The sequence below is a fragment of the Mauremys mutica genome, chromosome 1, assembly GCF_020497125.1.
Source record: "Mauremys mutica isolate MM-2020 ecotype Southern chromosome 1, ASM2049712v1, whole genome shotgun sequence".
NCBI lineage: Eukaryota > Metazoa > Chordata > Testudines > Geoemydidae > Mauremys > Mauremys mutica.
This window is the reverse complement of record NC_059072.1, coordinates 321,625,266-321,697,354: the sequence shown is the minus strand read 5'-3', so window position 1 is coordinate 321,697,354 and position 72,089 is coordinate 321,625,266. Positions and strand designations below refer to the sequence as shown.

General features: G+C 45.2%; 1 protein-coding gene and 1 long non-coding RNA gene across 2 annotated transcripts in view; one reads left to right on the top strand and one right to left on the bottom strand.

Moving 5' to 3' along the window:
- Positions 1 to 6,477, bottom strand: part of AMER2 (APC membrane recruitment protein 2) — a 9,542-nt gene extending 3,065 nt beyond the window's left edge. Inside the window, exons 1-2 of the mRNA XM_045017361.1 lie at positions 5,605 to 6,477; positions 1 to 5,430 (exon numbers count right to left, since the gene is read on the bottom strand). The exon at positions 1 to 5,430 is cut by the window's left edge and continues 3,065 nt beyond it. Coding sequence (XP_044873296.1) covers positions 4,550 to 5,430; positions 5,605 to 6,439 — 1,716 coding nt within the window. The 5' untranslated portion in view covers positions 6,440 to 6,477 and the 3' untranslated portion in view covers positions 1 to 4,549. The remainder of the gene's footprint in view (positions 5,431 to 5,604) is intronic.
- A 21,140-nt stretch (positions 6,478 to 27,617) lies between these two features.
- On the top strand, positions 27,618 to 41,185 carry LOC123375466. The gene is made up of 4 exons (XR_006581462.1): positions 27,618 to 27,686; positions 29,354 to 29,450; positions 40,798 to 40,867; positions 41,101 to 41,185. It is a non-coding gene; the product is annotated as an uncharacterized LOC123375466 (long non-coding RNA).
- Positions 41,186 to 72,089: the final 30,904 nt, after the last annotated feature.

Sequence of the window (72,089 nt, the reverse complement as noted above, 5' to 3'; positions counted from 1 at the left end):
GTTTGCTGTTACATAACCATTTGCCTTATAAGTAGTTATTGTTGCAGTGAACTGTCTCCTTCATACCATTAACACAATGAAAAGCCTTTTCAAAAAGCAGTCTATTACAGCAGGCAAAAAAGCTTCAGAGTGAGGCCATATAGCAAAATCAATGGCTCCCATTGAGGAGCAAGCTCTGGCAGTACCATAAATTTTAGAACCAACTACAGTTTTGCTTTGCTAAGCAAAAGCTTGGTAATTTGGCTCATCTGTACTTTAAGCACTTTCCTGAAAATGCCATCTCAATCAGACATTTTTTTTTGAAGACTTTGGTGCAATATTATTTTAGCCTAGATAAATAATTTAGAGAGATTCATTAAAAAATAATCAGGGAATGCATTTCCATAGGATATGTTTACACACAGAATTCTTCAAATTCAGTCCTCAATAATCCTAAATGGTGGCATGGATGTTCATAGGGGATGAAGATGATGATGATATTTGGAGTAACAGTGAACATGGATTCACTTTATTAGTAGGTGTGTACTCTCCTCTTAAATTTGTTGCATGTGTTCAAATCCTATTACTGTCAATGTCTCAGTTGCAGACCACACCTATAGCACAGCAAACTTTACTTCTATTGTGACAAAATGAGTCCACAAAAGACAGCATATCATGCTACTAAAAGAAGATCCTGTGTGCTGATATTTAGGAAAGAAACACATACCACTGAGGATACCATAGGTAACTATAAAATGTTATGCAATATATAGAAATATCCTAGGGACATATAAAATTTACCAGTAGTGATCTGAAAGTGCAAAGAGTATATATACTAAATGCCAAGACCTGATCTATTAAACTCTTTATGTGTTATGTACAGGGTCATACCTATGCAGCATCATCCCAAGCACAACTCTAAACAAAGTGTTCTTTAAGGAATAAAAACCATTGTAGAACATTCAAACAATGGAGAAGAATGACATCTTTGGGACCTGGAAGATCATTTCTACCTTGATATCTACCAAGGCCATGAAAACGTTTGCTTAAACACAATAATGTCATAAATTAGAATGCAAATCACTACAGAATGCCTCCAAGACTATTACCTCTTTATGTTTCAACCCATTAAATCCAGCAAGTCATCAATTTTTCAGTCATTAAGCATATCAGTGTCCCTTATATGTGATCTAAAGGAATTAAATGTACATTTAAAGAAAGCCTTTTAAACTGCCTTTTAGTGCTTTGTTTTAAGCCTTGTGTGAAGTTATAACATACAAATATATTTCTATTATAATAAAAATAAGTCTTGGTAACTACTACATTTCAGATTATTAATTTTTGAAATAAAAAACGTAATTGGTTTTGAATTTTGTGAATAAAAATTTAGAGCTAATTTAAGTGTTAACTTGTGTTTAAGTTTCTTTACTCCCACACAATCACTGCTCTCAATCGTGAATCAATGCCACTGTGTTATTATGGTACAATAATACTGACACCCTACTACAAGTTACTTTCCCATTCTCCGTTTAAGGATATGATTGTCCTTTGTACATCGCAAGCAGCCACATGAATCACTAACAGGTTTGCAAAACCTACTTACATTAGGTATAGGGCATAAAGCTTGAGAAAGTGATTAGTACCTAGTCTCTGCAGGAAAAAAAGAAGCTAGGCAGGTACCCCTCCCACCCTGAGCACTCTTCCCACATGAAAGCTTCAGACCTCCTTGCCAGAGAGTAGCTGTTTAGATTGTATTTGCCAGCCAGCACTCAGCAAGAGGAGTAAAATAAAGGATGGAAATGAAATACGGAGAGAAAATGAAGGAAATGCAAAATATTTTAATGGTGGTTGTTGTTAGTTATAAGTGTGAGGGGACTAATCTAAAATTATTCTACTGTTTCTTGCTATATACAGGCCACAATGCAAACAAAATGCATATGAAGAAAAATTGCCACAAACAAGTACTGTATAGGTGGTAGGTTATTTCTCCTAGTGTTTTAAATGATGTACAGCTGCTACTATCCACTCTTCTTGCTTTAAAGTATGTCACAAGCTCATAACATCCTCTCTCCATCTCAAACTTTCAGTTCCCTATACAACCCTTCTGTACAATTTGTCCTTAAAACAAAATGGGCAAACATGAATTTTCTGTATAATCATCATGCAAAGAACAACATGATCCTTACAGTCAGATGGGGGAAAAAACAGAATGACTGTTACTTTTATGACTAGGATTAAAATTCCATGCTCTGTACATTCATCCTTTTGAGAACTTTAGCTTCTAAAAATACAAGCAGAGTGAGGTCAAATGCAAATCCCCTTCTCAGACAAAGAAAATAATCACCAACTAGTTTTGATATAGATTTACTGTATGTCCCCTCAGTCTGTGCATAGGAATGTACATGCCTGGTAGTGTTTACATGAGAGTGTGTATGTATGAGTGTGCATGTTCATTTGTGTGCCTGTACAGTATATGTATGATTATCCATGCATATGTACAACCTGTGTGTGTGAGTGGATGTGGCTACAGCCATACATATATATATTATGAAGAAATTACATAAAAAATAAACTTCTTTGAAGTATATTGAGGTTGTGACACAAACCAATAAAGCCAGGAAATTGAATGGAAAGGATAACTTTTCCTCCTGGACACCCACCATTAAGGTTATGCAAATCAGTATTAGGTAAAGTGACCATTTCAAAGCTAGATCTCAATTTTATCCCTTATTAGCTAAATGGGCAACACCCAGTGATACCAATGGAAGCTGCACTCATGTAAAGGGAGGAACAATTGGGCTCTTAATACTGTATTTCCTAGCTTTTCACAGTTCAAGTTACAACCTTAATATTCTTTAAATTTGTATTTTGTATATCTCATTTTCTTTTTTATTAAAAGGAGACGATAAAGCAAACTGTCATGCAAGATTCACTTACATAAATTTAGGATTCTCTTCATAATATTTTTATAATTCTTTTTTAAATGTGTATTTCCAGATTCATTGAAACATCACCTTCATAGCACTTGCAGTCTGTTTAATAAATACAGATTTTAAAATATTTTGCAAATGCACAGTATTTACCCATTAGACTTTAATGACCTTTGGAGCTGTTTCAGAATATCATGAAAATATGTCTTTAGGCACATCATAAAATCCTATGAAATTTCTTTGAAATGTTGTCAATGCCCATGTACAGTAGCCACTTTTCAAAAAAAAAAAAAATCTCAGCCATTAACAATTTTTTCATAGCACCCAGGTTGTCTGGCTATTTCCTGGATCACTAACCTACCATGTCTCTTTTCTTTCTTAAAGTAAAATCACTTGGAAGTTATTAAGACTGAAACTGAAAGTCCAAAACTTCCTTTAAACAGCCAAAACTCATTTTATATATTTTTAAAAATAAGAATTTAAAAATGTGTCTTTATCCTAGGTTTCTTCTCAGCCAGGTTTGAGCACAGCACAGATTTGTATAAACCCCTGAAAATAGAGGTTTGCAATGGCAATGCTGTCAGAACCTTGGCTCTGGCATGATGAATGTGTCACTCTAATAAAATTAGCATAATAAACTTGTTATTCTGGGGAAACAGGAGCCCATATAAAACAGAGTTTTGCTCTAGTTTAAGGTACGGTACTTAAAAGAAGTTCCATAATTTTAGAATTGTAAAATTAGCTATAAAAACTAACTTTTGCTTAAACTCTAGATAATACAGACAGACATTTTTATATTAAAAAATTGTAGCATTGAGTAAAACTGTTAAAATATGCATCTATCTACACATGAAGAGTAATTTATTGTATAAATGTGAAAGGTGTGTATATATTGGCTTTTAGTAAAATGATTCCCTGAACCTGATTTTTATGCATCAGACAAATATTGAAGTAAACATCTGAACGTTGCCAGATGTTTCTGTTATCCATTTATATTGTAACAGATCCAAAACAAAACAGACAAACAAACAAAAATATCTGTTCTAGTTATAGAAATCCACCTAACTCATTAATTAGCTACTGGACACAAATAAGTTGAGTCTGCTGCTGACCAGCATTGCTGTATGTACATCAGGTAAATAATTACCTGTTGGGTTGTTTGTTTTTTCTTGGCATTTTTCCTCATAAAATTGTAGAGCAGACATCATTTTTCAATTTAAGCAAAAACAAAAAACCAATAAAAGCTAATTGTATTGGAGAATTCCTGTTGTTCATCTCTTTCTGTATTTCTGTCCCCCTGAAGAACTCATGGCACTAATTTGCATTTGGGGAGATGCTCATTTTACGTTCATAATCAAAGTCCAGCTTCCACAAAGGCATGTAAAAGTGACCTCCTAAGTGTTTAGTGCTTCAGAAAAAAGATACAAATTTTAAAAAGTGCTTGAAAAGAATTTGACTATTTTTGTATTTTTATATACTGTATATCAAGAAGAGATTCAGAAGTGCTGGACCCCAGAATACACTTAAGGGGCCCTTTTAGGTGCCTTTCTTTAGGTGCTGCAAACATTTATTAGTGTTTTCCTATAAAGACTTTCCCACCTCTAACTCACTGTCCATCTTTGTCTCCAGATCTTGTTCAACTACTTTTTGGCATTGTCCTGGAATGTGGTGGCTTTAACCATTGTTCCCGCTAAACCCCTATTACTGACCCGGCGTACAAGTACTTTAGAAACAGGGATTTTTGTTCTGGGAATCTCACTTTTGGTTGGATGATGGTGTGCAATGTGATGGCTGTTACTGGCATCTGTTCCGTGGCTGGTGGGAAGCGATGTAAGATGTTTAATGCTGATAGGTATCTTGGAGTCCTTGACTGAACCTGCAGGTGTTTTAAGTGAGCATGTGGTTGTTACTGGAGACACAGGTTTGGAGCGTGATACACAGGTGACTTCTTCATCAGAAGGCACCCCTGTGATGTTTTCATCTGTATCAGCATAAAGATCATAGAGGGCATCACCACTGTAGCTATCCCTGGGGATGCTCTCTTTCTGGACACTATTGCTGCTATCTTCCTCAGGACCAGGAGTAGTGGAGTCCCAGTAGCCCTCATCACTGTTTGGGATGCCTTCTGGCTGCTCATATTCCCTGTTCTTCTGATCCTCTTTGTGGTTGAGATGAACTGGAATCTGGCTGAGACCAATGCGTTTCACCATTGAACCATCCTGTGCCCCCTCGACACACTTGCTCTCTTTTTTTATCTCAGGTGGTTTTGTCCCTCCTCCTTCTCCTCCCTGGGTCTCTTGGACTTGCTCCTCTGTTTGTGATAACATATCCCAGAACTCCTGAAGGTAGGTGTCATCCACTTGGTCTGGGCTTGCCATCTCCTCTCCTCCTCCCTGGTAGGCCACCATGTTTGGGTTCTTTTTAGAAGTGCCTGGCTTGCTGGCCCCTGGGGTGCTCTTCTCACAGCCGCCACTGCTGCTGCCCACTTCATCCTCCTGGTCTGCAATAATATCTCCACAGCCTGTAAGAGAGTCAAAGCTTTTCAGTGAAGTCACGTCAGCAAACATCAAACAAATACGATCTATCGACTGCTCTGAGGGTGGATCAATAGAGGAAGGGTCAGGGGCTGCTGCCATCTCTTGACCACTAAGACATTCAGGTTCAACAAGGGAAATAGTCTTTATTGGAATGTCACCTGTTATGGCCGTATCCTTCGCAGTCCCAACCTCTTCCACACACGGATCTGGCAGCTCAGGGCGGTTCTCCTCATGTTGGTTTCCAGCGGCAGCAGGATCCTCTCCTTGTATGCTTTTGTTGTTCTGCATTTCCCCACCATCTCTAACTTCAGGCTCCTCTGCCGTGGCGTGCACATCTCTGCTGTGTTTATCACTAGACAATTCAATGTTAATTTCTTCTGTGGTATATTGAGGCTCAGACAAAGGTTTTGGTGCCTCTTCTTTGATGCATTCCAAGCTGGCAGTCAGAGAACCTGACATAATAAGGCTGGACTGAATTTCTGATGTTTCCCCCCTTTCCTCCTTGCCATTTTTATCCTTTTTATGCCACCGCATACTGCTGAAGATCCCTTTCAATCCTTTCTTTTGTCTGCTGCCCGCCCTCTGATCTGCATTCTCTCCCTTGCCATTTTCTGATTTCCCATTCTTCTTCAACAGAGAGAAGAAACTGTGTGACTTAGCCACGGAGCTGTTTGATGAAACATTGAGGCTGGCTACAGCCCTGGTGTTTATATCCCTGTTCAGTTGATCAACACCACCACCACCTCCGCTGCTCGATTCTTCCTTCTTGCTGCTTTCCAGCACAACATCAGCTAATCCATCGTGAGTCTTGCTCCTCACCATCCCAGCTTTACTTGAGCCTTTCCCATCCCCGCCTTTGTTTTTCACCCCAAATATGCTGGGCATGGTGCCCCCAGATTTCCTCCTCTTAAATAATTTGAAAGCAGTTTTATTAATCTTCCCGGATGGCGGCTCGACTGCCGGAGTCTCGGCACAATCACAATGCAAGTCCATGTCTGCTGCCTGCCGTGTCCCTGATCCTGCCTCCTTCCCCTCCTGCAGACCCCCACAGATGCCTGATACTGATTTCCCTCACTGACAGCCTCTCTGCCACTGCTGCCTCCTGCTCATCTCCATGGCAACCCAGAGAGGGATAAGCAGCTTTCCTCAGTCATGGGCCTGCGCCAGGCCACTGTCATCCATTCTAAATCAACCTGAGCTACAACAGCAACACCAATAGAGTTTGCTCCTCACCCCTCCCTAAAAGGGCTTATATAACTTAACCCATTTCGTGCTGCTGCTGTTCACTATCATGTGTGCAGTGCATGGTTTATTTTGGATGAAAACAGTTTGTGCTATTTACACATTCCGCAATGGCATTTTGGATCCTGAAATTCAGGCTCAGCTTTCTCAGTTCAGCACTGCACTGCCCCAAGACAGATAATAATAATCAATAGTAATAATGCACATAGCACATTTCATCCCACTATACACACAGCATCATTTTGTACCACTGCGCAAACTGCACAGTAGAAACACTCCCCAACTTTCTGACGTTCTTTGTCATTCTAAAACCCATTTCAAAATATCTCTCTCTTCCACTTTGTAAGGCTGCTATTTCCTCTCTTCCACACAATATTTTGTTCTCACAGACACACAGATGCCACAGTGAAGGCTCAGATACCATGATTATGACAAGCATGGTATTAAATGCCTAGACAGACAGGCCCATCCATCCACTGTTGACTTGTTTATTTTTGCGGTCAATTATTGCTATGTTTTGCACTGTCTCTGTCATCTTTGCTGAGCACCTTGGAGCAAAGATGTTATGTAAGCAAATAAAATGCAACACAAGAACATACAGCACCACATTTAAGGTGGCATGGGGGCAACCAACTGATGTAACCATCTGTACAGCAGGCAGGGCTTGTGGAAAATTTGGACCCAGGTCTTAATAATTCAGGCTGAATTTAGCACATGATGGCTTTGTTTACCAGTATGAATGTAAAAGAGGCATGCAATATGCTTACCCCTAGAGACCATCACAATGAAATTAGAATGGTAGTTCAAACCTATTCTTCTAGGGCCAGATCCTGGTGTAAACCCTCACATCTCTGTTGATTTAAATTGAGCTACAATAATTTACACCCTCTGGTCCTGGTATTTAGAAGACTTTATTCTGGACTTCTTAAATGAGCAAACCTAAACAAATCTAAGTTACCTTAAATTTATATTTCATACAGAATTATTAAAGAAGAACATGATCATACTTAGGGCTAAATTCTGGTCCCAGTGAAGTCAATAAGAATTTTATCACTGACTTCACTAGGACCAAGATTTGACTCTGTTACAGCATCTTTCATTCTTTGCATTCAGCTATTAAGTTCTTTCTTCTGAATATTTACCCAACGAATTTAACTTTTTTTTTCTGTTCATGAATTATCCAATTTGCATTCATTATTCCTAATAGTTCAATAAACAGGTTACATCAACATATTTCAACATATACATTTTCTCTCCTCCTTTATTAACGGACAAAGGTTAAAACAAAATAAACAAAGTCCATGACTGTGACTGGAAGGAAAAGAGAGTGAAATACGTCTTACTGTGTATACTTTATAAACATTCCTGGTACAAGCTATGGAGTAGGAGGGCATATAAGAAACTAGAGAGAGAGAGATGGGTGGCTCACCAACTGTTCCCTTTGACTGTGTCTTCAACTATTCATTAATCATGGTATGTGACTGGTCACTTAAGTCACCTGGTATTATTTCTGCTCTCTAAGTGGATGACTGAAACTTTATAAACAAGGAGGAGAGGAAACTATCAGATGTTTACATACAACTACAGATATCCACACATGGAACAGTCATTGCTTGACAGTTCGAGCAAACAAAAAAGATTCACATGTTTAAAAAAAGTGAACAAAACAGCTCACAAATATGGTTGGATGGGGTGGATGAATTTGAACAAATGTTCACAAATTCAACTCAGTATTTTGTAGCATTTCCCCAACTCTACTAACAAGAAGTAAGAACTCAACTGAACAAGGGTTGCACAGATGTAAATGGTAGCAGGTTTTATTGCTTAACAGCCCCATGAAGCAGGTAAGTTATTGTCCCCTATTTTTTTTATTACTATTCATGTATCTGTACTATGTGCTGCCATTGGCGAGGGGTCCAGCAGAGCAGCATGAAAGGGTGGCCCGCTAGGCAAATGGTTCCTGCCTCTGCTGATGCAGCAGGGTTCCAGGATTTCTAAAATATGTGGTGTTGAGGGCCAAGGCCCTTTGCCAACTCCATCACTCCTATTCTCCTCCCACTGATGAGGGGCCCCTCAAGACACTACCAGAAGAATCTCTTGGAGTTTCCTGCCCCTTTGGTCCCAATCTCATAGATGATTTCTCTGGAAGCAGGTAATATGGCCCTGTATTTGCAAACTGTAGAAAAGATATGGAATCACTTATATGAGAAATGCAAACTGAGTTCCAAGAATATCCAGATATGTTTCTGAAAGTGGGCAAATAAGGAGATATGGTGAAAAAGCAGGAGAATGGAATTGGGATAAACTGAAAGAGGGCAGAGGCTTTTTGACCCCAGTGGACTTTTCAGTTGCTCCATATTTTTACATCCTAAGAAGCCTACACAAAGCCTATGTAAGAACTAAGTATTAGTATTATTCCCATGGACTTAAAACCCACTTTATGGGTCTCTTTATGACTTCCTCACTCATAGGCTCAAAATGAAAGTTTGGCCCTGACTGTGAGACCCATATAGCTCTCTCCTGGCATGAGAAAGAAAAAGCTCTGATAGACATCTTTTACAGAGAAACCAAATCAGGAGTTAGGTTTAAAAATTATTGTAAGAAATCTCTAATCACCTTGGAATTTGATAGCTATCAAAGTGCTGCAAAGAATGGCCACTCAGTTCAACTGCAAGGATAAAACTCAGATCCAGGGCCTCCAAATACATAGGCTCCAACTGGGTTAGCCAAAGGAGAATTTTTAAGAGCCATTAACAGCAGATCAAGTATAGTCAAGCTTATAATAATAAAAGAATAATAATAAGACAAGCAGAATTTGCCCTCGTATTTACCCAGTCATTACTTTAGGCAAACTTTCACTGGCTCCACTGGGAATTTGCATTACTTAGGACTTATTCAATTAATATTGAATAAGAAGCTCAGGACTTAGCCTATAGAAATTAGTGATGGAAATGACTGCTAGTAAGTCATCTATTCCATTTTTTTGGCAGAGACTTCTAGGTTTTGTGAGCTTTTCTTTCTCTGTCTGGCCTGAGCTTTATATTTGAGCAGAGAATACAGCACAATATGACAGAAGTGTCTGTAAAGCCCACTGGGTGAGCAGGAATTTTTCATTTCATACATCATTTATAAATAGCTGTAGTGAATCCACAAAGTCAGCAGCATACCTCTCAACTTTCCCTTATTACCAAGAATGTGCATAGTTTCAAACCAAGATGTCCCGCTTTCTGCTCAAGTCGGGTGTTGTCTTACTTTTTCTGTGGTAAATTATTTACAGTCCTGATTCTGTTCTCATTTACATCAGCGTAAATCTGGGACAAATCCACTGAGTTCAGTGAAGTGCCCCCACCCCCGCAAAAAAAAAAAAAAAGATGCCAGAAGCATACCCTGTATTTCCAGAACAAAACAGTGAATCTGAGGTTGCAGAACATGTTGTATATGTCAGAGAAGTGAATCCCACATCATACGAACATTTTCCTACATTATGATTTTTCCTGTGCCTGGACATTTGAGGACTTTAGCCAGCATTGTGCCCTGCATTTGGATCCTGGTAGGTTGAGTGATATGGTCTGCAGACTTTTTAAAAGTTATAAAGCATAAGCATGAAATAATCAGGGATTTAAGATCCAATACAATGAAGTCTAGGGCAATAATAACAGGTTCACAAAGGAAAACATGTTCATTATTTGAAAGGCTGGATCAAATCCTGTGTACTCCCCCTACATGCAGTCAGACGTGCTACTGGACAGATGAGAGACTTCAAAACACTAGGGGATTTGAGGGGCAAGAGGAGAGCATTGGCTGGATCAGAAGGATAAGGCCAGACCAGGAGATGCCCAGGATTTTGCCAGGGTCTCAAGATCTGCTCAGGGAGTCACTGACATGGCAGCTGAGGCCATGGCCAAGTCAGGAAGAGGAATCAGGGGATGAAGGGCCCTGTACCATGTATGCAGTGGTAAACTTCATGACTCTATGACCTAATATGTACCAATGGGGCTGATTTTGCAGGTGAGGGGGATGAGGGAAGAGTTTCCTGGGTTCTAATATATGCCACCACTAGCGCTATTCAAAGTGCACATGCAGCCTCACAGAAAGATGGAAGCGTCCCTCTCCCGCTCGGCTCCACCAGTTCCCCTCTTCTCTACATCTGCAGAAGCTGTTGAGACCCTCCCAGGACTACGAGGTTTGTTCCTCCACCCCCATAATTCCGCAGATTTGGCAGCCCCCTCTGCAAAATCAGCTGCACAATCTGTTCATTCCTCCCAGACTAATAACAATAAAAGTTGCCCAGCTCAGTCTGTGCAGCAGTTGGTTGAACCATGCCATGGGGCCAGACTTAAAATGGTGGACAAGCAGGGGAAAATGTTTTTAAAGGCAGCCAAAAATATATCAAATAAAAAATAAGAAATGACATATTGGGCATTACAGCCACTGATGTACATTACACTGTCAGTCTATTCATTGCACCATCATTAGCAACATGCTTTCATCTACCTCCAAACACCATTTCATTCTAGCTTTTATTTAATACATGAAAATCTGTCACTGGCATACTTTTATAACAATGTAATGTATAAATAACACAGGCTATGGAAGTTAGGGGATAATAAAAACACGTCCTTCCTGTCTGCTGAGAGACAACAAATTATTATTATGTATTTGTTTATTTGATCTGTGCTCTACTGTGGTGGGTACTGTACAAACATATAGTAATGAGCAGTTTCTTCCCCAGAAAGCTTATGATCTAAATGAACAAGACAGACAAAGTGGGAGGGGGCATAAAAAGAGGTGAAATGATTTGCCCAAGGTTACAGGGCAGGAGAGTGACTGGTCTGGGACTAGAACTCAGATCTATTATATGTAAACCCACAAGTGAAGATATCAATTAATCCAGGGTAGCCAGCTACAGAACAATCTCCTCCTTGGTGAGTGGTGCTCTCTTCATGAGGCTCTGTTTGGCATGCAGCTAGCTCACCATAAAGGCAAAGAAAAGTCTCCCTCCTCCTTCTGAACTTATGGACCCACTGCTCCTCATCCCAGGTCTCAAGAATGATTCATTCCCACCAGTCTTTGGATGGTTAGAAACCAAAAGCAGCACTCCACCTGCTGAACACCATATTAAAGCACTGAGCTAGCTCCTCCAGTGGTGAGGTATGTGCCATCATTGCAGCAATAATTCCATTAAATACTCATCTCAGTATTTGGTTCTCTGCTCTGTCCAGCACGAGCCTATGCAATAAGCTGAGCATTCATCTTGGTCTCCTTTTTTAGAAAAGAACTTGGAAATTATGCCAGCTCCCAGCAACTTATGGGACATTGGCCTCTTCTCAGAGAATTCCCCAGTGCACCTAGAAGAATTTTCTAAATCTCCCAGGAACCACTGCTTTGGAGACATGTATCAGAAACAGTGGAATAGATAATAAGGGGGCAGAGCAACTGCAGCACCATTGTACAGTACAAATGTGATGAGACATAAAATTGCACCCAAACCCGCACTGCAAGACTGGTGACACTAAACCACTGGTCCTTACACTGGTGCTGATCAAAATGTTAGATTACCAATGGTTCAGTTATCTGAACTGACATAGCACTGAATGCAGTATATTAGACCAAAAACCCATTCTAAAAACTTTACTGAGTAAGCCTTGTAGTATCTCTGAAACCCAAACCCTGCAAACCCTTGCTCATATAAATAGTGTCTTTGGAACCATTGGGTTTACTCATGAAGCCCCTCCTCTGAGGTATGGCTTAAGCCTCCTCCTTGTTCTCTCCCAGGTGCTTGCTATCACCAATATTTGGAGATGCTTCTCCCCTATGCTCATATGGGTCAGGTCCTGGGTTCATTTTTGGCACCTGGTGCCTCCACTCAGACTGATGCCTCACCATGTTATATACACAGGGGTGCTTTCCCTTGAGACGTCAATGACAATTCTACTAGCTAGCAAAGAGAGTAAACAGGGGTCAATAAAGTAAATAAAACATTACACAGGGGACAATAAGGTAAATAAAACAAATGCCAGCAAAGGAATTACACCAAAAACAACAGTGTAACAGAGAAGGTGACTTAACTGGAAACAAGAACATAGGATCTGGGGAAGGAAAGGGTTCAAATTAACTAATAATTAATAAACACTTATAAATAAGCCAATTCCCTATCTCCTAACATTCTCAAACTCCTCCACAGGATCCACCTCCCTGACACCTCCCCAAGGCAAATGACATGGCCAAGATAGTGTGTCCTGAGACGGAGTGTTGCAGCACTGTGGTGTTGGCTGGCTTCAACAAAAGCCACATTACTTTATCTTCATCCCTAGGTGGGGAAAGGTCCCTTCCCCAACTTCAACTGGGCTCACTGGTTCTGGTCTTGAATCCTTCTGGGGTCTTAGCTGGGTCTCTTTATCCAGAGCCAGGTCAAATTTCTCTCGGCTGGATGCGGCTCATTGCAGTACTGGAGCTGCCTGATCCATACAGCTAGATCAAATTGAAACCTGAAACTAAACTCTCTGTGTAGAGTCAGGCTGTCCCATTGCTGGGAGCCCTGCAACCCTGGTCCAGTGGACTGCTCCTCCAGCCCACCCTATGGAGAAGCCTCCTGATTGGCCCCAGTAGGGATTTCTAGTCCGTTCTGTTCCCACTCCTAGCACCAGGTATGCTGGGAAATGAGGTCAAAGGGTTCTGGTGGCCTCTGACTTGTAGTCCTTTTAATAAGGCCCCCTAGAGGCTGTCTGGAGCTCCAGGAGCTGGAAACTCCAAGTGGGGGTTACTCTCACATGAGTAAGAGCTGCAGGATCAGGGCATAAACAGACCATGAGTTTCTTGCACCATGGCAGTTCCTATGTTCCAGTGCCTCTGCTCCCTACCCAAAGGGGCACTACAGAACAAGGCCCGATTCCCCAGTTAGTATCTAACTCCCTTTCTAGTCTCTACATGATTTTCTTCCAAATGTAAAGCCAATGAAAAATTATAAACATGGAGATACAAGGGATCACCAATGGTGACTAAATCTTGTGCAACTAAAGAACTACTAGTGTTTGCCGTACCAGATAAGACCACTCACCCACCAAGTCCATGATCTTACCTTCAGCAGTAGCCAATATCTCTTGCCTGAATAGAAAGCCTGACAATTTGTTATATCCATAGCAGCACTGCAGCTGCTTGAAAATTTTCCAGTGGAACAGTTTTCCTTTGGAAAATGCTGATTTGACAAAATCAAAACATTCCTCTGGAACATAATAATTTCATTGAAACTTCTGGTGGAAACTAGGTGTGGTTTCCTGCCAGCTCACCCACTGCCTGCCTGCATCGTCAGTTCCTCAGTAGTCCACCTGATGGGCTGCAGGGACACAGGAGCATGGGGAGTCCTAACTTCCAAGCACCCCTCCTGGCAAACTGTCATAGAGATGGGACTGGAAATTAAAAACAAAAATCCAGCTCTAATCAGAATCTGATGCCACCTCCTTACTACCCCTCCCCCCATAAAAAAACATATCTTAAACATCTTTAGAGTATACACAGAGTATGTTCCTTTAAATATTTAATTGTGTGGACAGAAAAAAAGGGTAATTCTGGATTTTTTTCCCTCCCAACAGTAATTTGGATCATTGCTTGTCTGAAAGCTAAATACAAATTAAAAAGATGTGCAGTTCACATCATTACCAAAGGGAGATATTTACTTCTAATTAATAATATGCTGATACACTGGTCCACTGCATTTAAAAACCTTCTAGATTAATCCTGCTATAGCACGGTTTATGTTGTGGTTAGACCCCCTAAGAACTACTGAAGTTCAATCCCAGATTTACTTCCACAGTGATTACTGGAAATGTGTGGGATTTAATTTCTTCCATCTACTGGATGGAAAAGAGAAATTGCCAAAAAGAACTGTAAATACCATTTTAAAAAATGAATATCCAGTAATTAATCTGGTTCTTTGTATGTTCACAGATCCCAAGAGGTAAAGAAGCCCCTTTGCCTCTAACTGTGCTAGACAGACTTTCCATTTCAAAAATTAATGAAAAGAAAACCCAGGATATGAAATCCCTGCAGACAGCAGAATAATAATCGTGCCAGAAGGATGGGTCTTACCCACCGCTTTTGATTAGAAATCCCAACTAATAAGGTAAATAGGAGGCTGGGACCCCGGGGAATATAAGGACCAAATGTCTTTATCAAACAGATCAGAATGGTTTTTGAGGAGGTTGGGCATTTTTACTAGTACAAGTTAAATATTCACATTTGTTTTACAGCTAGCTAGGGGCTGAGTTTCCTCTCGCATCAGTTTTACACAGTGCATCTCCATTAACTTCAGTGGAATTATTCCTATTAACACTGGTGCAAGTAAGATCAGAATCAGACCCCTAATTAAAAATCCAATCTTTTTAAATAGAACACCCAGATGGATCAGACCGTGCTTTTTTATTTTTACAAGCAGTGCTTCTCAATTCCTTTGTCAAGAATATTGCTAGAAGCAACTGCTGAGCATAGATAAATCCTCCTTTCATGATGGCTGCTAATGAACACCTGGTTAGCCAGGATTTGGGCACTTTCATCCCACTTTCACCTATCTCCTCCCCCCATGACCATTTTATATGCCTTTGCCACTGTAAAGGAAATAGTTTGTGGACATATACTGAACCCAGACAGCTTCTCCAGCATTGTGGTAATGATTGTACATACGGAAGCCATCTGACTCAGTAGAGGCTAAGGCAACATGAAGATTCTTTTTAAGCTGCTTTGTAAATATGGCCCAGTGCAGATTCCAGGTTCATTAGAGGGGCAGTAAATCCCCATCACAGGGAGGACACTCAAACTGCAAATATAAATTAGAAGCATTGATTAGAAATATATGTCTGGGGAAACAGGGGAAAAAGACTGTGCCAGTTACAATGAATTACCAATACTAACGATATTGCAGATCTGACTCACCAGCTGGGTTTTTCCTCAGGTATGTCCCGAAACTGCAACCCTGACTAACATCAGTAGTTCTTACTCACACACATATTATTACTAATGCTAGTAGGATTTCATGTTTAAAGTACCACTCGGCAACCCCTATCAGAATTGAGTGTGAGATGCTGTATAAAATTCGGCCCCAATCCTGCAAATAAACCTTAGGAACAATTGATTTCAATAGAATTAATACCAAGAGTGTTTTGGTGTTTGCCAGTTTTTGACCAACATTTTTCATTTTCAATTTCTCTTTTTTTTTTAAACCAAAAAAATCAAAATTTTCCACAGAAATCAAACCTTTTCCAACCATCTCTTATATACAAATTCACATTGTTCTCTCTATCTACACTTGACAGCATTTATTTTAGCTTTGATTTCAGTGGGACAGTGTCTGCTCACATGAGCAAGGGTTTGCAGGACTGGGTCTGTGGTTTTGAGTTAAACCACCAGTGTGGCTTCATGCAGCCTGCCTTTAGTTTTTATCAGTCATTTAAAGCTGTCTGATTTCTTTAGAAGCAGCAAAGAATCCTGTGGCACCTTATAGACTAACAGACGTTTTGCAGCATGAGCTTTCGTGGGTGAATACCCACTTCTTCGGATGCTTGCATCCGAAGAAGTGGGTATTCACCCACGAAAGCTCATGCTGCAAAACGTCTGTTAGTCTATAAGGTGCCACAGGATTCTTTGCTGCTTCTACAGAACCAGACTAACACGGCTACCCCTCTGATACTTGATTTCTTTAGAAACGCTCACATGATTTATTCATTCTAAAATGATTCCTAGATACACACCAGTGAACTCGTTAGCTTGATATAATCAAAGGAGACCTGGTATCTTGTAGTGAAGAGCACGACTCATTGCACACCCAGCCATTATCATTGATCTCTGTTTAATATTGATCTCTGATGCCATGCACTTGGTAAAGAGCGCTGTGCAGTACGTGGTATACACAAAATACCATACTTTTTCTAAGGGCTACCTTTGAGGTATATAAAATCATGAGTGGTGTGGAGAAAGTGAATAAGGAAAAGTTATTTACTTGTTCCCATAATATAAGAACTAGGGGCCACCAAATGAAATTAATGGGCAGGAGGTTTAAAACAAATAAAACGACGTTCTTCACACAGTGCACAGTCAACCTGTGGAACTCCTTGCCTGAGGAGGTTGTGAAGGTTAGGATTATAACAGAGTTTAAAAGAGAACTACATAAATTCATGGAGGTTAAGTGCATTAATGGCTATTAGCCAGGATGGGTAAGAATGGTGTCCCTAGCCTCTGTTTGTCAGAGGATGGAGATGGATGGCTGGAGAGAGATCACTTGATCATTACCTGTTAGGTTCACTCCCTCTGGGACACCTGGCATTGGCCACTGTTGGTAGACAGATACTGGGCTGGGTGGACCTTTGGTCTGACCCACTATGGCCATTCTTATGTTCTTATGACAAGAGCTGCTGCCCTGACAGCAGATTGCTAAATCAGTTCGAACTGAATGTGAGCCAAAGGACAGCTACCTTGTGCCTCCCCCCGTCCCCCGTAAGAAAAATGAAAGCAGTCGACTTTGATTTTTGATAGTCTTGCTTAAATACTCATTGATTTCAATTCAGATTAGGAAGCAATTAGCACTAAAAGGCTGGCCAACGGGCCTGATCCTGTACTCCTCTTCCACTCCTTACTCAGTCAAAACTCCATTGGCTTCAATAGAAGCTTTGCCCAAGTAAGGAGTGTTTAAGAATTCTATTTACCAGGCCCTATATATTGGCATGGGGGATACCCAGGGTCAGGATAGACCTTGGAACAATCATTTCCTAGGTGATTTGTAGCAGGGATGCCACAGTGGTGATATTCGTATCCACCAAAGCCAGATCCTTCTTTCATTGAAGTCAACTGCAAAACTCCCACTGACTCCAATGGTACTAGACTGGGTTCCAGAGGAAGGCAAACTAACAAAAATCAGGTTTTTGCATTATCTTCTCTTGGTACCAGTGGCTTCTTGGGAAGGTCATTTCCCACAGTGAATGAGGGGCTCTCTTAACATAAATTCCTGCCTTTTGCTTAGAGTCCCCTGCAGCCAGCAAAAACAAAAACAATAAACTCTGAAGTCCAAGTGCTCTACTGATCCAAAAGATATAAGGATGTCACCTCTGTCCTGTACCAAATGGGATGGCCCTACGTAGCTAGGCTTAGTCATGAATTCTACCCAGAATACCCTACAAAAATATGTAAATAGGCAACATTAGCAGGTGATACAGGATTGTCTAGATTGTCTGCTTTTTTCCACAGCAGATGTCCATGAGCAACCTTTCCGTTTTTACCAACCCCCACGCATACACACACTCACACACAAATAAGCCCTGAAGCATTGTTTGACAGGGATCCCTCTCCCTTAACATTTTTGTCTCTTCCCCCCATCTCTGAAGAGGGATTCTCCCCCTTCAAATAAAAAAGAATTTTTGACATTTTTTAAAAGGCAACTGTTTCTATAGCACAGTGACCAAGGAGTGGTTGACCAAGCTGCATCCAGCGCTCACACTGATCTCAAATCAGTTGGTAATCCTTTGTCAGGCTGATTGCTGTCAAAACCAGGACAGGCAAAGGCATTTATCATTCCCACTATCACAGCTGTCGTCTTTCCCTGTTAGCCCAATTAAGCATAGAGAAAAAGGAAGAACACCATATCAAAGCCAGTTTGTCTTGGGATATAAATGGTCTTCTTTAATTTGTCTGTAAATGACACTATAAGAACAACAAAATAATAATAAAAACTCAAACATTGTGCTGACAATACAAAGGAACCTTTTTTGGTCTCTGACTGAATGTAGTATCCAGGTCTAACAATCCATGACCGGTGCCCACGTTCCGTCCACAACGTTTGGCTCATACACAGTACACACACAACCCCGCCTTGCCTGTAGAATGAGGGTACCACACACACACACACACACACACACACACACACACACACACACACCATCCCATTTTGCCTTAAGCTTTAGGCTATTCTGGTGACCTCTGTGTCTCAGAGACAATTCAGACCCTCTAAATCTGGATCTGAATGGAATCTGACTTCTTTCCCCACCCCCCCCAGGAGTTTTAAAGGTTTTTCTACATCCTGTCATCAAAGGTGGTTCCCCCACCCTCATCCTTTTACTTCCCTGACAGTTGGCAACAGACACTCACACTTTTTAGCTCAGAGGACAAGGGATCAGTAATTTTCTCTGCAGTCATTTGCCAAGGCCATTCTGGAAATGAGCCTAGAGAATTACTGTAAGAGAAGCATAACTGGCTCCTGGCAATGAAGACCAAAGAAGCACATCACCCTTGTGTCATGCTGTATAGTAGGCAGGAGATGGAGACACCCTGCTGTGTGCAGGATTGTCATGTAAAATCTACACAGATGCAGCCATTTGCTTTAGCAAATTTATGTTTTTAACTCTGCTTCTGAGCAATACAATGAATTATAATGAGCTCTTATTAACACAGTCTCTTTCTAACATCAGGATGAACAGGTTAAGTACTCTAGCTCCAAGCTAAATAATAAAGTTATATTTATCACTTTTCAGCTTCACAGCGAATATTAACAAATTAATCCTCATAGCACCTTGGGGAAAGCAGATATTTATTATTGACCTTATACCCCAGAAATTGAGGCTGATAGGTTACATGTCCTCCCCAAGATCATACAGAGGAGAGTCTGTATCAGAGGCAGAATTAGTTCAGTTGGCTCAGTTCTTGGCTCCCAGGCCTGTGCAACTGGGTAATGTCTCTCCTATTAATAACAATCTTCACCTCTTTATGACACTCTTTAGGATAGATTCTCTGGTCTGGGTGGCTTATGTTCAGTACCAGACTTGAGGGCAATACTTCCCCTCTCACAAGCACAAAGTCTGAGTGTAAAAAGGAAATTTTTAATAGAAGGATTGAAGTAACAAGGCAAGAATTTGGGAAAATGCCGCAAGCAGGATTCATAAACATAAAACCACGAGCAAAACACTCACCCCAGAGTATGTTGGGTGGTGTCTTTTGCCTCAAGTTCTTGAGTCCAACAACCAAAAATTCCTTTAATGTGCCCCTCCCGTGTCCCTTCACCACACCACTCACAGTGGTTGGCCTTCGTTAGTGAAGACCCAGAGTGCATCTTCCTCGCTCCACCATCCAGGCACTGGCCCTGGCATCAGCCACTCTGCTGGCTGCCCTCCCGACCATCACCACTGCACACCATCACCTTCTGCTTCTCTACAATGACCTCTGGTCGATCTCTTGAGGATCCACCCAGCTCTCAGTGATTTTCAGTTCTCAGTGGGGGAACCTCACTGCTAAAGCAGGCTGGGCAGAAATGCTGTCCCACAACAGATGATTTCAACTCTAGTGATCACTTAACAAAATAAAAATGGAGCCTTAATTAGCTCTATCTTTGAACAGCAGAGAAGGGAAGGTTAAACCATGCCTAGGACTCTTAAGCAGAGCCTAAGCAGGAACACCTATCCCCACCCACTCTTGCCTTTCTCGTGGGTCTGGCATCTGAGCACTCTGCTTAGCAAGTTCAGTGCAGTTGAGGGTGACCCCCTCAATCAGGACAGGCTAAGCACAGTTCTGCTATCCTTTACTTGTACAATAAGGATAATAACATTTCATTACCCCTGCATTCAATAGTGATTTGTAACCCAGCACCAACAAAAATTAGTCACTTTGGCATCACAGTTCTGTCTGCTGGATACCTAGGCAGAGTGGGTGTGCATGTAAATACAGTCTGGTCCTGAAGCCTTTTCCCCTCCCCAACTCATCACTAGCTGTCAGGGGAGAGCTCCTTCAGACCCTGCTTATATGGAGAGTGCATGTAATTCCAGAACAACATTTGAATCTCAATAATTCAAATCAAGTTTTAATTAAATTTATTGAGAATCAGTTTAAATCTGTACTCTATCAGCTGCCCCTCGGTCTTGGTGGCATGCAGTTTACTATGACAATACTGAGCAGATTTTAAATCCAGCTATAGGATGCTGTTAAATATATTACTTCTTTGGTTGGTTAATTACTGGGTACCTGTGGAACCTAAATACACTGGCCCAGATTCTGCTCTCACAAAAGCCAATGTCCATTGAAGTCAATGAGCTTGATTCTTATTTACTCAAAGGCCTCTTTACACTTCTCTGGCAGTGTAAATTATGCACATTTTGGATGCCTTTACACTGGTATAGGAATGTAATTAAGAATGAAGGAGTCAAGTTCAAGGTCTCAGTCTTTATCTTCAACATGCTCAATGACCTGGGCCCGGGATACCTAAAAGATCATCAAAACCTTGTGGATGAGGATTGGTGGTCAAGAACCCCACTCCTCTGGCACAATGGAATACTCCTGGGGGAATTCTGAGCCATTGCACACATGCAGAATTCACGCCCCCTGCAGATTTATTTGCTTCCCTGCATAAAATAATGAGGAAGAAAAGGAAAGCTGTGCAGAGGTGCATGGAGCTGAGGATGCTCGTAGGCATAGTTTTTAGGGGTATTGCCCTCCAAAAAACAGAGATGAGGTGTGGGGAGGGGCACATGGGATCACATGCCACTGGAGGGGATTTGGAAGTGAGGAGAGGAGGATAGGGGCACGGGACAGTGGGAAGAGGTAAGGGGAGGGAATGTGTCAGGGGACAGTGGGGAAGGGGGGTAGGGGAAAAGAAGGGAATAGGTGAATTGGGGGAGGGGGAGAAGCAGAGCATGCATGTTACATCCCCTTGGCAGCGGCAGAAACAGCAGCTGGGGCTTCCCCATTGAGCAGGCTCATCAAACCCTCACCCTGATGAGCCCCCCCGGCACCTGGACCACCCCAATGAGCCCCCTTGCACCTATACCTCCACCCCATGAGCCCCAATCAGCTGCTCCCAGACCCCCACCCCACTACACCCCAGATCCCCAGCACCCAGACCAGCCTGATGAGCCCTGCACACCTATACCTCCCCGCTGAGCCCCAGAACCCCACATACAGACCCCCCTGCTGCGCCCAACCACCTTCACATGGACACCCCCTACAGAGTCCCATTGCTCCTGCAATCAGAACCCCACAACGAGCCCCTATGCATCCAGATCCCATACACACCCCCGGACCCTCTACTGAGCCATCTGCACTCAGACTGCCCCCCACAGAACCCTCTGACCCCACACCAGGATCCCCCCACACTAAGCCCATCTACACTTGGATCTTGCTGGGCTGAGCCTGTCTGCCCCACCTGGTGCATGTGGTGCAGAGGGACAGGGCTGTTGGATGTTTGTGGGGCAGGCCCAGTCCTTGAGCTGTGTCAGGGTCGGGAGCAGCCTGACGCTCATTTATTTATTGACAAATAAAATTTGCAGAATTTTAAAGAATTTTAAAATATTGTAGGCAGAATTTTTATTTTTTTGGCTCAGAATTCCCCCAGAAGTAAATGAAACTTTCTTCTGTAAGGATAAAAGCTTATCTGGACGGTAGACAAAGCCTTCTTGGGGGCCAGTCCAAGGCTGTACAAGGAACTCTACAGGAATCAAGGACCATAACAAACCTCAGCACCTTCTGCTCCAAGTACAAGGCGCATTTCTGTGACCTACCTTCTCTAACATCAACATGTAGCAGCATATACATTCTTTAAAAACAACCCTATGAAAACAAAACACTTCACTACGCACATAATTCTCCCCTGATGACAGAAAATAAACCACGTGACAGATGTTAGTCAAGATGCTTAATGCTGTACAGAATAGAAAAACAGTGTAAATTGGAATGACTCCATTCCATTCTGCTGTTTTTTGAACCCCTCCATAAACAAGGTGAAGCACTTTAAGAGAATTAGGATTTTTATTAATTATTTATAGCTTTTATAGGAAGTATTTGCTGTAGATTTTGGTTTTGCACTAAACTATATGGCTCTTTGATTGTGACAAACTGTTACAAAGTATTCGGTTTCTGGAATAGTTTCCCTGAAAAATGAAATGTCATTTAGCCTGAAGAAATGCATTAACTTGCTTCCAATTAATGAAGTATATTAACCTCCACACGTTAAAAAGCAGCAACTAAATGTCTTAATCCTCCATTGTTTCAATTTAGTAGCACATTCTTTTCCTCCTCACATTTGAAAGAGAGACGATTGTAGCAAATGCTATTTAGAACCCCTGTATAATTCTCACTTTTCTCTCAACTGATGGTTTCCCAGTATAAATTACAACAACGTAGTAATGGGTGTGTTAAATTACAAAAGCACAATTGTAAGACAGTAAAATCCAACTGTTTTTATATGTCATCTGACGCACAAAGGTCAAACAAAACATTTGGGAGCTGATTAAAATCTATACAGAGAACCTTAAAAGAGGTGTAGAAAGCTATACATTCTGGTAATTTACATAGAGATTTTTCAAAATCACAGGTACAAAGTACCTAGTCTACAAATAAGTGACGGTCACGTTAACATCACTCTATACCCAGTGATGAGCTGCCAAAATATTAACAACCGGTTCCCTCCTGCTCACCCCATGAGGGGGTCATGCCCCCCCCGGGACTCCTGCTCCATCCAACACCCCATGTTCCTTGACAGGACCCCCCCGGACTGCTGTCCCATCCACCCCCCTTTCCTGTCCCCTGACTGCCCCCTGCCGCCCCATCCAACCCCTGCTCCTTCCTGACTGCCCCCCCGGGACCCTGGCCCCCATTCAATCCCCCTGTTCCCTGCCATCTGACCGCCCCGACACTAATCCACCCCCTCAACTCCCCTGCCCTCTATCCAACACCCCCTCCATGCTCCTTGCCCCCTTACCACACTGCCTGGAGATGGGGGCCGGGCCGGGGCCAGGCTGGGCCACTTGGCCGGGGTTGGGACCGGAGCCGGGGTGCTCGGCCGGGGCCGGAGTCAGGGCTCCCAGCTGGCCGGGGCTGGACCAGTGCCGCGCCGCCCGGCCAGCCGAGGTCGGGACCAGGCCGGAGCTGCGCTGCCCGGGGATGGGGTCGGGGGCCAGGCTGGAGCCGTGTGGCGCCTGGAGCCCTCCTCGCACCCTCACCCCCCTGCCCCAGCTCACCTGCGGGAAGCCGCTGCTTCCTTCTCAGCTCTCCCAGGCTTCCCACGCGAACAGCTGATTCGCGGGAAGCCAGGGACGGGAAGGAGAAGTCTCGGGAGCATTCAGGGGAGGATGCAGAGGCGGAGTGAGGTGAGCTGGGGCTGGGGAAAGGCAGGGAGCTGCTGGGGCTTTTGTTAAATTTAAAAGCCCATTTCGAACCAGTTGTCCCTCGCGGGACAACCGGTTCTAAAAGGGCTTCTAAATTTACCAACCGGTTCCCGCGAACCAGTGGGAACCGGCTCCAGCTCACCACTGCCTATACTGAAAACCCAACAACCACTATGCCTACCTTCATGCCTCCAGCTTCCATCCCTGACACACCACATGATCCATCGTCTACAGCCAAGCACTGAGGTACAACCACATTTGCTCCAACCCCTCAGACAGAGACCAACACCTACAAGATCTTCACCAAGCATTCTCAAAACTACGATACCCACACGAGGAAATAAGGAAACAGATCAACAGAGCCAGATGTGTACCCAGAAGCCTCCTGCTGAGAGACAAGCCCAAGAAAGAAACCAACAGAACTCCACTGGCCATCACCTACAGTCCTCAGATAAGACCTCTCCAATGCATCATCAGTGATCTACAACCCATCCTGGACAACGATCCCTCGCTTTCACAGGCCTTGGGAGGCAGACCAGTCCTCGCCCACAGACAACCCACAAACCTTAAGCATATTCTCGCCAGCAACCACACACCACACCATAGTAACTCTAGCTCAGGAACCAATCCATGCAACAAACCTCGATGCCAACTCTGCCCACATATCTACACCAGCAACACCATCACAGGACCTAACCAGATCAGCCACATCATCACCGGTTCATTCACCTGCACGTCAACCCATGTAATATACGCCATCATATGCCAGCAATTCCCCTCTGCTATGTACATCAGCCAAACTGGACAGTCCCTACGTAAAAGGATAAATGGACACAAGTCAGATATTAGGAATGGCAATATACAAAAACCTGTAGGAGAACACTTCAATCTCCCGGGACATACAATAGCAGATTTAAAGCTAGCCATCCTGCAGCAAAAAAAACTTCAAAGAGAAACTGCTGAGCTTCAGTTCATTTGCAAATTTGACATCATCAGCTCAGGATTAAACAAAGACTGTGAATGGCTAGCCAACTACAAAAGCAGTTTCTCCTCCCTGGGGTGTTCACACCTCAGTTGCTAGAAGAGGGCCTCATCCTCCCTGATTGAACTAACCTCATTATCTCTAGACTGATTCTTGCCTACATATTTATACCAGCCTCTGGAAATTTCCACTACATGCATCTGACGAAGTGGGTATTCACCCATGAAAGCTTATGCTCCAATATGTCTGTTAGTCTATAAGGTGCCACAGGACTCTTTGTCACTTTTTACAGATCCAGACTAACATGGCTACCTCTCTGATACTAGTCTACTTAGATGCCTGAAACTAGGCACCTACATTCACATTTAGGCACTTAAATAAATGGCCTCATTGTCAAAATGCTCAGCACTCATGGATCCCATCAACGTAATTGGGAGTTAGATCAGCTTTGAGCAGGGGGTTGGACTAGATGACCTCCTGAGGTCCCTTCCAACCATGAGATTCTATGATCAGGCCCAATAAAGCCATCTTTCAGAGACAAGGTAAATCAGAGAGAGTGAATGTTTAAGTGAATGAGATTGTATTGTAGAAGACATACTGGATACAGCATAAAGGATAGGTGGTGACTAACCCTTCATGGATGCATAAAGAAGTAATGCACCTGACCTCTTCACCCAAACCTCATGTTCTCACTGTGAAAGTAGAATGAATTATATTGTAAAAATAAGAATGGATTAAAGAAATGTTGTATGTACCTTTAAGCAGAAATAAGAAATGTTGAAATACAGGTGCCAGGAAAAGAAACATTAGGCATAAACAAGGGTGCTAATGGCGAAACATTAACAGAAGATCGGTAATAGTTAGTAAGGAAATAAGATATGCATGTAAACTTATCAGATTCTGCTTCCTTTGTTATCTTGTTAAGTGCTCGCCCTTTTATCTGTATAAATAAGATCGTTTGTGTCTTGCATGGTGCTCACATTATCTGGGTGTTATTAGCAGAGCGCTGTGCTAATAAAACAGAGTGGTCTGACAAACTGTGAGTCCTGAGTCTAACTTTGACATCACCCAATCTCTCTTCCCTGCAGACCTCCCGAGGACTATAGGGAAGTGGTTCCTTTTCTACAGATGTTTAGGAGATCAGAAGATGGCATCTGGAGAGGCCAACAGGCTTGTGGCAGAAGGGTTTCCCTCTTGGTCTGCAGGAGAAGACAGCCTGTACAATCCAAGTACTTTGAAGTCCTTCAGCACAGGGAGTGTGAAAGACTAGTGCCAACCATGGGACTAGCCTCCCCAAGGGGGAAAGGAGAAGGCAGAGCCATGGTTATGCTCCCTCTGTGTGTAACCCCCAAGGTGATTACCTAGATTCCTGGGACTCTGTGTGCTGGTAGCTCTGGAAGAGATACACTCTCCCTGGTAGGGACGGGGAGCCAAGGGCAGACTCAGAGTCTGCTTGGCAATCCAGAGGAAGAGAGGAGAGTCACTAGTACAACAGGGGCCCTGTTGGTTTGGGGGGAGGATTGCAGACATGCCTGCTCAGAGGAAGGGACAGAGTCCAATGACTGAGAAAGGAAAGCGCAGGAAGAGGACCTAGGTTTTTAACCAGAACATCCAGTCAAAAAGGGATCCTGGCAGCTCTGGTCAGCACTGCTGAGTGGGCTCTTGACTGTCCGGTTGGTGGCACCACACAGCGGGGCTGGCAGGCTCCCTGCTAGGCTCCTAGAAAGCAGCTGGCATGTTCCCCCTCTGGCTCCTACATGTAGGGGCAGCCAGGGGGCTCCACATGCTGCACCTGCCCCAAACACTGACTCCACAGATCCCTTTGGCCGGGAACCACAGCCAATGGGAGCTGTGGGGGTGGCGCCAATGGACAGGGCAGCGCGCAGAGCAGCCTGGCTCTGCCTCCACATAGGAGCCAGAGAGGGGGACATGCTGCTGCTTCTGGGAGCTGCTTGAGGTACGTGCCGCTCAGAGCTTGCACTCCTGACCCCCTCCTGGGCCCCTACCCCAGCCCTGATCCCCCTCCTGCCCTCTGAACCCCTCAATCCCAGCCCAGGGCACCCTCCGCATCCCAAACCCCTCATCCCCAGCCCCACCCCAGTTGGAGCCCTCACTCCCCCCCTGTGCCCCAACCCCCTGCCACAGCCCTGATCCCACTCCCACACCCCAAATCCCTCATCCCTAGCCCCACATCAGAGCCCGCATCCCCAGCCGGAGCCCACGCCTCCCCCTCTCTCCCAGATCCTAACCCCTTCCCTCATTCTGAACTCCTCATTTCTGGCCCCACCCCAGAGCCCGCAGCCCCACTTGGAGCCTTCATCCCCTCCCACACCTCAGGCCCCTGAGCCAGCACAGTGAAAATGGCGAGCTTCAGTGTAGTAGGGTCCTCTTCAGTGGCATCCTGGAAGTGTTATGCCTGAATCACTCACAATACCTCCAGTAGTCTCCTTCACCTTGTGTAATAGGGATCCAACTCACCATCAGCATAGACAGTAGTTTACATTACCTAGACTTGCCCTAATATTAATTAATATCTTAGATTGATAACATGTGCAGGAGTAAAGGAGAAATGGTTTATCTGCCATTGAACTCATGTAAAAAAAGATTAGGACCTACTATATTATAGTAAGTGTAGTAGAAAGACAGCCTGAGATATAAAGCCTTGGATTAGGGGCCTGCTAGGAGGCCTGAATTAAAGCAGTGGTCAAAGCTTTGCTGCTATAAAGCTAAGTTAAGTTGTGACAAGAACAGGGTGGAACACATATTCCGAAGTAGTCATAGGAACAAGAATACACACACAAACACCTTCCAGAAGGATGGTACCAGAACACCCTGATACCAGCACATTCCCCAGAGATAACAGGAACATATTGACCCACCTAAAGATAAGGTCAGGATGACAGCATGATAGAAAGAGACGTTTTGATCAAACCAACAGATACAGGGCAATGGGTGGCACTCAGATACGTCAGAGGGGCAATATGCAACTTGTTTGTATTGGTGTATAAAAAGATATCTCGGAGGGAGTGTCTTTGGCTGGCCTAGGGGATAATGGAAAGTCCCGCCATTAACTGAGTTAGTCTATTGCAACAGGCATACATGTGTGAGTATACCTATAACCAGTGGCAGATTTAGAGTTAGTGGAGCCCTGTGCACACCTTCATTTTCAGGGCTCCCCCCCTTGAGACCCAGCCAAGAAAAAGAACATTATCTTATTTCCCCACCCCCACCACGCCCCGTTTTTCATTCTTTTTTTCCTTCATCCTCATCCTATAAATAATAGGAAGTAAATGAAAATAAAGTGAGGTACTTTGATTGGGGCAGAGGGTTGGGGTGCAGGGGTCAGGCTCTGGGAGGGAGTTTGGGTGCTGGGTGCGGGCTCTGGGCTGGGGCAGGGGGCTGGGATGCAGGAAGGGTCAAGGGGGCGGCGCTAGCCTTGGGTGGCGTGGCTCCCAAAGCAACCGGCACACCCCTCTGGCAATGGATCCTAGGTGAGGAGGAGCCAGGAGGTCTCTGTGCACCACTGCCCACAGGCTCCGCCCCCGCAGCTCCCATTGGCCGCAGGGCCGGCTCCAGACCCCAGCGCGCCAAGCGCGCGCTTGGGGCGGCATTTTGCCGGCAGGCGGCTCCAGCGGACCTTCCGCAGTCATGCCTGCGGAGGGTTCGCTGGTCCCGTGGCTCGGGTGGACATCCCGCCTGCCGCCCTCCCAGTGCACCCTCCGCAGGCACGTCTGCAAGAGGTCCCCCGAGCCGCGGGACCGGCAGCGCGCCCCCTGCGGCATGCCGCCGTGCTTGGGGTGGCCAAATTCCTAGAGCCACCCCTGATTGGCCGCAATTCCCAATGGGAGCTGCACAGTGGGCGCTTGGGGCGAGGGCAACGCACAGAGACACCCCCCCCACCAAGGGGCCACTGGGACATGCCGACTGCTTCTAGGAGTGGCAGGGCGTGGAGGGAGGCAGTGTGGTCAGGGAGCCACCTTAGCCCTGCTGCACTGCTGCCGGCATGTCTCTGCATGCCCCTTGTGGGGTGGGGGGCAGCAGGTCTCCGTGTGCTGCCTGGGGCGGGAGCAGTGCGTAGATCCGTCTCCCCCCTGCCAGGTGCATGTAGAGACATGCCAGCAGCCGGCCACTTCTAGGAGCAGCAAGGGGGGCCACCAGCAGGGGCGGCTCTAGCAATTTCGCCGCCGTGCTTGGGGCGGCATGCCGCGGGGGGTGCTCTGCCGGTCACTGGGAGGGCAGCAGGCGGCAGGTCCACCAAAGCCATGGGACCAGCGGACCGCGGGACCAGCGGACCCTCCGCAGGCATGCCTGAGGGAGGTCCACCGGAGCCGCCTGCCAGCCTCCCGGCAACCGGCAGAGCGCCCCCGCGGCATGCCGCCCAGCATGGGGCAGCAAAATGTCTAGAGCCGCCCCTGGCCCCGTGCCACTGCACAGTTTGTTTCATGGTAAATCCGCCTCTGCGAGTAACTATTGAGCCAAGACATTAGGATTGTGCTTCATTGACAATAAACCTGACCAAATGTCTTTGCTACAAACTGAGTTGTGGTTATTGGGCAGTTCGATGGAGGTCTGCTGTGCCAACTATCTGCACAGAGCTGGGACAGCACACAGAGAAAACCCACACACAGCCATCATCTGGTAACATCTATCAACAGTAAGTACTGCACCAACATGTACTAAACACATTTTTTTCTCTTAACATATACAGAGAGATCAACATCAGAGACGCACATGGTGTATATAGTGTTCATTGTACAGGACTCCTCATTAAAAAGGTGTTTCGCCATCAACAACAGATAGTCTCCATGTTCATTTGAAGTATTTAATCTGTAAAAATTCAATTTGGAATTTCCTAAAGAGACTAATCCCACCAAACCAGTTTAATCCATGCTTGCTTTATCTGTATTTCTGAGTCTCAGAATGATTTAATTACCGTAGTAACCAGTATTATAGCATAGACAGATTACTGACCTATTAACCTAAAGATTTTTTTAATCTGATTATAAAAAATGGTTGGAAAACTGATTTGCTTTAGCCATGTCTCAGTGCATTTAGTTTGACAAACGATTGTTCTAGAGCTTTTAAAAAGAAGTTCATGTATCTGGGAACTTTTGTCCACTATTCACCTAGAAAAGGGTTTCCTATGGAACTACAGACTGGTATTCCTGCACATTCTCATTCTGTTCCTCAAATACCTCCATAGTATACACAGCATCAGGAATCATGAGATCTCTATGAAAGAGATATAAAATGAAAGTGGCTGTTGTTAATTTTAAGAGATTCATAAATATTCAGAAATGTTAAGGCCAGAAGGGACCATTATGACCATCTTATCTGACCTCTTGCATAGCACAAGCCATAGATTTTTTTTCTACTGAAATCCTCTATTCTTGCCCTTTCAGAGGCCAAGATCATGGCATTTGTTTATTACCTCCCTTTCCCCTGTGCTTCATCTGTCTTTTTCCTTTTCTCATTGTACACTCTGTGGGTCAGGGGCTGTAGCAATTAACACAATTGCAGAATTCATTTTTTTGCCACCGTGTAGGGAAAAAACCCTGGAGGATGCAATCCCTATTTTAAGGAGGCCTGTCACCAGGTAAATTAAGGGTTTTTTCCCCCCAGTCAAAAAGCCCACAGGAAGGGTGATGAGTCCCTTTATGTTCACCAGAGTTGTTGAGGGAAACAGTGAACTTCAGGAGGCTCATTTCTTTCCTCTTGCAGACTGTAAGAGGACCACAGGAAGACAGGAATGGCCCCTGACCTCGTCACCTTCTATATTTCTTATTCTCATCCAGTCCCCCTTCCCTGTGGGCCTTCTTATATCTATAGGAGGGGGCATTTTCTTGCAGACCCTAGAAAATTAGAGGACAGGGAGGCCTGGGGGGGAGTAGGAGGCTTCAGTGCAGGGTGGGATTCTCCCTTCCGGTGGACCTTATGAGAGCTGCAGGAGCAGAAAACCTTCCAGTCAGGCCTTAGGATGCTCCTCAGCCCCATCAGCAAGTCTTAGGAGTTCAAAGGAGGCCTCCCCCATATTCCAAAACTTAGATTCTCCAGGGGCTCATCTGGGCCTTAGACTCATGGGGGGGCTCTCCCTGCTATGAGCCTAAGGCACTCATTGAGGCAACTACCATCCCTCAATGGGCCATAGGCTCATTATTTGTTTTGAAAAGGACCATACCTACTTTTGGTGAATAGATTAGGAGTAACATTTTCAAAAATACCTACATGACTTAGAAGTCTAACAACCAAGGGAAAGTCAATAAGACTTAGGAGCCTAAGTCACATAGGCACTTTTGAAAAATGTAACCTAAAATAATGGCTGAGGTTTTTGAAAGTGAAGGGTAATTTTGGGTGCCTTAATTTTTGACTATCCTATTTCAGACACCTTAAAGGAGCCTGATTTTCAGAAAAGGCTGAGCACCCACTCTCTGAAGACCAGTCCTCTTTAAGGAATCTGATACTGGACATCCAAAATCTCTAGTCACGTTTGAAAATCTTGGTCAATTTTATTAGCAACAACCAAAAACACAGGAGTGGCTTTAGTGTGGATTAATGGGTTCAACTGCACCCACAGAAATCATGAAACCAAGGCTGCAAAATCAGGCAAACATACACTTCTCCCACCCATATGGATGGGGGGTGGGCGGAGTAGGGGTTGGAGAGAGAGGCCGCTCCACACTCACCCCACAGTGGCAGCTCTTGCCATGACAAAGCAGTGGCTGGACCAAACCCATGTGGTGCGCAACCCCATGTGCCAGGTCATGATGCCTGGACTTTGGAGCCAGGCACAGCCCCACAGACAGGAGCGGCTGCTTCAGGTTGACTGTGAAGCTGGAGAGTGAGCCCGCCCCACGTCCCCAGGGCCTCTGATCCATACTGGGCTGGGATTAGGGTTGCAGTGCCAGGGCAGAGGGTGCTGCCGTGGGTGGTCACTGCCCCCCTTGGAAGTTTAGTGTAGGGCACCCATTGAATAAGGAGGCTACAGCTGCCCCTGAAAATACATCTATTTTCTAGTGAATTTAGCTAGGGGTAAAAAGCAGCTACTTCAATTATTTCTCTTATTTTAACAACCAAAGGGGTTCTGTTCTCTTTAGATTTCTTCTAATGTTGGGCAAAGCCATAGCTTGTAATGTGAATTATTACTGCAGCAGTCACCATCCCGATTTTCAAAACAAAATGATCACTAGTTGCAGAGGAGTGAATACACATACATTGCAGAAATTTGTTTTTATGCCTATTCATAGTGGTATTGCTGTAGAGAAACTTGTGTATCTGACACTGCAAATCCATCTACTTTCATTGACTTGATGTTGTTAAAATCAGAAATGCAGAAACTCAGTTTGCCTCATTTTGAATCTAGTTGAACATGGGAGGTTTGAAAGGTTGGACCTGAATGTTGTTGGCTTTGCATTCCACTTAGAAGAAACTGAAAGAGAGGGAAAAAAAGCAGGAGGGGACACAGAGGGGAAAAAAACCACACTGTGGGAGCTTCAGCTGACAAATTGTCATAGCTCAGTCAGGTAGGGGAACCCCAGGGCTAGGGACGGGATCTCAGGTCCCAGCTACACACCTCTGCACAAATATCAACTCCCCCTCCTAGAAGGCACCACATTTAACAAGAGAACACTTTTATCTAACCCAGGCAAAGTCAGGAATACCCCCAAGTCAGAATCTTACACAGACTCTCTTGCCCCTGCAGTGTGCAGCATCCAGCGGCGGCTCCAGGCACCAGCGCTCCAAGCACATGCCTGGGGCAGCAAGCCGCAGGGGGCACCCTGACGGTCCCTGCGAGGGTGGCAGTCAGGCAGCCTTCGGCAGCTTGCCTGAGGGAGGTCCGCCAGTCCCATGGATTCGGCGGCAATTCGGCAGCGGGTACGCCGAATCCGCAGGACCGGCGGACCTCCTGCAGGCGCGCCGCCAAAGGCAGCCTGCCTGTCGTGCTTGGGGTGGCAAAAAAGCTCGAGCCACTCCTAGCAGCATCCCCACATCTGGCTAGACACACACAGACTCCCTACCCCATGCCAATGCACCCCTCCACAGACCTTGGAGTCAGTCCAACCTGTCTGTGCACTCTGTTGCTGGCGAGCAGTATGAACTCAGAATGGTGGGTCCTGCTGAGTGGTCTCAGCTGTCCTGTCAGCTCCAAGCCCGTGCTCCAGTAAGACTCCTCTTTTGCAGCTGGCTCTCCTCCAAGCAGCTTTAGTTCCAACTCTGCACCTCTGATGTCTCTCTGCCCCAGCTCAGCACTGCTGCTTCTCAGCTCTTTTGTTTGTTCTCTCCCCAAAACTTCCTGGGTTCTGTTACTCATCCCACCTTCCCCGCACCTGTTCATTGGCTCAAACCCTCCCAGGTGGTGCATAGTTAATTCTGTGTCCTTGTTTTGTAGTGTAATCCAAAGGAATAGGTCATTACATAAGTAAGATGGCTACTATATTATAAGTAATGCTTACTTGATGTAGTTGCTAGGCTCAATTTATTTGGCCTCTGATTGACCTAACCAGGAAGTAGGGGGCACCAGGGAATGATCAAGATCTGGTTAAGACCAGTTCTAACCAGTTTTGCATTTTGGTTCTAGCGTTCATTTGCTCAAGCTGTCCCATCACCTCCTAGGCTACTGATCACCCTGCGAAGCAGATCAGATTAGATATGCAGTGGATGTGATATATCTTGACTTTAGCAAAGCTTTTGATATGGTCTCCCACAGTATTCTTGCCAGCAAGTTAAAAAAGTATGGATTGGATGAATGGACTACAAGGTGGATAGAAAGCTGGTAGATCGTCGGGCTCAACAGGTAGTGATCAACGGCTCAATGTCTAGTTGTCAACCGGTATCAAGCAGAGTGCCCCAGGGGTCAATCCTTTGATCAACATCTTTTTTAATGATCTGGATGATGGGATTAAATTGCACTCTCAGCAAGTTCGCAGATGACACTAAGTTGGGAGAGGTAGATACGTTGGAGGGTAGGGATAGGGTCCAGAGTGACCTAGACAAATTGGAGGATTGGGCCAAAAGAAATCTGATGAGGTTCCACAAGGACAAGTGCAGAGTCATGCATTTAAGAAGGAAGAATCCCATTACAGGCTGGGGACCGACTGGCTAAGCAGCAGTTCTGCAGAAAAGGACCTGGGGATTACAGTAGATGAGAAACTGGATATGAGTCAGCAGTGTGCCCTTGTTGCCAAGAAGGCCAATGGCATATTGGTCTGTATTAGTAGAAGCATTGCCAGCAGATAGAGGTAAGTGATCATTCCCCTCTATTCAACACTGGAGTATTGCATCCAGTTTTGGTCCCCCACTACAGAATGGATGTGGCTGGGGCACAAGACTTACGAGGAGAGGCTGAGGGAAATGGGGTTATTTAGACTGCAGAAGAGAAGAGTGAGGAGGGATTTGATAGCAGCCTTCAACTACCTGAAGGGGTGTTCCAAAGAGGATGGAGCTAGGCTGTTCTCAGTGGTGGCAGATGACAGAACAAGAAGCAACGGTCTCAAGTTGCAGTTGGGGAGGTCGAGGTTGGATATTAGGAAACACTATTTCACTAGGAGGGTGGTGAAGCACTGGAATGGGTTACCTAGGGAGGTGGTGGTTTTTAAGGGAAGGTTTTTAAGGCCCAGTTTGACAAAACCCTGGATGGGATGATTTAATTGGTGTTGGTCCTGCTTTGAGCAGGGGATTGGACTAGATGACCTCCTGAGGTCCTTCCAACCCTAATCTTCTATGATTCTATGAGAAGAAGTGCCTTGGCCTCAAAGCTGAAAAGAGGGAGAGAAGGAAGGAAAAAGAAAGAACTTTCTCTCAGCAGGCAGCTGACCCATCAGGAAATGTCTGTACCTACTGCGGGTGGATCTGTGGTTGCAGGATCGGACTCCTGAGTCATCTCAGGACCCATAAGTAAATCTGGGGTAGAGATCATCCTCGAATTGAGGGATCGCCGATGACGATGGTTAGCAAACTGATCACTAGTCCCACTCTGGCATGGTCAATGGGATACATTAAAGGCAGAACAGGAAAAGGAGATGTGTTGATTCAGGAACCCCCTGAACTTCTGGCAGTTCCCATCAAAACATTTGGGTAGTATTACTATCGGACCCTATTTAGAGGGCAGTGGCCCAACCCGATCCCGGAGCATGGACTTCTTTTCTTGGGACCATGCTAGTTGTTTATAGAGTGTCTGGTTTTCTGCTAGGAGCCATCCACTTGGGACAACCACAACATATGGTTGTTGGTTTGGAGTTGAGCAACCCGCTTTTGCGGATCTGGTACCCAATGGGTTCCTCTGGGCGGTGGAAGATCCACCCTGTTCCATGTCCCTGCTAAGGGGCTTCCATGGAGGGGTCAAAAGTTGGTCTGGGCAACTGTAAAGGACTGGGGCATAGGCAGTCTGGCCTAGCGGTCACACCTGGGCTGGTATCCATAAGTCCAGGACAGCCACGAGGCAGCAATTGGCAAGCAAGGATCAGAGTAATTGCTAAGGCTGGGATCAATACACAAGAGTCAGAGTCAGGCTGGGGTAAGAGACTAAGATCAGAAGCCACATGTGGTCTGGAGTCACAGTAGGTCTATGCGGGTGCCCAGACAACTTCCTGGGGTATCTGCCAGGGTTAAACAGTGCATTGGCCAATCAGAGGGCCAGAGGGTGCTGTCACTCTAGAGTCTAGACCCTTTGGCAGTGGTGGTGGAATAGTGTTTATAGTGGGGGTGCTGAAGGCAGAAGCCATGTATTTGGGTTATTACAACTTCAAGCCAGGGGGTGCAGCAGCACCCCCAGCTCCAGCACTTATACTGGTTGGGCAGTACTTCCTGCAGTGCCTAATCTCCACAGTGCTCTTTGGAGATAGCCCTATATGCCCTTCTGGTGGTGATGGGGGAATGTCAGCTGTCTCTAGCTTCACAGACCCAGGTTCTAGTCTCACAGACCCTTATGCTGGGACAGAATCAAGATCTGATTAAAACTGACTCTGTTTGCTCTGTACCAGGTATATATTTTTTTTTAAAATTACAAGTTACTCAGAAGGTCTGTAGAGCACCTTGATATGTGGTGGGCTGTACTTCCTGCCCTTCTGTAAGCGACTGATCACCGCTTGTAGTGGGGATATTAAATTGATTGTTATATGTCCATGCTATTGGGCTGATCAGCCTTTTAATTAATAAAGGCTTTTTCAGTTAATGTGTCAGTTCCTGAGCCTCACTGGGGGTAAACTGGACACCCCAGGGATAGAGTGGAAATCCAAACACACACACACACACCCTCAGCCAATTAGGTTTACACACTTGGGAGGGGAGAAAGGAGAGAAAAGGAAGCTCCATGGAGTTCAGTGGCTGCAGGCTAACTTATACCTGCTGAGAGTCTGGCTAGGAGAAGGAAAAGGGAGCAGAGAAAGGGCGGGGGGAGAAAAGAATGAGTACAGAAAAATTCTAATGATAAAATTCACACTATACAGAAGGCACAGTTGTGCTAGCCTAGCTTCTAGGGGTTCTTCTGTCCTTCATGCACAACACAGTCCACCCATCACCTGCAAAAACATATTGAGCCAATATGGCACAAGCTCACATAAGGGCTGGTCTACTTACAGTGTGGCTCCTGACAGGGCCAGATTAAAGCACAGGCATTACAGGCACTGATTAGGGCCCCAGCCTCTGGACTTCTCTGATGGTGTCGGCAGCTCAAATTCCATTTTTTTGAAGAAGTGCAACCAACACTGTGATCTGCCAGAGTCAGCAGACAGCCTGAGACAACATCTGCAAGGGGCACTGCCCCCTACTTCGCAGTGGGGTCAGCTGCAAGACACACTGCTGTGGAGGGGGCCATAGCAACACCACCCAAAAGGAGAACAGTGTGTGTGGCAAGGGAAGAGTGTAGCAGGCCTAGGCCAGCCACTCAAGCAGATACACCCTGATTGCTGGAGTAAGTATAGCCGCCCAGGCCTGCTTCTCTCGAGAGGAGGCAGACCTCATGCTGCGCTGCCATTGCTGGGGAGGAGAAGGCCCCCATTGCTGCCCTTGCCTCTCTAGGAGGGGAGAGGAGTCCCAGCCTTCCCACCGAGAAGTGGTAGCAGACATAAGAACATAAGAACGGCTGTACTGAGTCAGACCAAAGGTCCATCTAGCCCAGTATCCTGTCTTCCGACAGTGGCCAATGCCAGGTGCCCCAGAGGGAGTGAACCTAACAGGTAATGATCAAGTGATCTCTCTCCGGCCATCCATCTACACCCTCTGACAGACAGAGGCTAGGGACACCATTCCTTACCCATCCTGGCTAATAGCCATTAATGGACTTAACCTCCATGAATTTATCTAGTTCTCTTTTAAACCCTGTTATAATCCTAACCTTCACAACCTCCTCAGGCAAGGAGTTCCACAGGTTGATAGCGTGCTGTGTGAAGAAGAACTTCCTTTTATTTGTTTTAAACCTGCTGCCCATTCATTTCATTTGGTGGCCTCTAGTTCTTGTATTATGGGAATAAGTAAATAACTTTTCCTTATCTACTTTCTCCACATCACTCATGATTTTATATACCTCTATCATATCCCCCCTTAGTCTCCTCTTTTCCAAGCTGAAAAGTCCTAGCGCCTTTAATCTCTCCTCATATGGGACCTGTTCCAAACCCCTAATCATTTTAGTCACCCTTCTCTGAACCTTTTCTAATGCCAGTATATCTTTTTTGAGATGAGGAGACCACATCTGTACGCAGTATTCAAGACGTGGGTGTACCATCGATTTATATAAGGGCAATAATATATTCTCCGTCTTATTCTCTATCTCCTTTTTAATGATTCCTAACATCATTTGCTTTTTTGACTGCCTCTGCACACTGCGAGGACATCTTCAGAGAACTATCCACGATGACTCCAAGATCTTTTTTCTGATTCGTTGTAGCTAAATTAGCCCGCATCATATTGTATGTATAGTTGGGGTTATTTTTTCCAACAGATGGCTCCCGTGCAGATAGCTCCTGCCACTGCAAGTAGGGGCTGGCACCACAGTGCAGGCAGGGCCATGGGAGGCTCCATACCCTGGCATGTCTTGGGCCCTAGATGGCTTGAATCCACCAGTGCTGGGGAGCAGGAAGGGAGCATGCTTTGTGTCCCACTCTGTAGGAGGGTACGAATGCATTCCCTACTGTAGCTGGACAGCAAGTGGGGAGGATGCAAGCTCATGACTCCTTTTTGGAGTGGTTAGCAAGCCTGGAAGTACTAGCAATCGCAGCCCTCAGGGCTGGCCCCTACATGGGGATGGGTGGGGGAGATGTGGGTGGGGGAAGACTTCTTGCATCCTTCCCCCTTGTGATTTCTATGCAAGGCCCAGCCAGAGTCTGGTCATAGTGCTTGTTTCACTGAATCCCCTGTGGAAAGAGGAAATATTTAAATAAGGAGGCATGCAGTTCCCAAACTAAAACTACTGTAGTTCAGTGTACTTTGCTAAAAACCAAAAAAATAGTTCAATTTCTAGCTCTACAGGTATCATTGCCAAAGTGACCTAGACCAAATCACCTGTTACCAATACCCTGAGACATACAGCCACTCCTTATAGGATCTTTGTTTTCTATTGCTACCATAAAGGCAACAGAATCAGGACATGCATCTGATAGCATGGGAAGGGGATGTGCTTCAAAGAAATCCCAGCTAAAACCCCCATGTAATTTTTGTTTCTGATCAGTTCATCAGTTGTTTACAGCCACTTCCCAGTTGTCTCCTTTAAAAATTCCTAAGGAAAAATAAACCTGTAAAATTAGAACTATCTTTGATCCTCTTCAAGGATACACGTGCAACAAAGATGCTATCATCACTTCTCCTCCCACACGTCTTGATGAAAGAAATTACTTTAAACACAAAGCTTGACATCCTTGCAGGGGCGGCTCCAGGCACCAGCGCTCCAAGCACATGCCTGGGGCGGCAAGCCGCAGGGGGCGCTCTGCCGGTCACTGCTAGGGCGGCAGGCAGGGTGCCTTCGGCGACTTGCCTGCGGAGGGTCCACTGGTCCGGCGGCTTCGGTGGACCTCCCGCAGGCGTGCGGGACCAGCGGACCCTCCGTGCTTGGGGCAGCAAAATGTCTAGAGCCGCCCCTGCATCCTTGCCCCCAAAAGCAGCAGGTAGCTAGGTACTGTTTGATTTGCAGTAAAGAGAAAACAAAAGGAATGTTAAAAAAAAAAAAAACACACACACACACACACAAAAAACAAAAAAAACCACACCCCACAGGCTTTCCTTGATGGCCAAATGGACAAAGTGCAACTACATGTGGAGGGACAGCAGCGCTAGGAACAAGAAGCTACAAAGTAGAACAAAGCAGCATTTTAAAAGGGCTGTTGAAAGGGACAGACCAATAAACAGAAGAATTAGGAAACCAGGTGGAAAGCCAAAGTTTGAGGCTAAAAATAACAAACTAGCTAGACTTAAATTCTAAATCCCCCCTCCTTACAAGATACCAGTACCTAGGATGACCCATACAGTGTAGACAAAGCTTAGAAAGGCTTTATTAGACAAATACTGGAGCAAACTGTCATTTGGAACCACCATTGTGCCAAAGAAAGACTCACTAGACACGGAGTGCATTTTGAGAGCAGAACAGATGAACAAAGGAAATAGTTTGGAACACAAGCTAAGCACTCAGATACCATGGTGAGGAGCCCAGTGTAGACAGATAGGTGCCATACGCAACACGGCATACAATATTAATTTCCAGTGGGTGGGGGTGGCATTTCTTTTCTTTAAGCAACTGGCAAGTTTATTTTGTTCTTCACCTAGCCATTTATTAATATTCCACTAGCTATTAGAATAATCAGAAATATACTGATTTAGGTAAGGTGAGGATCTCGCCCTGACTTTGTGAGTGATCATGATCCCTGGTGTAATTAATCCCTGGTGTAACTTCACTGACACCAGGAAATTTGGCGCATGTGTAGTGGACTGAGAAAATTGCAAGTGAAATCAGCAGCCTGGCCAGTATGCATGCCGATTTCAAAACTGATGGCTTCACAATACTGGAGTGTAGCTAACAAGACTCACTTGTTCCCAGATCTGAGGATATGTTATTAAAGAGACAATGAAATTAAACATCCTGTATATCAGTGATATTAGTACCATAAGCAGTCTGGAATAGCGTGCAGAGGGCCAGAATGGAATATCTAGAAAATAAAAGGGAAACAGACTACTGGAAAAGATGAAAGCTCAGAATTTTATAAATGGCAATGACTCTGAGAACTAAAATGGGAATGCGAAGCACCCACTAGAAAGACAACCAACCATAACAAAAAAACTGGCTTAAATAGATTTGACTTAGTTAATCAAATTGGTGTTTTGTCGCTTGTCCAATGTGACCTTATATGTTTACATGGTAAGGAAACAACTCTCTTAACAGGAAACACTAAATAAATCAGAAGTCTTGACATTTATCTGTCTTATGGTCCCATTTTTCCCCACTGACTTGATGTGTGATGTTAGGCAAATCATTTAACTTTCCCATACCTCAGTGTCTCCAACTGCAAAATAGAATAGTAACAAGGCTTAGTTGGACTCTGTCACTTTTTACAGATCCAGACTAACACGGGTACCCCTCTAAGGGTAGGTCTATACTTACCCGCCGGGTTGACGCATAGAGTTCGACTTCTCGGAGTTCGAACTATCGCGTCTAATCTAGACGCGATAGTTCGAACTCCGGACGCGCTCCCGTCGACTCCGGAACTCCACCACCGCGAACGGTGGTGGCGGAGTCGACGGGGGAGCCGCGAACTTCGATCCCGCGGCGTCTGGACGGGTGAGTAGTTCGAACTAAGGTAGTTCGAGTTCAGCTACGCTATTCACGTAGCTGAACTTGCGTACCTTAGTTCGACCCCCCCCTTAGTGTAGACCAAGCCTAAGGCTTAGTTAACGCTTGTAAAGGATTTTAAATTCCTTAGGTTCAAATTTGTTATATAAGGGAAAGCATAATTAGTATGAAAACGCTTTATGCGGACAAAACTTACTGAACTTGTGTATACAGATTTGTTTCCATTTTCCTTTAGCATTTCTGAGAACTCAGCCTGCCTGCAAGAGACAGCAGCCATGTTGTACTCACAACTGTTACAGTCTGACGTCTCATCTAGACGCGATATATCGATCCCCGAACGCGCTCATGTCGACTCCGTAACTCCACCAACCCGAACGGCGGTAGCGGAGTCGACATGGGGCGCCGCGGACATCGATCCCGCGCCGTGAGGACGGTAGGTAAATCGATATAAGATACTTCGACTTCAGCTACGTTATTCACGTAGCTGAAGTTGCGTATCTTATATCGATTTTCCCCCGTAGTGTAGAGCTGCCCAGAGAAGGACACACACAGACGGTGCTCTCTCATGGACATATATTTTTGTTCTTTCTTGTTGCCATTTCTTTAATCTAAAAACAAAAGCCATTTTAGACTGAAGTTTGTGCATGTATATATGTATCTCTCTCTCAAGCATATTTCTCACTCAGTGTTTACAAATATAATAACTGCTAGTACCACAGCTGCCATATTCCTAAGGTTCAATATGACAACCAGCACATTTGTTCACTGATTTATATCTGATTAGTCAGGGCTCAGAATATTCTATAAACAAGGTGTGTAATGGAGAATAAGCCTCATTATAAACCTCAATTTACTAGTATTACTTTTTCTTCATAGACAAAGCTAGGAAACAGGCATCCATTCTTAATTTATTGTTATCTCAACCCTGCATGTTGTCCCTCTGTTCCAATTACTCCCTACCAATATCTATTCAAAAGGCTGGGCAAACAGAAGGAAAACTGTTAAAGCACTCAGAAATGGGTTGGATTTTCTTTCTGCATTATTTGCCATCTGGGAAGGGTCACCCCTAGAAAAAAATCTCCCTTCAGCCACAGGGTCTCCTGCATGCCCTTCACTTCCATTGACGCAAAAGAAAAAGCTGCACGCTTACTCTGCTGCAAATTTTCCTCTTTCCACCCCAGCTCCCAGCTTCAACGTTCTTTGTCAGGGCTGCTGCTTTGATGTTGCATCAGGCAGCTTTGAAACAATAACTTGAAGACAGAATTAAGGCCAGCCAAGGGTAAAACATACAGCAGATACAGCACAGTTATATTGGCACATGACATGACTACTCATGGAAACTGAACAAGTGTTTGAGATTCCAAATGAGAGGACCAAATTCTGTTTGTCTTACTCTCATGGATATTCTCATTAAAGCCAAAGGGTAAGATAAGCAGAATTTGGCCCTGTTTTGTAAACTGCCCTTCATAGTTTGGCTTGCTAATAAAATGGTGTTTGTGTGTCCCAGATGAAACCTGAGTGATTATCATTTTGACTATGGATTGGCAATTATTTAGCTTCCTCTAGTACAGGGGTTAATTTAGTTTACCAATTACCCCCACATAGTGGCCCTTTCACTGTGTTCATTTTCCTTGTTTCCCTATGCTGAGTTTGGTTTGCCTGCACTGACTTTGCCCTGTTTTTGTCTTCCAGTTTGGGGCTGTTTAGTTCTCTTAGCTCAAATGATTCAGAAACAGCCCTGACGGAGTTGTCCTCATGTTATTTCTGAACAATGGAGGCTTGGGAGAATACCACTGATTGTGTGTGTATTGTCAATAAGGAGGCTTAAGATTCGAGCCCTGGTGAGGTATTCAGGAGGATTAAGTGCAGCAGATTTCTGTGTGAAATCTGGTTAGTGTTGATGCAAAAGGTAGGGGAGGAGCTTTTCAGAGGCATAAATTGGAGTTAGGAGCTGGGCATCAAAAGACTATTGATTTTTGCTGGGAGATGGGTGCATAACTACACTTTGTACCCTTGAAAAATCTCCCCCTAAAATACTGGAAGAAGAGAAGAAAGAGATTGAGAGGAGATTGATGGAAGGGGAGTGACTAACAAATGCCATCTAGTGCTAACATGAGGGTCCCTCAGCACCTAGAAACACAAAAGACCAGGTCTCATCTTTTGCGTCTTATGTCATCATTCACAGTTGTACAAAGTGGATATAAGACCTAACAGTCCTGATTCCCCTCACACTTACCCTGTTACAAATCAGTAGTAATCCTAACTAAATCAGTAGAGTCATACAGGTGTAAAACCAGAGGGGAGATCACAACCAGGTCCTATCGGTCCAGTTTGGCAGCAATTTACATGCACTTCTACATAGGTACAATCAACTACATGAGGTATAAGGCAATGGAGAACCAGCCAATAGTATGTAGAAATGTGCTATTGGTATTAGATATGGTAGGACAAGAAACACTGTTAGATGGAATAGTTTTAGTGAGGCTGTGAAATGTAGGAGCTACGGATCTTACTAATAGTCAAGAAATGCTGGCTGTTACTCCATAACACATTTTGGTTTGTTTTTTTAACAAAGACAGGGGGAAAAAAATAGGTCACTATTTCATTTGCCAGAGGTTCTGGTTGAGGACTTTAAGGAAAAGGTGTACAGTGTACGCTATGCTGCTCAGGAGGCAGCTGAGGATTCAACATGCAGGACACAAAGGGGGAACAAGCTGGAGTGTTGAGCATGAAATGTAGGCATCTCATCTGTATGCTGAAAGAAAAGGAGATGTCATGTGGACTGAGATGTCAGGCTTGCTGAGTACGTGAGCAGAGTTCTAGGGAGACGTGATTTGTTAATTAGATGGTATCAAACTGAAGATGTCAGATGCCTAGCTCACAAAAACTGTAGGATGAAGTAGAATGGGATGGGCTGCAACAGAGGATAAGAGGATGCAATAGACCTTTGTTAACTTTAAACAAATGTGGTCTGATTCGAGGTGTTAGGCATTCACCAATTCTACTGAAGTCAATAGGAGGTCAGTGCATTTAGAAACCAGGCCAATCAGCGCTTCAAAATTATGAATGGAGCGTTTAGAGAACAGCCTCTAGACGGTCATGCATTGGGTGTAACAAGCATTATCTTATTCTCAGAACATGGGGCATTTTGCCTCTCTCTATATATACTGAAATAATAATTACACCCACTAAACTGTTCAGGCATTTCTAGTCCAACTAGAAGGGAAGGAACATTCTTTAAGACCGGTCCCATTAAAAATGGCAGGAAAATTCAATAAGGAAAATAAGACAATGGAAAAATGCTTATTTCAAATACAAATGAGCATTAAAGAGATTTTCACTGAGAAGAAGTCAGTTAATTAACATATGCACAAATTATACAGTGCATCTGTATAATGCATGGAGAATTTGTACACAACTCTCATTAGCATAAACAGGAATTACATATGTAAATAAAAGGTGGTAGTTGAAATCTTGGAATTTCATCCCTCTCCCCCCCAGTAAATATTTTTGTAGGACTTTGGTTCTTATAAAGGTGAAGGAACAGTAGCATTGGCTACAAACACTGAGCCACAGCTGGGTAAGCTCCCCAGACTGGCATGCTGACAGATCTCTGCATCGTCCCTGCCCTTCCAGATTGGGCCTCCGATTGTGTCAAAAAGAGAGTGAAGCTTGTGTGAGTGGTCAGTAGGATGTGAGGTCACAAACAGAAATGAGTTTGGTGGCCTAAGTGAGGATTTAAAGATTAGAAGTTCTTAAAATGCATAATGCCTCAGAATCAGACAAGGAAGCGAGGACAGAGAGGGGAGAAGATTTAACCAAGTTTTTTTTTTTTAAATCTCATTTCACAATTTCAGGAAAGACTCCGGGAAACTGGGGAGTGGCTAATATTTTGCTGAAAGGAGTTTAGAATATGCCAAAACTTAATAAACTAGTTTCATTGCATTTAACTGGCTGGCATTGTTTGCCTGAAATTCCTCACCCTGCTAACAGGTGTTGATTCTGCTGGATTATTCTAAATGAGCTCAGAGGAAGGTGACTTGTTGCTTCATTTGGATGAGTGTGTCTGAGAGAGAGAGAGAGATAGCTGTGATACCAATATTAACAAAAAACAAACCTTTCAAATCTTTTAGAAAGGAGCAGACCAAGGAGCTACAATCCCCCTCCATCATCAGACTGCCTTCCCCTCTGTCTACACAGAAAGTTCCTCATGAAGCATCAGTAAATAAATATCCCTCAAAATAGTTGCATGCAGTGTTGCTGTAGCCATGTCAGTCCCAGGATATTAGAGAGACAAGGCGGGTGAGGTGATATCTTTTATTGGACCAACAGAAGTTGATGAGAGAGACAAGCTTTCAAGCTTACACAGAGCTCTTCTTTGGGTCTGGTAAATAAAGCATGATTCACACCCAGTCTATCTAGGCATCGCATTGGATAGAACTCTTACATATCATGACCATCTTACAAAGACAGTGACTAAGATCAAAACATGCAACAACCTGCCCAGAAATCTAGCTGGTATGACATGGGGTGCCAATGCTCAAATGTTACACACTTCAGCCTTGGCACTCTGTTATTCAGCAGTGGACTATTGCTGTAGTACAAGCTTGTTCATTTCACACAAGGATGATCGACGTACAACTTAATTCCACCATGCATATTATTTCAGGCACACTTAAATCTACTCCTCTACCTACCGCTCCTCTGCAATATTGCGCCACCCAGTGTTTGCAGAGAGGAAAGTATAGCAAAGCTTGTGATGAAATTGTGTAATATGCCACATCTACCATTAAAGACTTATTTAATCCGCCACATAGTCGTCTTCCCTCACGGCGCTCATTGTGGATAAGTTTACCGGGTGAGGGATTTACAATAGAGGATGTGTGGTGAACTTCATGGCCCACAGAAAAAGTGACAAATAATTATCTTATTTTATATATCAACCCAGGTCTGATTTATCATGAAGGCAACAGAGCCTTCTCAAATGGTTTTGTACAGGACATGGAATTTGTGCTGTAGCAGAATTTCAGTGGCGTTTTAGAGACAGTTGACTATGCTGATACACATTGTACACATGATACACATTGTTGAGGACTGAAAAATGACTCAACTACCTGGAGATCTTCGTGCCTTGAACATTGTTGATAAGAACACTGTGGATTGGCTTGACCGGATTGCATACACCAAATAAATAAATAAATTCAGGTCTCAGAAACTCAGAGTGTCATAGCTAAATACAAGGTGGAACAGATTGTTTAGCATAAATAGTTAACACATACTTCAAGGTATCATTCAAGGTGAATTTAACACCTCTCCAGTCATAGGGAGGAAAGGAAGGGAAAGGGGTGAAATGCAAATATGCCACAAAACCAGTGACATACCTGAGATACATTGATGATATTTTCCTCCTTTGGACTCACAACTATGATGTTACCAGATTAAAATATGCCTATATAGATAATTGTTGCAACCACTATAATATATTTGCAATGAATCTTGTACAAAATGTGGCATGTAAGATATTTATAAAAAGATTATGATTTGCTGGTTATGATTATGCTATCTGTATGCATGTATCATTTTTGTATTTGAAGTTATGAATATTGGCTCTATACCTGGATTTCAAATGTTTGCTCAGAGGGTAACACCCGCAAAGTAGCTAGCCAGCACATCTTGGAGGGACTATTCAAATCGAGTGGCCCATCAAAAGTACACTTAACTCACAATGGACCATAGGAGATGCCCATCTACACTGAATGGACTGTCCTATAAACATGCTGTCGGGAATATAGGTTATGGCTTCTTGCAATGGCTGAGTGAAATTGGGCATGGACATGTGACTTGCCCATGTGACTCCAAACACTATCTGGTTACCTACAATTCTCCACTACCTGTGCTGAGGTTTTCCTCCACATGGCAGAGGATATAAATGACCCTGGAAACCCATCCATTTTGCCTCTGTCATGCTCAAATCTCTGGACTGTGGACTTATACTAATGGGAGCATTCTAACCAAGGAACTGAGGTCCTTCCAGTGATCTGAAAGCAACCAGAGACTTATTAAGCCAGCAGTTTATTACATCACTGCTACAAGCCTGAACCAAGAACTTTGCAATTACTGTATGTATTTGATTCCTTTAACCAATTTTAACTCTCACCTTTCTTTCTTTTGTGAATAAGCCTTTAGATTTTAGATCCTAAAGGATTGACATCAGCATGATTTTTGGGTAAGATCTGAGTTATATATTGACCTGGTTGTATGGTTGGTCCTTTGGGATCAGAAGAACCTTTCATTTGGTGAGATTGGTTGTAAAGAACCACTCATATCACCACCAGAACCACTGGATTCAGAGATAAGAACTGCAATGCCCAAGGAAACTGCTTTTATGACTTCTTGTTAGTCAGTGTGGTGAAACAGGAGTTTACTTTTGTGGCTGGTTTGGTATATCTTATGAAAGAATAACCACCAGTTTTGGGTTGTGTTTTCCCTATTTCTCAGCAGTTTGTTCTGAATTTGGCATCCTCAGTTGTGACCCACTGAGGCACGGTTACAACAGCTTAAACTCCCTCATAGATTTCAACCACAACTTCAATAGTCACCACCCTCCATTGAACTCTCTCTGGAACATTCCCTCACCAGCATCAACTTCCTGGACACCACAGTCAGCTTCAACAATAGAACCCTACAGATAGTTATATACAAGAAACCTGCAAATCACCACACCAACCTTCATAGATCCAGTAACCACCCCAATCGCACCGAGAATTCAGATATCTACAGCCAGGTACTCAGATACCACAGAATATGATCCGAGGAGAAAGTCCGGGACATACAGTACACCTTAACACACACAAATCCACCTTCACCAAACAAGGACACTCCATCAGAGAAATAGATTGCATCATGAAATGGACCACCTAAATACCCTGAGAGAACCTGCTTCAATACAGAAATAAAAACCTTTCAGACCACACACCCCTAGTTGTCACTTACCACCACCCCACACTGGAACCTATACAGGTTATCAAACAACTACAACCCATACCTGATGGGGACCCCGTCCTGAAATAAATATTTCCTGAACTCCCTCTTCTAGCCTTCAAACCAACCCCTCAGCCTCTCCAAGATCATCAGAAGCAAGCTCCTCACAGACCAGGACACACCGGCTCAAAGCAGCACCAGAGCCTGCCAGAACAAGAGATGCAAAACCTGCAGACATATCTGCCCTGCTACAATGATCAACACCCAGGGGTGAGCTGGAGCCGGTTCGCACCGGTTCGCGCGAACCCGTTGTTAAATTTAGAAGCGGTTTTAGAACCGCTTGTTAACTAGCTTCCCTGTGAGGGAAGCTTTGATGGGCTCTGCCTGGGAAGCCTGTAATTCCTCCTCCCGGCCGCCGGGGGGCGCTGCGCTGTGCTGCGAGAGCCATGTGAGCTGCCTCCTGGCCCTGTTGCTGCTCCTGCTCTTTGGACCTCTGGCCCTGGGGCTCCGGCTGCTGCCTGGTGAGTCCCCGGCTGCGTCCTGCTGCTCCCACCACCACCCCCCCCCCCGTGTGAGTATCTGCGCCCCTCCCCCGCCTTCCCTGCCCGCAGCCACCCCCTGCCCACAGCCACCCACAGCCACCCCCTGCCCCACCCCCTGCCCGCAGCCACCCCCTGCCCCCAGCCAGCCCCTGCCCCCAGCCAGCCCCTGCCCCACCCCCTGCCCACAGCCACCCCCAGCCAGCCCCTGCCCCCAGCCAGCCCCCTGCCCGCAGCCACCCCCAGCCAGCCCCTGCCCCCAGCCAGCCCCCTGCCCGCAGCAAGCCCCCTGCCAGCCCCTGCCCACAGCCACCCCCTGCCCGCAGCCAGCCCCTGCCCGCAGTCACCCCCCTGCCTGCAGCCACCCCCCTGCCTGCAGCCCCTGCCACAGCCACCCCCTGCCTGCAGCCAGCCTCTGCCCACAGCCGCCCGCAGCCAGCCCCTGCCCACAGCCACCCGCAGCCCGCCCGTCTGCATCACCTGCCCACAGCCAGCCCGTGTCATTCCCTGCCTCCAGCTAGCCCTGCCCCACGCCCCTATCTGCAGCCAGCCCCACATCCACTGATGCCCTGCAGTTCCCAGGGCAGTAACCCTGCACACCTGCTTTAATGAGGGGGGGGGCAGGGAGCAGCTGGGACCCACACATGTGCACACCCTAGAGTGACCAGACAGCAAGTGTGAAAAATCGGGACGGGGGTGAGGGGTAATAGGAGCCTATATAAGAAAAAGACCCAAAAATTGAGACTGTCCCTGATCACCACCCACACATGTGAAACGGAGATCATTTCTAGTTCAGCCCCATCTTTTTAAAAAAGAACTTTAGGTAGGGTTAAAATACATCTGTATTTTCCTGGACATGTCAGGCTTTTCGGTTCTTAATCACCTCCTGGGAAAATATGGACGTATGGTAACCCTATTGGTACAAAAAATACATGCTGTCGCACATCCCTTAAATCAGAACTTTTTATAGGGAACCCGTTGTTAAATCAGAACTTTTTATAGGGAACCCGTTGTTAAGATTTTGGCAGCTCATCACTGTCAACACCCCACCCCCCGCAAAACCACACAACACACCTTTCAAGATCCATGGGTCCAACACATGCCTATCACAACATGGGGTGTACCTCATCCAGTGCACTAAATGCCCTAATAGCAACTATGTGGGTGAAACCAGACAATCACCACACTCTCAAATGAACTCACCCAGAAAAATGATAAAAGACAAAAACACCACAGCACCCATGGGTGAACATTTTTCACAAAGCAATTACTCTATACCTGATCTACCAGTTCTCATCCTCAAAATAAACCAGCACAATACTTTCAAAACATGAGCCCGAGAGCTTAAATTCATAATTTTTCTAGACACTAAAAATCATTGAATAGAAACACTGGATTTATGGCTTATTACAACAATCTATAACCCACTAACAACTCGCCCGGCTGCTTCCCTACCACCTTTCCTCCCTAAGACTGGAGAGTGTTAATGGGCCACTTCACCTTGAAATACGTGTTAAATACTTATGCTAAACAATCTATTCACCTTGTATTTAGCTGTGGCACAAAAGCTCCGTGTAAGCTTGAAAGCTTGTCTTTCTCAACAACAGAAACTGGTCCAATAAAAGATCTCATCCACCTTGTCCCTCAGAATGGTGGCAGTTCCCATGACTAGTATAAGAGGTAGGGGAAAAAAGCCTCAGTACCTACTAAAACAAAGGATGAGACAGTCAAACTTCCAGAGGTCAAAGGCATAAGTCATCCTGCAGTAGTTATTGTATGATTAAAAGTGACAATGAACAGATTCCTGGCAAGTTTTTCCCCTTTCATGAACTGGTGATTAATTTTGATATTTAGATGTTTTTGTTTTCCCCGTTAGATCTCTGAATGGAACAATCTAAATCTTTCTTGATTAAAAAAAACACTTACTGTGTTAAACATAATTAATTGACTTTCTAGCCATTTTCATTTTCTTTTTCTAAAAGGTTGTTTCTATTGCATCTGAAACTTACCTCAGAAACTTTCACTCAAAGAGAAAGGACCAGTGAACATCAAGGTATTAAATAGTTCATCTTTATTGTTTTTCTTTAAAAAAATAGTTTCTATTGGTACATGTAATACCATAGAACATTACTGCCTAGTTTCTACATAAACTGACTTTTCCCTATAATCGCCTTTCAGAAATAATGTAACATAACAAGTTAACAGCCATCCCTAGTACGAAATAGTGCTCTGACATTTCTAAATTCTGATTATGTAGATATGGAAACAATAGTTTGCCAGATAAGAACATAAGAACATAAGAAAGGCCGTACCGGGTCAGACCAAAGGTCCATCTAGCCCAGTATCTGTCTACCGACAGGGGCCAATGCCAGGTGCCCCAGAGGGAGTGAATCTAACAGGCAATGATCAAGTGATCTCTCTCCTGCCATCCATCTCCATCCTCTGACGAACAGAGGCTAGGGTCACCATTCTTACCCATTCTGGCTAATAGCCATTTATGGACTTAGCCACCATGAATTTATCCAGTCCCCTTTTAAACATTGTTATAGTCCTAGCCTTCACAACCTCCACAGGTAAGGAGTTCCACAAGTTGACTGTGCGCTGCGTGAAGAAGAACTTCCTTTTATTTGTTTTAAACCTGCTGCCTATTAATTTCATTTGGTGACCCCTAGTTCTTGTATTATGGGAATAAGTAAATAACTTTTCCTTATCCACTTTCTCAACATCACTCATGATTTTATATACCTCTATCATGTCCCCCCTTAGTCTTCTATTTTCCAAGCTGAAGAGTCCTAGCCTCTTTAATCTTTCCTCGTATGGGACCCTCTCTAAACCCCTAATCATTTTAGTTGCCCTTTTCTGAACCTTTTCTAGTGCTAGAATATCTTTTTTGAGGTGAGGAGACCACATCTGTACACAGTATTCGAGATGTGGGCGTACCATGGATTTATATAAGGGCAATAATATATTCTCAGTCTTATTCTCTATCTCCTTTTTAATGATTCCTAACATCCTGTTTGCTTTTTTGACCGCCTCTGCACACTGCGTGGACATCTTCAGAGAACTATCCACGATGACGCCAAGATCTTTTTCCTGACTCGTTGTAGCTAAATTAGCCCCCATCATGTTGTATGTATAGTTGGGGTTATTTTTTCCAATGTGCATTACTTTACATTTATCCACATTAAATTTCATTTGCCATTTTGTTGCCCAATCACTTAGTTTTGTGAGATCTTTTTGAAGTTCTTCACAATCTGCTTTGGTCTTAACTATCTTGAGAAGTTTAGTATCATCTGCAAACTTGGCCACCTCACTGTTTACCCCTTTCTCCAGATCATTTATGAATAAATTGAATAGGATTGGTCCGAGGACTGACCCTTGGGGAACACCACTAGTTACCCCTCTCCATTCTGAGAATTTACCATTAATTCCTACCCTTTGTTCCCTGTCCTTTAACCAGTTCTCAATCCATGAAAGGACCTTCCCTTTTATCCCATGACAGCTTAATTTACGTAAGAGCCTTTGGTGAGGGACCTTGTCAAAGGCTTTCTGGAAATCCAAGTACACTATGTCCACCGGATCCCCCTTGTCCACATGTTTGTTGACCCTTTCAAAGAATTCTAATAGATTAGTAAGACACGATTTCCCTTTACAGAAACCATGTTGACTATTGCTCAAGAGTTTATGTTTTTCTATGTGTCTGACAATTTTATTCTTTACTATTGTTTCAACTAATTTGCCTGGTACCGACGTTAAACTTACCGGTCTGTAATTGCCGGGATCACCTCTAGAGCCCTTTTTAAATATTGGTGTTACATTAGCTAACTTCCAGTCATTGGGTACCGAAGCCGATTTAAAGGACAGGTTACAAACCTTAGTTAATAGTTCCGCAACTTCACATTTGAGTTCTTTCAGAACTCTTGGGTGAATGCCATCTGGTCCCGGTGACTTGTTAATGTTGAGTTTATCAATTAATTCCAAAACCTCCTCTAGTGACATTTCAATCTGTGACAGTTCCTCAGATTTGTCACCTACAAAAGCCAGCTCAGGTATGGGAATCTCCCTAACATCCTCAGCCGTGAATACTGAAGCAAAGAATCCATTTAGTTTCTCCGCAATGACTTTATCGTCTTTAAGCGCTCCTTTTGTATTTTGATCATCAAGGGACCCCACTGGTTGTTTAGCAGGCTTCCTGCTTCTGATGTACTTAAAAAACATTTTGTTATTACCTTTGGAGTTTTTGGCTAGCCGTTCTTCAAACTCCTCTTTGGCTTTTCTTATTACACTCTTGCACTTAAGTTGGCAGTGTTTGTGCTCCTTTCTATTTGCCTCACTAGGATTTGACTTCCACTTTTTAAAGGAAGTCTTTTTATCTCTCACTGCTTCTTTTACATGGTTGTTAAGCCACGGTGACTCTTTTTTAGTTCTTTTACTGTTTTTCTTAATTTGGGGTATACATTGAAGTTGGGCCTCTATTATGGTGTTTTTAAAAAGGGCCCATGCAACTTGCAGGGATTTCACTTTAGTCACTGTACCTTTTAACTTTTGTCTAACTAACCCCCTCATTTTTGTATAGTTCCCCCTTTTGAAATTAAATGCCACAGTGTTGGGCAGTTGAGGTGTTCTTCCCACCACAGGGATGTTGAATGCTATTGTATTATGGTCACTATTTCCAAGCGGTCCCACTATAGTTACCTCTTGGACCAGCTCCTGCGCTCCACTCAGGATTAAATCTAGAGTTGCCTCTCCCCTTGTGGGTTCCCGTACCAGCTGCTCCATGAAGCAGTCATTTAAAGTATCGAGAAATTTTATCTCTGCATTTCGTCCTGAAGTGAAATGTTCCCAGTCAATATGGGGATAATTGAAATCCCCCACTATTATTGTGTTCTTAATTTTGATAGCCTCTCTAATTTCCCTTAGCATTTCATCATCACTATTACTGTCGTGGTCAGGTGGTCGATAATAGATCCCTAATGTTATATTTTTACTAGAGCATGAAATTTCTATCCATAGAGACTCTATGGAACATGTGGATTCGCTTAAGATTTTTACTTCATTTGAATCTACACTTTCTTTCACATATAGTGCCACTCCTCCCCCTGAACGACCTGTTCTGTCCTTCCGATATATTTTGTACCCCGGAATGATTGTGTCCCATTGATTGCTCTCGGTCCACCAGGTTTCTGTGATGCCTATTATATCTATATCCTCCTTTATCACAAGGCACTCTAGTTCACCCATCTTATTTTTAAACTTCTGGCATTTGTGTACAAGCACTTTAAAAACTTGTCCCTGTTTATTAGCCTGCCTTTTTCTGATGTGCCAGATTCTTTATGTGACTGTTTATCATCTGATCCGGCCCTTACATTATACTTTTCAGTCCTCTGCTCCTGACTATAACCTGGAGATTCTCTATCATCAGACTCTCCCCTAAGAGAAGTCTGTGTCCGATCCACACGCTCCTCTGCAGCAGTCGGCTTTCCCCCATCTCCTAGTTTAAAAACTGCTCTACAACCTTTTTAATGTTTAGCGCCAGCAGTCTGGTTCCACTTTGGTTTAGGTGGAGTCCATCTCTCCTGTATAGGCTCCTCCCATCCCAGAAGTTTCCCCAGTTCCTAATGAACGTGAACCCCTCCTCTCTACACCATCGTCTCATCCACGCATTGAGACTCTGAAGCTCTGCCTGCCTACCTGGCCCTGCGCGTGGAACTGGGATCATTTCTGAAAATGCCACCATAGAGGTCCTGGATTTCAGTCTCTTCCCTAGCAGCCTAAATTTGGCTTCCAGGACATCTCTCCTACCCTTCCCTATGTCACTGGTACCTACATGTACCACGACCACCGGCTCCTCCCCAGCACTACACATAGTCAATCTAGATGCCTCGAGAGATCCGCAACCTTCGCACCAGGCAGGCAAGTCACCATACAGTTCTCCCGGTCATCACAGACCCAGCTATCTACATTTCTAATAATCGAATCTCCCATTACTAACACCTGCCTTTTCCTAGAAACTGGAGTTCCCTCCCCCGGAGAGGCAACCTCAGTGCGAGAGGCAACCCCAGCACCATCTGGAAGGAGGGTCCCAACTATGGGAAGGTTTCCCTCTGCTCCCATTGACTGCTCTGCTTCCCTGGGCCTTTCTTCCTCCTCAACAGCACAGGAGCTGTCTGAGCGGAGGTGGGACAATTCTACAGTGTCCCGGAAAGCCTCATCAACATACCTCTCTGCCCTCTCTTAGCTCCTCCAGTTCCGCCACCCTGGCCTCCAAAGTCCGTACATGGTCTCTGAGGGCCAGGAGCTCCTTGCACCGACTGCACACATACGCCACCCACCCACAGGGCAGGTAATCATACATGCAACACTCAGTGCAATAAACTGGATAGCCCCCACTCTGCTGCTGGGCTTCTGCCTGCATTGTCTCCTAGTTAGTGGAAGGGTGGTTTACAGAAAGAGGTTTTGAATGTAGTTTGGTTTATAGGTTTTAGGATTTTAGGGGGGGGCCACAGGGAAGGGGTTACGGCCGGCGAGGGACTCCCGCTCCCTTCCCTCTCCCCTTCTAAACTCCCTTGCGAAACTCCCTGTTAGCAGTCCCTGGTCGCTTGTGCGCGGCTTTATAAAGCCCTGGCCTGAGTGAATGCCCCGCCCACTGATTAAGAGGCATTTTCATAGCTGAGGGAATTCAAGAATACATCAGGAACTCATTATACATTCTACAGGATTCAGCACCTCAACAGAGTCTCATTTACCTGCTCTGTTACAAAACACAAACTCTGCTTTTCTACTTCCCAGTGGAATTTATTTAAATACAGGAGTCATTTCCTAGACTCGGATCTTGTTTGTATTAAGTCACATTTATCTTGGAAACTTGCTGAAAATGCTAACGGCTTACTTCAGTGCCAAGTCTCACTGGCAGAAGAGAAAGCCCTCCACAGGCAAGAAGCTTGCCCAAAAGGACGTTGAGGGTGTGACAGAGCCCCATCTCAGACCAGGCCCTCTCATGGCACAATGTGGCCCTGGAGTGCTGGGCAAGGTTCTCCCAATAACTCATTCACAGACCAGAGTACTTACAGTAACATGCCACTGCTTGGGGTCCCATTTGTAAAGTCTCCTTTGGCCCTTGAGGCCCCACGTCTTCTCCTTTGGGGCTCCCAATTCACCCTGGTTCCAAAGCTTTGGGTGCCTGTCATGTTATTAATTTGAACTGGGACCATATAGAACATGGTTGCAAACAAAGTCCTGTAGTGGCACGACGTCTTGTATAAAGGGGGTCAAAGGAGGTGTCTAAGACCAGGTTAGGGGTTGTGGTTATGATTATGCTGTTTGTATGCATGTGTCATTTTTGTAGTTGAAGTTCTGAATATTGGCTCTATTTCAAACTTATGCCGTGCTTCTGGGTGACATCCCAGACAAGCTGGTGTTAGCTCTGCCTAGCCTGCTTGATGGCCCATTAAGGACCATCAGCTATACAACTGACCCATAGAGAGAAGGCAAATATGCCTTGTTACTCAAAATATGCAGGAACTTGCCCATGTGATTCCAGACTCCATTTTGCTGTAATTCTCCACAGTAAGAACAAAGAGATGTTCTTACACCTGGAAAAGACTATAAAAGGCTGATGCCTCATCTCCATCTTGTCTTCAACCCTGCTTCATACCTCTGGAGAGACTTTGCTACAAACAGAAGCACTACACAAAGGACTGATGACCCATCCCAGCTGTGGATGTACTCCAGAGACTTGATTTAAACCTGCAGTTTATTTAATCACTGCTACAAGCCTGAACCACGAACTTTGCCGTTATTGTATGTAACTGATTCCATTTAACCACAGCTCCTCTTTTTCCTTTCCTTTTTCCTGGGGCTTGGTCCTTTGGGATCAAGAGAACTTTTTTCTTTTATTGGGGTATTGGTTTTCATAACCATTTGTCCCCATAACAAGTGGCACTAGTGGTTATACTGGGAAACTGTAGTGTCTAAGGGAATTGCTCGTGTGACTTGTGGTTAGCCAGTGGGGTGAGACCAAAGTCCTCTTTGTCTGGCTGGTTTGGTTTGCCTTAGAGGTGGAAAAACCCCAGCCTTGGGCTGTAACTGCCCAGTTTTAAGTAATTTGTCCTGAATTGGCACTCTCAGTTGGGTCCCCCGTGAACCAGCATCATTACATATGCATAAAAATAGACAGATATTGCAGGAGATTTTTCCTAGAAAAAGTGGGGTGGGACATAGTTTACTGGAATGTAATGTTTCTGTTCCACTGAATAATTCTAGTGTAAGAGTGATTTGATTTATTGGTACTTCAAACATTACAATTGCAAAGTGATATTGCAGCAGCATAACTGTACTTTGTTAGTATCCTTGGGCTTTTTCCACATCTCTTTACTTAGTTTAGATGGCACTTGAAAGCTCATCTGACCATGACAACAGTGAGTGTGCCTTCATTTACACTCATTTGAGTAGCAGAAGGCCTGGTCTACAATACGCGTTTAAACCGAATTTAGCAGCGTTAAACTGAATTAACCCTGCACCCGTCCACACAACGAAGCCCTTTATATCGATATAAAGGGCTCTTTAAACCGGTTTCTGTACTCCTCCCCGACGAGGGGAGTAGCGCTGAAATCGATATTGCCATGTCGGATTAGGGTTAGTGTGGCCGCAATTTGACGGTATTGGCCTCCGGGCGGTATCCCACAGTGCACCATTGTGACCGCTCTGGAAAGCAATCTGAACTCGGATGCACTGGCCAGGTAGACAGGAAAAGCCCCGCGAACTTTTGAATTTCATTTCCTGTTTGCCCAGCGTGGAGCTCTGATCAGCACGGGTGGCAATGCAGTCCCAAATCCAAAAAGAGTTCCAGCATGGACCGTACGGGAGATACTGGATCTAATCGCTGTATGGGAAGACAAATCTGTTCTATCAGAGCTCCGTTAGAGCAGACGAAATGACAAAGCATTTGAAAAAATCTCCAGGCTATGATAGACAGAGGCCACAGCAGGGACTCAGCACAGTGCTGTGTGACAAGCGTAACGGAAAGCCAAAGAATCAAATGGACGCTCATGGAGGGAGGGAGGGGGGACTGAGGACTCCAGCTATCCCACAGTCTCCGAAAAGCATTTGCATTCTTGGCTGAGCTTCCAATGCCTGAAAGGTCAAAAACATTGTCCGGGGTGGTTCAGAATATATCTCATCAATTTACACACACACACCCTCCCCCCCCCGTGAAAGAAAAGGGGAAAAAATCGTTTCTCGCCTTTTTTCAATGTCACCGTATGTCTACTGCATGCTGCTGGTAGACGCGGTGCTGAACAGCAGCATCTCCTCCCCTTCCTTTCCTGATGGCAGATGGTGCAAAATGGTGGAAAACCCTCCTCATCATCCCGTGAGTGCTCCTGGCTGGCCTCGGTGAGGTCAGCCGGCGGCGCCTGGGTAAAAATGGGAATGACTCCTGGTCATTCCCGGCAGATGGTACAAAATGCTTCGTAACCGTCCTCATCATAGCAGCTGGAGGCTGAGCTCCATCACTCCCCCCCCAACCCTTTCATGTCTAAAGAAAAGATTCTGTACTCCCTGGACTATCATAGCAGCGGGAAGCTGCGCTCCTTTCCCCTACACCCTTTAACGTCCTGCCTGGACTATCATAGCAGCTGGAGGCTGCCTCCCCCTCATTTTATCTCGCTAAAAAGTCAGTGTTTCTTATTCCTGCATTCTTTATTACTTCATCACACAAATGGGGGGACACTGCAACGGTAGCCCAGGAGGGTTGGGGGAGGAGGGAAGCAACGGGTGGGGTTGTTGCAGGGGCACCCCCTAGAATGGCATGCAGCTCATCATTTATGCGGGATCTCTGGGGCTCTGACACGGAGCGGCTGTGCTCTCTGGTTCTTTAGTATACTTGCCCCATATTCTAGGCAGGACTGACTCTATTTTTAGACAAAACATAAAGAAGGGAATGACCCGGGGAGTCATTCCCATTTTTGTCCATGCGCCCCCGGCCGACCTCAGCGAGGCCAGCCAGGAGCACCCATGACAGCAGCAGATGGTACAAAAAAACCATCATTGCCAATTTCCAATTGCAAACGGTGCAAAATGACTGATAACCATCATCACATCGCCAATTTACAATGGCAGACGGTGCAATAGGGATGGTAACCATCTCTGCTACCTTGCAAAGGCAAATGAATGCTGCTGTGTAGCACTGCAGTACCGCCTCTGTCAGCAGCATCCAGTACACATACGGTGACAGTGACAAAAGGCAAAACAGGCTCCGTGGTTGCCATGCTATGGCGTCTGCCAGGGCAATCCCGGGGAAAAAGGGCGCGAAATGATTGTTTGCCGTTGCTTTCCCGGAGGAAGGATTGAGTGACGACATTTACCCAGAATCACCCGCGACACTGTTTTTGCACCATCATGCATTGGGATCTCAACCCAGAATTCCAATGGGCAGGGGAGACTGCAGGAACTATGGGATAGCTACAGGATAACTACCCACAGTGCAACGCTCCGTAAATTGACGCTAGCCTCGGTACATGGACGCACACCGCCGAATTAATGTGCTTAGTGTGGCCGCGTGCACTTGACTTTATACAATCTGTTTTAAAAAAACGGTTTCTGTAAAATTGGAATAATCCCGTAGTATAGACATACCCTAAGTAGAGTACAATGAAGCCCCCCTCTCAAAGTCAGACTGCCGGCAAATATTTCCTTTATTGTGTCCTAGGGGCCAGAGTAAATATAGCTGCCCTCCCTCACAGGGCTATGCAGCCTAGGGGCCAGAATCAATATGGCTGCCCTCCCTCACAGGGCCACCCCTGGGGGTGGTAGCCAGGGTAGGGAGACCAAGGCCCTGCCTACTCCACCAGTCCCAGCCCTGGACCCGACATCAGCAAGTGTATTCACCATTGTGTCTGATCACAACATGTGACTTTGATCTGGCTGAAGGACCCAGCACTATCTCTAGTTCTACTGGACTACTTCCTACTGTATCTTTCAGTGGCATGGTCTCCATGTCTCCTAGGTCTCCACCCTGTGAGCCTCCCAAGGGTTCCAACATCTCCTGGATATCCACAGGTAGCTAAGTGTCTTTTTAGATCTCAGCAGGCTTGGCCTCCACAGTTTTGGGCTCTAGCAATTCCCAGACAGGAACATACATCCTCTCTCATCAGTAGTCAGCCCTGACTGAGCTGGGCTGCTTCCTTTTATACTGACACTCCAGTTGGAGCATGCCCAGCAGGCGCCAGGGGGCATGGCTTCCTCTGCCCAAAGAACGAGGTTAACCCCTCTTTGACCAGTGTGGGGCAAGTACACTCCCCATTTCAGTTATGCTAGTGATGCTGCAAGGGGACTACTCAGCTAGAAAATTCAAAGATAGAATTTCAGGCATCTTGGAAGCAAATCAAAGCCCCCCAAAGTATTTTTGGGAATCCCTTTCACTTGTACCATATTAATAATTACACACAGGTTTACTACATCAATTAATTTAATCTGGTGCATGTCTAAATTTGTAGGATATCTCCCTCTCCTGGAATTTGATCCAAGACAGGGGCTCTCCCAGCTAAGTTAAGGAAGAATCTGCAGCAGCTGGCACTCATACTGGCAATTTGTCCTCTTTGTGGGCCTCTCACCACTCCAGGGCAAGACCATCACAATTTCCTGCTGAGTAGCAAAATTTCAGCCCACTAATTTCAATTAAAATAAATCACAGCCACACCTTAGTAATCCTAGGACCGATGGATCAGTGCTTAAAAAGCCCTTTGCCAGTCTCCTATTCATAAAACTTCCAAGGCTGCTTTTCCAGCACTTGTCAGTACCTAGCAAATAGTCCTTGTTAGAGAAGAGTCCAGTTTTTTAGCTCTTTTGCAGTCCCCTCACAGCAGAGGTCTCTGTGATGGGTTCCCCCCCCCCCACAGAGTGTCGCCTGGAACTGGGATACCATTGAGTCCCCCACTGTACTGCTATGACCAACCTGCCAAGCCCTCTCCCAGGCTCCAGAACACATACAGGTAGGGACACACCCAATTGCAATACATACAGACACTGCATTCAGCTCTGTATGGGGAGGCTACAGCTAAGGAACTGCCCAACTACTTATGTGCACACCCCCCTCTGGAGTGTAAACCCAAAATTATACCATCTTGCACTACACAGAGATCTGTACAGTGTAAGCTCATGAAATTCGCCCCCTCCCTCAATGTGGAGAAGGATATGCAACAGCTTTCTGCCTCAAGTTATGAACTCCCACACCGGTTTTAGACAAAGCAAAAATAAGATTATTAACTTCAAAAGGTAGATTTTAAGTGATTATAAGGGATAGCGAACAGATCAAATCAGATTACCTAGCAAACAAACAAAACATGCAAACTAAGCTTAATATACTAAAGAGATTAGATATAAGTAGCAAATTCTCACCCTAATTGATGATTCAGGCAGGCTGCAGAGATTCTTAAGGGGCCAGCTTCACTTGCTTACAGCTTAAAAACCCCAGGTGTTCCTTTCACAGGCAAAAAATCCCTCTAGCCTGGGTCCAGCACTTCCCCCCGGTTCAGTCCTTGTTCCTCAGGTGTTTCCAAGAGTCTCTTTGGGTGGGAAGTCAGTGAAGACTCATGATGATATCAATCCCCTGTCTTAAATAGCTTTTGCATATGGCAGGAACCCTTTCTCTCAAAGCTTGGTTCCCATGCCAGTCAGCAGAAAAACACTGGTATTCCAAGATGGAGTCCAGTACCAGGTGACATGGATGTAACCATGTAGGGCCTGTAGTATAGTCCCTGTAGTGCCACAGCAGCCATTGCTCGGAGGCCGTTTGTAGCATCCTCAGGAAGACTCCCCAGTTGGAGATTAGTTTTTTCTAAGACCTATTGTTTTCTCCTAATGGCTTATCAACCTGAATGGGCCCTTCCCAGCCAGCCATATAGACTGAGAATCTTTTGCCTAGTGGGTGTTCCCCAGGTGTAAACACATTTGTAATACAGTTATATAGTCAATATTCCTAACTTCAGATACAAATATGATACATGCATACAAATAGGATAATCATATTCAGTAAATCATAACCTTTCCAATGATATCTCACATGACCTATTTTGCATAAAATACATTATGGTCATTGTGATAAACTCAGGACAGACAGCTGCAAGCGATGGGAGGAGGAGGGTAGAAAACAGTCCCAGAAGGTTAAAAGGCCCTCCTCCCTATCAACTGAGGAGGGGTAGCTACAGGTTAGTCAGGTTCAGCTGAGAAGGGATTACCGGAGACTCAATTAGGATCAGCTGAGAGGTAGTTACCTGAGCTCAGTTAGAATCAGCTGATTCCAACTAAGGGCTTCCTGAGACCTTTTTAAACCCTCCTCGGGGAGGATGGCATGGTTAGGAGCAGTGAGCATCATCAGGAGGGAAGGCTGCAGTCTCTCCCATAAGGGAGAAAAACAAGTCCAGAAGACTGGTGGAGAGAAGGAATGGACTGCCCCTGTGCAGCCAAGAAGGAGTGTTTTACCCAAGCCTGTCTTGCCAAGGCTAAAAGCAATGGAGGCTGGTGAGATCAAGAAGGTGCCTTGCCACATTGTTATAATCATATCATAATAATATTACTCTGAAGAATATGGGGTGCAACATGGGTGAATTGCTGACTGGGGGAGGCTTGCCCCCAGCCCCACCCCTTCCTCTATCATTTCCTCCCTGCCCAGAGCCCCATGGCCACCTACCCAGTCCCCCCCAGGCTAGTCCCCCAGCCCCAAAGGAGGGCAGGTGGCACATGGCTGCACCCCCCCCCCCAGCCCCAAAGGAGTGCCAGGAAAGTGGGTAGCATGTGGCTGCAGCCTCCGCAGCACGGGAGTGTTCAGAAGGTGGGTGGGAGGACTAGAGCCGCACACAGGGAGCGGTGGTAAGCAGGGGGTGAGGCCATGCCTGGCTGTTTGGGGAGGTACGGCCTCCCCCACCCTATGTGACCTGCTGCCCATGGAGTGCAGTGTCATAGTCTCCAATCTTGTTGACCATGATGGGACCTAAAGACAAATGTGGTGCACTGTTTGTGGAAATATGGATTGTTTTACTGGCTTTCAGATTCCCGGGTGGATGTTTGGGGCTCATGAGATGACTGACTCTCTGTACTCCCCTGCTCCCTCGCTTGCCTCTACAGCTACTCTGGTAGCTCCTCTTTCTTGGTTCAACTGTCTCATACTTCACAGAAAGTGTCCTGCAATTCCTTACAAGTACTACTGCTTGTCAAGCTATTCAGAATTCAGGAGGTTAGAGAGAGAGGCAGCCAAGAAAGCAAAGATGTACTGAAACTGGAAAATCACAAAACCCTTAGCCTTTGGGAAGAATAGGGGGCCTGCATGAAGTCTGCAGATAGGAGATCCTGCCTTTCTGAGCACAGGACTATACTGCAATAGTCATTCTATTGAGTGAGGGATTATACTATATGGGCCAAAGTCTCCACCCTAAGTAAGGGTCATGGAAGGCACTGAACTAGCTGAGCGGGATTTTACCAGGCCTTCCATGTATGTATTAGGCCAAAGCCAACCCAGACCTCTGTATCCTGGCACTTTGCAGATGTTCTTAATTTGGTTTCAAAATCTGCTGCTCAGAAAGAAAACTAGAGTAGGTGGAGACAAAAACCTTCTAGGGTCTCAAAAGATATTTCCAGCTGATTCTCATTTTATCTGAACCCATTTGCCAATTCCTAATTAATAGTGCTAAACATTTCCAGGTGAATTATACTCACAGTACATGTAATTCTGAATAACTCCACTCAGTGACAGACCGGGACCACCTCCTCTAGACACAAGAGTCTGGCCATGCACTGCACTTTCCTTCTGCTTTCAGCGCTGAATACTATACCTTCATGTAGCCCATGTTATCTTTGTCAGCAGGTCAGAGCTGGTTATCATGCCTTTAAAAAAGTGTGCTGCCAAATCCAACCATCCAGATGGTAGGGACTGGGACTTTACATGAGATTTCCTCCCAGGTTACCCCTCCTCATTACTGTTAATGATTCAGTGCTGTAAGTGTGCCTGGCACTTTACAGACAGAGCTCCCTGCCCTGGGGAGCTTACAGCCTAGGTTACACAGGGAGAAGTGATACTAAACAAAGAGCTGGAAGATCTTTGTGGGGATTATATACTCTCCTTGCAAGGTCCTCCCACTCCATCCTGTAGTTTGTCTTTTCTCTTCTGTGGACTGCTACTGACCATCTAGGGTGACCAGAAAGCATATGAGAGAAATCGGGACGGGGGTGGAGGGTAATAGGAGCCCATATAAAAAAAGCCCCAAATATCAGGACTGTCCCTATAAAATCGGGACATCTGGTCACCTTATGACCATCTCTCTTGTGCGTCCTGTTGACTGCTATGGAGACAGGACACGCTAGAGACCATGCTCAGGAATGCTTTGAAGAAACAGCTAGAGGGAAGGAAGGCATTATCTATCTGTTTCAGGTGTTCTGGTATGTCAGACTACAGTTGAGTTTTACTCCCAAGATGTGACAACTGGGTGGAATGATAATAGCTGTCCTTGACACAGATCAAGATTGGTTGAGTGGCAAAATGAGTGTCCTGCTCGCTATTCCCCATTTATCTATAACATTATATTATACTAACCCTTTTTTGCTATAGCATCACATTAGGAGCTCATTGTGAGCTTGTCCACTATGACCTCTAAATCTTCCAGGATATAGCCCCCCATTCTGTAGGTGTGGCCATAGATGCTGGAACTAGGGGTGGCTGTCACACCCCCGGCTTGAAGTGGTTTCCACCATATGCAAGGTTTACTGTTTGGTTCAATGGCTCTCAGCACCCCCACTATACAAATTGTTCCAGCACCCCTAGCCTGCATTTCTTGTTCCTAAATGTGTAACTTTGCATTTGGTTATGTTAAAACACATTTTGTTTGAATGGGCCCAGGTTACCAATCAATCTAGATAGCTCTCTGTGCCTGCCTTGTCCTCATCCTTATTTACCAATCTTTGTGTCATCCACAAATTTTATCAGCAGTGATTTTATTTTACTTCCAGATCATTGATGAAATGTTGAATAGCATCCAGCCTAGTATTGAACCCCACAGAACCCTCCTCATAACACCCCATTCAATGATTATTCCCTATTGATAACTGCTTTTTGAGATCTGTCAGTAAGCCAGCCCTTAATCCATTTATCAGGGTTCTGCTGTTCTTTTAGAATGCCAATTTTTCAGTCAGAATGTTGTGTGGTATTAACTCAAACACCTTACAAAAATCTATGCAGTTACCTTTATCAACCAAACTTATATTCTTATCAAAGGACAAAATCAGGTTTGGCATGACCTATTTTCCATACAACTATGTTGCTGACTGTCTGGCATCAATTATATTAGAACAGGTGTGGCCAGCCTGAGAAGGAGCCAGAATTTATCAATGTACATTGCTAAGAGCCACAGTAATATGTCAGCAGCTCCCCGCCCCCAGCTTCTCCCCGTACCTCCCGATCAGCTGTTTCATGGCATGCAGGAGGCTCTGGGGAGGAGAGGAGCGAGGGCATGGCAGGCTCAGGGGAGAGGGCGGGAAGGGTAGAGTGGGGGCAGAGCCAGGGGTTGAGCAGTGAGCACCCCGCGGCACATTGGAAAGTTGGCGCCTGTAGCTCCAGCCCCGGAGTCGGTGCCTATACAAGGAGCCGCATATTAACTTCTGAAGAGCGACATGTGGCTCCAGAGCCACAAGTTGGCCACCCCTGGATTAGTACCTTTAATTCTTTAACAATTGAATTCCTATCAGTTTTTTCATTAGTTCTTCCAGCACTGATGTCAAGCTATCCCAGGTCATCCCACTTGCCTTTTGTGAATATTGGCACAAGATTCATCTGGAATTTCTCTGGTATTCCAAGATTGGTTAAAAATGAACATCAGTGGACTGGAGATCGCCTCAGCCAACTCTGAATGGTACTGACCTTCTGTGTTCTTCTGACAGCACGGGGAGGTCTGAAAAAGCAAATCAGAGATCTGATCCTCACCTGCATGTGTTTTTCATGACTCCGCACTATTGCAAAGCTGAGACTGTGAACATAAACCTTCCAGGGAATTAGATACCAATGACCCACTGCACAGAATATAGTGTGTAGTGCAAAAAGAGCAGGGTTCCCATTCACAGATTTTGTTTTTTAAAGTGAGACTAAGTGCCCAAGCTTTAACTTAGTAGAATGAAAGACTGATATACCCCACAGCTGCAACTCCTCTGGCTGTAATTTTATAAAATCTTACGAGCTAAGCAGAGGCTATACCTGGATGGGAGAACCCCAAAGAATATCCAGCACTGCAGGAAGAGTTCTGATCCATTAAGTGACAACTCAGGCAGAGTATGTACTCAAACATAAGGTGCTGACAAGTTGAGCTAAAAACACCATAGCATTTTTTTCTATATTGGTAGGTGTTAATTTTTAATGGACACAGCATGCGTGACTTCCTGCCTTAGTTATTGTATCGTGTTACTGGGGTCTTCTCAACAGTTCGCAGGATTCCGTGGTGAGAGAAATAATTGTTGCAGGGACAGTTTGCAGAGCACTTTGGGATCCTTCAGAATGAAAAGGTGCTATATAAATCAAATGGATTTTATCAGCAAGGTGAGTAATGATGGCATGAGTGGTAGATTTCCTTGCAAACACACTTGCTCAATACAGCTCTTATTGGATAAAACTTTCACAACTTCAATTCCTCGCGTAAGTTCTTTGGGACAGGAAGCCACCTTTTGTTCTGAGTTGGTCCAACAGATAGTACCATGGGACCCTGGGTCCATGACGGAGGCTCTTAGATGCTACCAAAAAAATCCAAATAAATAATACCTGTGATCTTTTACTCCATATTCTTTATGAAAATAGGGTTACAATATGACTGACATAATAGAGATGTACTTTATGCAAGATGGCTCATGTAAGGTATCATTGGAAAGGTTATGATTTACTCAATGTGTTTATCCAATTTGTATGTATGTATCATTTTTGTATCTGAAGCTGGGAATATTGATTGAGTCTCTGTATTTCACATATGCCATGTTGGATGAGGCCAAACAATGTTAGTGGCTTAACGAAGAAATGCACACAAGAATAAGGATTACCCCAGGAACTGTGTGCAATAGAAATCTCTACACAATGGGGAATGTTTGACCCAGATCAAAGCAAAAAAGCTTTCCAGCAATTGTGGGGAAGATATAAAAGAGGGACAATGACAACATGAAGGGGCCTCATTGTCCCTACAACAACACAGCTGAAAACACCTGAGGAACAAAGACTGAACTGTGAGAAGTGATGGTCCCAGGCTAAGATCTTTAGCCTGTGTGAGAGAAACTGGGAAAGCCAAAGCAATTGGTGCCTTAAGAATCTGCCAGCCTGTTTATCACTCAGGGTGAGAATTTATATCCTAACTACCTAAGTGTGTTAAGATCAGTCTGCGGCTTTTGTTCATTTACTAAGATAATCTGCTTTGTTCTCTTTGCTATCCCTTTAACCACTTGAAATTCACCTTCTGTAGTTAAACTTTTCTTGTTTATAATAAAACAGTTTATGGGGGAGAGGGCCAAGAAGTCGTGCGCATCTCTCTTCACATTGAGGAAGAGGGTGGATTTTTATGAGCTTGCTTGGTGCAGATTTTTCTATACAGTGCAAGACAGTATTATTTTGGGTTTAACTCCCAAAAGGGGTGTGCACATGACTGCTGGGGGAGTCCTCTCACACAGAGCTGACTTCAGTCTGGGACTGCAGCAGTGTGTGGCCCTGTGCGTGTGTGTTGCAAGAGGCTAGAGAGTCTAATTCAGCAAAGCAGGGAAAGAGAACCCAGGCTGACTGAGTAAGAGGCTCAGTGAAATCCCAGTACATCAGGTGGTACCCTAGAAGGAGGGCCCATCCCATCACAATGCCAGTAAAGATATTAAATTTACATGATGTTAAGGGAAAGCATAGCCCAGTAGATAGAGTATCAGATTCTGAATCAGGAAACTTGCTTTTATTCCCATCTCTGGCATTGCCTAGCTGTGTGACCTCTGACAAGTTACTCAACCACCACTTTTGTTCTCAGTTCCCTCTCTAAACTGACAGTGATAGCACTTACCCATCCTTCTATATAGACCTGGAGATCTGTAGATGAAAAGCACTAAAGTGCTATGTATCATCATCCCTAAAACAGGGATGTCAAGCTATTCCATAGTGCTTGTTATTAGGCCTTCCGTCCTCATTTTAAAAACCATTTTTAGATATCATTGTGATTACCATTCTGTCAACACTCCTTCTTACTGGTGTTTGGCAAGCAGAGACCCCTAAGAAAGAATGTTTCCAGTGAAGTTGAACATTTATTTTAATTCTTTAAATTGTTTAAAAGACCAATTGGGTTAACACTCCTGGGCTCTACCTTAGTAAAGAAACATGCATAGTGCTAACAGAACTTGAACTTGTTGCAGGTGTGATTTGAGACAACACTGGTGGGTGTTTATATATATTTATGACCATGTAATATTTTTCATGCTGCTTATGAAATAAAATTACTGAATAAAAATCTTCTTATGTATAAACAGTCATTTTTCTTCCACTAAACTTTTACTTTCCAGCATGCCTTCCTACAAGCTGTCAGTAGTCTCCTTTGAAATCCCTTCCTACACCTATAATGAGCTTTTTAAAAGTCATTCACATAAATATTTTAAGTAATAACTGGTCCATTTTTCCTGTTCTTATGCAGTCCTTATAGCACTCAAGATCCTAAAATAACCAGTTATTAAACATCCCACACCAGCTTGATAATCACACATTAACTTCCTTTCTGTGATCTCCCTGTTAAGTATACTACAGACCAATGCTGCATTTATCCGTGGGCCAGATGAGCCAAGGAACAGGGTAACAGTAAATCAGTTTGCTGTCCCTATAAGTCAAGAAATAAAACAAATATTCAATTCATACTATACAATCTCCTCTTCCACCACTGTATAATTAAAGTAATAACAGATTACTGAAACAGATAAAAAGGCTAAATAATATGGGATCAAAGAAAGAGGAGGAAGGGTCATAGATTAACACTGGAAATGCCTATGACAAGTGTTACAGACACAAGGTTGGTGAAGTAAGACCTTGTATTGGACCAACTTCTGTTGGCGAGACAGACAAGCCTTTGAGCCACACAGAGTTCTTCTTCAGATCTTTATGGCTCAAAAGCTTCTCTCTCTCATCAACAGAAGTTGGTCCAATACAAGATATTAACTCACCTACCCAGAGCCACTCGGGGGGGGGGGGCAAGTGGGGCAATTTGCCCCAGGCCCCGCAGGCGCCCCCACAAGAGTTTTTGGGGCCCCTGGAGCGGGGTCCTTCACTCGCTCTGGGGGCCCTGGAAAACTCTCGCGGGGCCCGGGCTCCCAGAGCTTCTTCCACTCTGGGTCTTCGGCAGCGGGGGGTCCTTCCACCGCCGAATTACCGCCAAAGTGGGACCCGCTGCCAACGTGCCGGGTCTTCAGCGGTAATTTGGCAGCAGGGGGCCCCTGCCACGGGTCTTTGGGGCACTTCGGCAGCAGGTCCCGGAGTGGAAGGACCCCCCCACTGCTGAATTACTGCCAAAGTGGGGGCCCCCCACCGCCAAAGACCCCAGACCCCCTGAATCCTCTGGGCGGCCCTGCACCTACCTTGTCTCTCTAATACAGTGGTCAAGAACCATTTGATCATGATCTCTGGCGGCATGGAGAGGCTACTGCTAAGGCCTTGTCTACACTACAAGACTATTTCGAATCAACTTAGTTCGAATTTGTGGATTCGACCTTATGAAGTCGAATTTGTGTATCCACAGTAAATACACTAATTCGAATTTCTGAGTCCACAGTAACGGGGCTGGTGTCGACTTTGGAAGCGGTGCACTGTGGGAAGCTATCCCACAGTTCCCGCAGTCCCCGCTGCCCATTGGAATGCTGGGTAGAGCTCCCAATGCCTCCTGGGGGAAAAATGTGTCGAGGGTGCTTTTGGGTAACTGTTGTCATTGAACCGTCAATCACGCCCTCCCTCCCTGAACGCTCCGGCGGGAAATCTGTTCGCGCCCTTCTCTTGTCAGTTACAGCGCGTACGCCACAGCACTGCGAGCATGCAGCCCGCTGCAATCATCGCTGCACTTATGGCCGTTGTCAACTCCTCGCACCTTATCGTCCACCTCTTCCACAGTCAGCTGCTGAGAAATCGGGCGAGGAGGCTCCGGCAGCGCTGTGAGGAGAGTGGCGCAGACCTCTCACAAAGCAGGGTACGCCGCGCCGTGGAGATCATGGTGGCAATGGGTCAAGTTCATGGTGAGGAACGGCGATTCTGGGCCCAGGAAACAAGCACGGACTGGTGGGACCGCATAGTGCTGCAGGTCTGGGATGAATCACAGTGGCTGCGAAACTTCAGGATGCGAAAGGGCACTTTCCTTGAACTCTGTGACTTGCTGTCCCCTACCCTGAAGCGCCAGGACACCCGGATGCGAGCAGCCCTGAGTGTGCAGAAGCGAGTGGCCATAGCCCTCTGGAAACTTGCAACGCCAGACAGCTACCGGTCAGTAGCGAACCACTTTGGCGTGGGCAAATCTACCGTGGGGGTTGCTGTGATTGAAGTAGCCCACGCAATCGTTGAGCAACTGCTCTCAAAGGTAGTGACTCTCGGAAACGTCCAGGACATCATAGATGGCTTCGCCGCGATGGGATTCCCAAACTGCGGTGGGGCTATAGATGGGACTCACATCCCTATCCTGGCACCAGCCCACCAGGCCAGCGAGTACATTAACCGAAAGGGCTACTTTTCAATGGTGCTGCAAGCACTGGTAGACCATAGGGAACGTTTTACCAACATCTTCGTTGGGTGGGCGGGCAAGGTTCATGACGCGCGTGTGTTCAGGAACTCTGGTCTGTTTAAACGCCTCCAGGCAGGTACTTTCTTCCCGGACCACAAAATAACGGTTGGGGATGTGCAGATGCCTACAGTGATCCTCGGGGACCCAGCCTACCCGCTAATGCCCTGGCTCATGAAGCCCTATACAGGCGCCTTGGACAGAGAGAAGGAACTCTTCAACTACCGGCTGAGCAAGTGCAGAATGGTGGTGGAGTGTGCTTTCGGACGTCTCAAGGGGAGATGGCGGAGCTTACTGACTCGCTCGGACATCAGTGAAAAGAATATCCCCCGTAGTTATTGCTGCTTGCTGTGTGCTACACAATCTCTGTGAGAGCAAGGGTGAGACCTTTTTGTCCGGATGGGAGGTTGAGGCAAATCGCCTGGCTGCAGTTTACGCTCAGCCAGACACCCGTGCCGAGAGAATATCCCAGCGGGAAGCGCTGTGTATCCGGGAGGCTTTGAAAGCAAGTTTCCTCGGAGAGCAGGGTAACCTATGACTCTCCACTTGCTTTCAAGAGAAACTGACCCTGGGCCTGTGTCTCTATGTGTTGAGTGAGATCTGCAGTTACATACCCCGTTCTCCAAGTTTCCCCCACTTCCAAAGCACGTTTTAAAGCAAATTAATTGTTACACTCATTATTAATAAATCTTTGTTTTACTTTGCATTTCTGTTCAGGTGTTGAAACATGGACGCATACTGTGCTGGGCACGGTGTGCACTGATGTACAGACCGCTTGTTCCATAGAGGAATGACATCCTCCTGCTCCTACATAGGTCTCTGGGGTAGGGGACGGTTGCAAGTGGTTGTGCATGAAGGGGAGGGATTGCAGGAAGGGGTGGGTTTGCAGGAAGGGGCGAGTGGTGCCTTCTTTGGATAGGGGTTTGGATGACGGCAGTGGGCTGCGGGTTTGGGTGTAGGAAGGGGTGAGGGGTGTGGGGGAAGGGTGAGTATCTGTCCGTGGATGAGGGCTCTTGTTGGGGCTCAGGGCAGCGGAGAGGCTCGTTGCTACGGTGGAAGTGCATGGTAAGGGCAGCGTGCCTTAACATTAAGGGGGTGGCAGGCGCTAGGACCCTGGACAAGCATACACATCACAGAATGACCCGGGGCAGCATACACCACACAGAGTGACCCTGGTGCCTACTGACTGCAGTGTGTGTGTGCCCTGCAGTTGATCATGGCCCCAAGTCTGTACCCTGGTAATGTAGGCTATACCATGCAATTATAAATCCCCTCCCCCCCCATACCCAAAAAAATCCTCTGACACGAAAGACGTGACCGAAACAGTGAATAACAGCAAACAGCTTTTAATAATCTAATACACAGTGGGGGGATGAAACTTGGATTTGAGACTGGGTGAGCCTGTAAGGGAAGCACTTCTACAAATGTATAGCGTGAGAGGTGTGTGGTACATTAGCGCTATGCAGTGGTGCAGTGACAGTTCTCACGGCCCCTACCGCCCCTCCGTCTTGTACTTTTGGGTGAGGGGGGGGCAGGACTTCTTGGTGGGGGAGGGCGGTTGCAGATACACTGCAGGAGGGCTCTGTCCTCCTGCCTGCGGTCCTGCAGAACATCAACAAGGCGCCGGAGCATGTCCGTTTGCTCCCTCATTAGCCCAAGCAGCGTTTGAGTCGCCTGCTTGTCTTCCTGCCGCCACCTGTCCTCCCGTTCGCTGTGTGTGCAATGCTGTTGACATAGGGTCTCCCTCCACTGTCTCTGCTCTGCCGCCTCGGCTCTGGAGCAGGCCATCAGTTCCGCGAACATCTCGTCCCTAGTCTTTTTCTTTCGCCGCCTAATCTGCGCCAGCCTCTGCGAGGGGGATGCCGGGGCAGTCCGGGAAAGAGCCGAAGCTGTGTGATGGGAAAAGTAACTGATTTCCTTGAACAGATACATGTTTGCGAACAGTGAACACAGTCTAGTCAGTTTCTATGAACAAGACCATACAGGGCAACAAGTCTCACGAGATCTCAGGCCAAGTTCGAGATTTCGGAATACGCTCTCATTGGCTGCGGCATTGCACAGGAGAGCGGACAAGTGGGGAGAGACAGCTGAATCCGTCTAGCAGACAGTCCTGGTAAGCCTTACAGTACATTCTGCTTATCAGTTAATGGATAGCTGTGCCCTCCCGCTAAAGGCAATCTGGAAATCATAGACTCTAACCCTTTTCCAGCCACTCCCGC